The sequence below is a fragment of the Pseudochaenichthys georgianus genome, chromosome 16, assembly GCF_902827115.2.
Source record: "Pseudochaenichthys georgianus chromosome 16, fPseGeo1.2, whole genome shotgun sequence".
NCBI classification, from domain to species: Eukaryota; Metazoa; Chordata; class Actinopteri; order Perciformes; family Channichthyidae; genus Pseudochaenichthys; species Pseudochaenichthys georgianus.
Window position 1 is genome coordinate 25,420,164 of NC_047518.2, and position 69,153 is coordinate 25,489,316.

General features: G+C 40.4%; 7 protein-coding genes across 8 annotated transcripts in view; 2 read left to right on the forward strand and 5 right to left on the reverse strand.

The window, feature by feature from the left end:
• Positions 1-444: 444 nt before the first annotated feature.
• LOC117460459 (uncharacterized) lies at positions 445-28,998 on the forward strand. 2 transcript variants are annotated; one of them, XM_034101871.2, is made up of 33 exons: positions 445-562; positions 6,693-8,086; positions 9,066-9,443; positions 9,580-9,684; positions 9,804-9,922; positions 10,235-10,453; positions 10,589-10,676; positions 11,039-11,191; positions 11,726-11,823; positions 12,233-12,405; positions 12,495-12,611; positions 13,311-13,556; positions 13,706-14,569; positions 15,185-15,415; positions 15,532-15,753; positions 15,882-16,106; positions 16,231-16,455; positions 16,548-16,763; positions 16,909-17,106; positions 17,250-17,483; positions 17,646-17,816; positions 17,939-18,145; positions 18,335-18,526; positions 19,097-19,296; positions 19,585-19,653; positions 19,779-19,823; positions 20,460-20,522; positions 21,755-21,928; positions 25,063-25,452; positions 25,954-26,076; positions 26,281-26,391; positions 26,985-27,065; positions 27,344-28,998. In XM_034101871.2, the coding sequence occupies exons 1-33, from the start codon at positions 532-534 to the stop codon at positions 27,371-27,373; spliced, it is 7,392 nt and encodes a 2,463-aa protein (XP_033957762.2). In that variant the 5' UTR covers positions 445-531; the 3' UTR covers positions 27,374-28,998. The 2 variants fall into 2 exon arrangements, with proteins under 2 accessions (XP_033957762.2, XP_033957765.2); XM_034101874.2 differs by lacking the exon at positions 445-562 and adding an exon at positions 1,398-1,538 and having other exon boundaries at positions 18,335-18,538.
• A 91-nt stretch (positions 28,999-29,089) lies between these two features.
• LOC117460464 (casein kinase II subunit beta) lies at positions 29,090-33,825 on the reverse strand. The gene is made up of 7 exons (XM_034101883.1): positions 33,716-33,825; positions 33,294-33,369; positions 30,787-30,889; positions 30,599-30,714; positions 30,438-30,513; positions 30,136-30,325; positions 29,090-29,846 (listed from the first exon to the last, which is right to left on the reverse strand). The coding sequence occupies exons 2-7, from the start codon at positions 33,363-33,365 to the stop codon at positions 29,756-29,758; spliced, it is 648 nt and encodes a 215-aa protein (XP_033957774.1). The 5' UTR covers positions 33,366-33,369; positions 33,716-33,825; the 3' UTR covers positions 29,090-29,755.
• A 473-nt stretch (positions 33,826-34,298) lies between these two features.
• On the reverse strand, positions 34,299-47,690 carry LOC117460463 (allograft inflammatory factor 1-like). The gene is made up of 9 exons (XM_034101882.2): positions 47,617-47,690; positions 39,381-39,469; positions 39,261-39,286; positions 35,755-35,836; positions 35,617-35,678; positions 35,403-35,469; positions 35,261-35,302; positions 34,954-35,119; positions 34,299-34,621 (listed from the first exon to the last, which is right to left on the reverse strand). Exons 1-9 carry the CDS (start codon positions 47,673-47,675, stop codon positions 34,534-34,536), a joined length of 681 nt encoding a protein of 226 aa, XP_033957773.1. The 5' UTR covers positions 47,676-47,690; the 3' UTR covers positions 34,299-34,533.
• Positions 36,046-39,159, forward strand: LOC117460462 (uncharacterized). Its single transcript, XM_034101881.2, has 8 exons — positions 36,046-36,916; positions 37,214-37,540; positions 37,627-37,896; positions 37,982-38,017; positions 38,104-38,286; positions 38,375-38,425; positions 38,528-38,590; positions 38,674-39,159. The coding sequence occupies exons 1-8, from the start codon at positions 36,856-36,858 to the stop codon at positions 38,685-38,687; spliced, it is 1,005 nt and encodes a 334-aa protein (XP_033957772.1). The 5' UTR covers positions 36,046-36,855; the 3' UTR covers positions 38,688-39,159.
• Positions 47,691-48,534: 844 nt separating the features above from the next.
• cyp21a2 (cytochrome P450, family 21, subfamily A, polypeptide 2) lies at positions 48,535-52,301 on the reverse strand. The gene is given in 13 exon segments (XM_034101880.2): positions 48,535-48,944; positions 49,031-49,134; positions 49,695-49,861; positions 49,952-50,065; positions 50,198-50,281; positions 50,555-50,641; positions 50,739-50,849; positions 51,092-51,187; positions 51,341-51,495; positions 51,585-51,633; positions 51,635-51,675; positions 51,766-51,954; positions 52,148-52,301. Coding segments are annotated over 13 exon segments (1,566 nt in total). The 5' UTR covers positions 52,263-52,301; the 3' UTR covers positions 48,535-48,690.
• Positions 52,302-52,636: 335 nt separating this feature from the next.
• tnxba (tenascin XBa) lies at positions 52,637-57,543 on the reverse strand. Its single transcript, XM_034102203.2, has 14 exons — positions 57,209-57,543; positions 56,985-57,116; positions 55,499-56,674; positions 55,279-55,401; positions 55,010-55,153; positions 54,790-54,909; positions 54,551-54,706; positions 54,329-54,441; positions 54,107-54,239; positions 53,865-54,016; positions 53,683-53,779; positions 53,427-53,588; positions 53,170-53,333; positions 52,637-53,074 (listed from the first exon to the last, which is right to left on the reverse strand). Exons 1-14 carry the CDS (start codon positions 57,405-57,407, stop codon positions 52,976-52,978), a joined length of 2,970 nt encoding a protein of 989 aa, XP_033958094.2. The 5' UTR covers positions 57,408-57,543; the 3' UTR covers positions 52,637-52,975.
• Positions 57,544-65,659: 8,116 nt separating this feature from the next.
• Positions 65,660-69,153, reverse strand: part of c4b (complement C4B (Chido/Rodgers blood group)) — a 12,736-nt gene continuing 9,242 nt past the window's right edge. Inside the window, exons 29-41 of the mRNA XM_034101572.2 lie at positions 68,944-69,134; positions 68,703-68,861; positions 68,554-68,613; positions 68,384-68,474; positions 68,134-68,305; positions 67,939-68,029; positions 67,091-67,165; positions 66,917-67,019; positions 66,735-66,824; positions 66,545-66,643; positions 66,347-66,430; positions 66,110-66,242; positions 65,660-66,029 (exon numbers count right to left, since the gene is read on the reverse strand). Of these exons, the coding sequence (XP_033957463.1) occupies positions 65,888-66,029; positions 66,110-66,242; positions 66,347-66,430; positions 66,545-66,643; positions 66,735-66,824; positions 66,917-67,019; positions 67,091-67,165; positions 67,939-68,029; positions 68,134-68,305; positions 68,384-68,474; positions 68,554-68,613; positions 68,703-68,861; positions 68,944-69,134 (1,490 nt within the window). The 3' untranslated portion in view covers positions 65,660-65,887. The remainder of the gene's footprint in view (positions 66,030-66,109; positions 66,243-66,346; positions 66,431-66,544; positions 66,644-66,734; positions 66,825-66,916; positions 67,020-67,090; positions 67,166-67,938; positions 68,030-68,133; positions 68,306-68,383; positions 68,475-68,553; positions 68,614-68,702; positions 68,862-68,943; positions 69,135-69,153) is intronic.

A 69,153-nucleotide genomic window follows, 5' to 3' on the forward strand; every position in this document is an offset into this window, starting at 1 on the left:
GGGAAACAGAAAGTGCGCGTCAGTGTTTTGGGTGTGTCGTCTCAGAGTCTGTGGTTCCAGTCTGTCAACGTCTCGAGGGACTGTTAGTGCTGCTCCTCCTCTCCTCCCTCTCGTTTCTGTTTCTCCTCCCTCTCCTGGGTCCAGCTCAACACCTGCTCCTTGCAGTAGGAACAGGGCAGGGCAGGGGTTCCTAAGCAACTGAAGGCAACGCGAGTAGTTCATGGAGCCTTTGTTTCTCTTTCTTATTGTCTCTCAATTAACTCTCTCACTTTCCCATTCAATCCCAAACTGAAGCAGCACTTTAAAAGCAGCTCTTCCTAGCCGCTGGGATTCGTCAGATGTTTGCAGTGGTGTTACAGTTAATGTTTAACATTAGCAGTTGTCATCATGCTGCTTATGTGTCATCACTGTGTTCAGTGATCAAAGTCTAAAGACACAAACATGATCACCAACCAATACTGTGCAAGACGGAAGGTTTACGTTTCTGTGCTTTGATGTCTGCATTGATTTGTGATACCTCTTTTGGACTTTATGAAAGATTTACGGACTCATATTTCTACTGGTAAGACTTTTATAAACATATTTTACACATAATATTGCACAGAAATTACATGTGACAGTGCTATGCATGGCACATTAACTTTCCTCTGTGAAACAAAGGTGATGATGCCTTAGTGTAGCTGTGAGAATAATGAACCCCTCTACATTCCCCCCCCCCCTTTTCAGCCCATGAGCCGTATGGGCCTAATGGGGTCAGGCAGATGGGTGGGGCCCATAAAGACAGCTTGTATGTATGTGTATGCATATGAGCGGACGCACATGTGCTGGTGCATTATTTTATTTTTACATAGGAGGTTGAGGTAGGATAGGTTGTTGGACAGTTTCTAGTGATTTTTAAATGGTGTCTCTTTTAATATCTCACCATTTGGCTCATAGTTGTAGTCCTGACAACCTCATACTGTGCACATGAATGCACCACGCTGCTGCCTGAAAAGACTGGGCAGGACTCTGAGGAATATTCCTGTAGCCCCCCTCCTGTTTCTGGACATTGTACTGTGTTAATGACTGCACTCTTTGGCCCCCATTCTCCATGCCTATTTGGAACGTTTGTAAAAACGTTGTATGTGTTGTACCAACATAGTAATGAGTTGTTTCAAAGCAAAAACTACTGATATGCATAGAAATCTGTCGTTTATCTTCTATACTTCTGAAAAACTCTGTGGTGTTTTTAAGGTTGGCTTATTGCAGCATCCAAACATATGTTTGACATATAGGCCAATATTTAGCAGCTTTATATGAAAGTTGTGTGTCCATGTCCTCCATCCCGGCATGTGGCTGTGAGCTGCTCGGTGCTCCGTTGGTCAGCTCAGGTCCGAGCCACGGAGCTAGACTCCTCCCCTTTACGAGCGTCGGACACCTTCAGCACAACAAAGCATGTGTCGCTCCGCAACATTGTTTCTACTCTGAACGTGCGGAATAAAGGATTTTGTCGGATTTTTATAGCATTTGCTTTCCCATTGATGCTAATCCTGCAGTAGGTAAGCCAAATGTAAGATGTGTGTTGGTGGCGCGGTGGGGATGAGTTGGTGTTTATTTGTTTTGTTGTACATTCGGCGCCATTTTCATACACAGATTGTTTAAATACCCCGGCACGCCGGCTCGATACAGCCTGCAACTATTTGTGCGGTTATATTGACACAAAGTTGGAAATGGAAGTCATGTTTGACTATATTACTGTGTAAGATTTAAACGGTGATTTGTAAAAGCAAATTGCATTTATAAAACCTTTCTTTTGCACAATTAAAACAGCAACTCGCTGTCTTACAACATCCCGATAAATCACAAGTGCTCCGTAAACTGAGGTGGATGTGTTGTTTTTGTAAAGATGAGTGGACATGCAAGTTATCTGTTTACAAAAAATTGCACTAAGTTTGTTTATTTTATGAAAACTTCGGTAAAGGGTGATACATTCTGTCTCATCTTCACGTACAAGTACAGCAAAGAGGTCATATCATATGAAATTATTATTATTATAATATATGATGTATTAGAGAAACAAAACCCAATATATTGTTATGACTGAAAATAACATGATTGCCATATTGTATTCCTTAATAATTATTATATTAAATAGTCAGTGTTCCTCATGATGCAGCTCTTCGTGTTAGGAGGTTCTTGGTTTGGATGCTTCTGTGACTTGTGTTACACAGCTATGTGTCTTTTCAGATATATATTTTTTCATGCTGTATTAGAGATGGCATTGCTTTTGAATTTGATTTATTCTGCTTGACCAGACTTGCCTTTACCCTCGAGAGGATAGTAAAGGTAAAACATATCCATCTTTGCTGGAGGGCGCCATATGTGAATTTGTGTCTGTGTTCTTCCCATCACACATTAGGAGAAACTCCTCCAATAAGCCTCCCTTGATGATACAGCTGGATAAATATAGTCAGATTATCTTTTATGTAGTGCTGCATATGACGCGGTAAGGATGAGAAAGAGCCATGGGTGGCATTATTTCAGTAGGACTGGCAAGTGTAACAGAAGTCAGAGAGTCAGCTGTGTGAGAGTGAGGTCAGCGAGGACCCAGAAGAGATTGCTGATGTTAATCCTCTTTTGGGAGTTATGATGTATTTGTGCAGTTAGACTACTGCTCTGATGTGTGTGTATCACTAAATACTCACTTACAAGTAAACACATAAACAGTCCATTGCTCTTTTCTTTAAGAATGAGGGAGTCTGTGGGTTCTAGCTTGAAGGCCTTTTATAAAATCTAACTACATAGCATTTACAAAAATAATAGCAAATTGCAAAAGTATTGAGTTCATTAGTCAAATCCTTTTACTGATAAATCTCACTTTCAAGACACAAATCTGTTTGTGTGTGCGTGTAGAACATTACACATTAACATTTCTTTCAAATTGTGCACTAAGGTTTAGTATTTCTTCAATGGGCTTGGTCTAAGGGGATGTTGGAGACGGATTCAGAATTGCTTTCAGGGTAACCACAGTAAATCAATCAAGCTACTTCATTCTTTTCCCATGGCGGTTCATGTTACAGCATCATGCTCACAGACCATCTGTGTGTATTGATCAGGGAAGGGTTTGGGATAGGTTTACAAAGAAAACTTGACTAAAATAAACCTTTTGTAGCCCAATGTCTATCACAAAGTACTCTCAAGAGATAAAGTTTCACAGAAGCCATGATTACAATGCTTCCTACAAAGTTTGATCCTGAAGTTTTAGCCCCTCAACATATCATAATCTTAAAAGCAGGCAGTTTTATTTGACCTTTTAAGGATCCTTCAATAAGGAGTACATGACGTACCCTATAATGATTTCTCGCCTATTTTTTGTTTTGGGCAAGATTGGGTCTGTCAGCTGAACATATGAACAGTTTATCCAGGCACGTGTTTGCATGTATGTTCGCATGTGGGCCTGCGTTTACTGAGAGAGGTTAATACGAGCCACCATGTGGCCAGAGGACTGATATTTTGGCTTTCTGTTGATTTCTGTTGATTTTAAGCCAGGTAGGCGGGGCTCCACATAAAACCATGAATCAGCACAGCTGATAGCCAAAGCACTTCTTCATACCCTCTCCACACACACACACACACACACACACACACACACACACACACACACACACACACACACACACACACACACACACACACACACACACACACACACACACACACACACAAATGCATGCACATCCAGAGCGGCAGACCCGAGAGACAGAGGGGGGAGACACTGATACTGAGTGAGATGGATATTGTAGGCAGGTAGATGGTTGGAGATAATCTCACTTGGGGGACGATTAACTCTAAACTCCTTCTAATTCCTTAAGCCTACTCCCAGTACCGAGGAAACATGCTTTCTTTGTGTCCCTATATTGCTGCAGGGTAATGTTATTGTGGAACTACATTCTGCAGTGTCTGGTGAATTCACTCAAAACAAATAAAATATTTCCCGTCGTCTTTTTTACAGTCCTATTGTGGTGTATGCATTTGCGGCTGTGCACACATGTGCATATGCGTGTTGTGTGCAGCGCACTGTGAACAGAAATAGATATGAGCTCTTCTGTAAAGGGCTGATGAGCCCCAGCATCCTAAAGACATGTAGCTATTTATATACTATACCTCCTCCTCTCCCCTTTCTGCTCTCGTCTCAATTCATCACACACTAACACACACGCACAGCAGAAGCAGCTCTTCAGCATCACTGGCAAATAATATTAGAGTCTTGGTATCTAGAAATTGCTTAAATTGCTTCTTTTTTTTAAACTGGAGACTTGGATTTAATGGTAATATAAATTAATTGAACCGGTTTTGTCAATGGGTAAGCATTGGTTTGGACCTTTTTTTTTGCATCATTTTAATGAGAATAATTAATACATTTTGGGTCAAACTGTTTAAGCTAATTAATTAATTAATTTGAACCCAATGTAAATCAGTTGTTTAATCACATTTCAAATCTTCCTGTAGGAACATTACATTCAATTGATAGTCACATAAACGTTAAATCAAATCCTGATTCCCCTCCAGCCCTGGCTTTTGCACCTGATCCAGTAGCTCAGAGCAGAGAGCTCACTCTTGCTAGAGGGTGGCCTACTTCATTTATAATTTAGCTAATTAGAGCCGCTAATTATGTACGATGGAGGGCAGATTTATTTTACAGAGCAGCTATATTTCATCTAATTACCTCCAAACCAAGCAAGTGCATTGTATTATGAGAGATTGATGCTTTTTAAGAAAGACATAATCTCAATGGGTCCTGATGCAGGTTAGCCCTGCTCAGCTGGTTGATAGCAGAGATGTTAGATTGGCAACACAAAATGGAGGAGGCAGCAGACACAAGCTCAGCTGGTCCATTAGGAGCATGTCTGTGCCCTGACAATCACAATTGAGATGACAGAGCATTAAAAGACCCAAAGGAGCCCGTGGGCATTGATGCATACCGGTGTGTGCGTATGTGTGTGGTGACCTAGGGAATAGGCCGATGGGGGGTCCTGTGGGGGGAAGGGTAGGCAGGATTAGTTATAGTGTGCAGCACAGTTATTGGTCATTGGACACAAACAATGGGAGGGCTAAAGAGGATTTGGTTTGTGTGCGTACCCCCTACCCCCTCCTGCTGTCCCGCAGTGCCAGTAGGAAGTGTATGGTATAGAGGGCCGGCCTGCACCCTTTGGGACGGCCTGTACATCTGGAAGATCGGGCTGCCTGTCTGCTTGTCTAGCATCCCCCTCCCCCAATTCATACAAGGCAGGGTGGGACTTGAACTACATATGGAATGGAAGAGACAAACACATTCGTCGCCAATTAGACAATGCCTAGTTCAGGACAGACGGGATGTGGATCGGTCTGAATGAGGACACACATTGATTGTTATGAGAACTACTGTAACAGATATATAAGGAAGGTGTGAGGATTGCATAATACTAGTGATTTGCGCTCTTTAATAAGCTGGTTAAAGTTTCTAAATATACCAGAACTGCCCTCTCGCTGCCAAACTAGTGAATCAAAGTCGTGTTCATTGAAGTCCCTTCTGCTGTGACTTTAAATCACATCATTGTATAATAAGTCACTTAGAAAAGTACGCTTGCACTGTTTGTTACATATTTTAAGCAGCCTTGGTATCTCCCATCGCTGTTGCAATTTTAAATTATATTAAACTGAATATTTTGGGGTTTTATACTGACACAACTAAATATTTAAAGACTTATATCAATTGTAATGGACTCCTTTATGACATTTTATTCAACAGCCGATTATTATGTAACATAATTGTCAGATTGATGGATAATGATCATAATTGTTACTTGCGGTCCAAACAGAAGGTAACATATTTCCTGTATTTTTCTGCTCATTGCTTCGCAGCACCCCCCAAAGTGACCTCACCCACCAAGAACTATTGATTGAAAGGATTGATTAACCAATTTATATCTGCATATAATGTCATATCGCCCTAGTGCCTTATATGACCTGTGCAGGGTGGACGTGTGGGTGCAGGGCATGCCTGGTGAGGATGATGCAGGCGCTGCTAATATGCAGCTCCAGAGCAGAATGCCTCCTTTGTGTCAGTGAGATTTAATGAGTCTGTGATGAACTCACTTTCAGAACTCCATGTAGACACAGACATACTCTTCAACAAGGAGGGCTATTGTGTGATGAAGTGGTGTTTGTGTTTGTGTGAGTTAGAATGTAATCTGTGGGTGGCAGTTGGCTTCATGTTTTATGGAGAATGTCTCATGTATGCCACTCAGATTATGCAGCTAACAATACATTAAAGCAGCAATTTAAATTCTTTAATTTGTTATTTACTTATGGTAAATGACCAGGCTATTAGTGATAATAATGCATGCATATATATTACCCTATTTGCATAATACAATACAACTCCTAAAAAAAGAAATACAAGCCTCTGCTGTTCATTTGGGATTGAGCAGAGTAGATGTTTTGATAGTTTTGTTTTTTGTGCAATGATTGTTTTCAATATGAATTAAACTGCTTTTTAATCTCCAAAATATTACATTGTGAAATTACAGTGAAAAGTAATTATCGTGCTAATAGCCTACTTCTCCTAATCTCGTTTGTTGTGTCCCAAGTATAGCCATGATGATGTGCACCGTCACACTGTAAAGCACCATGACCTTCCTCCACCTTTGACTCTCTTCTGTTCTCCTTTCCAGTGGCTACCATGACAACAGAGGCAAGTGCAGTGAGCGAGGCGGACACTGAGGGCAAGCAGAAGGCCAGTGGCGCCGAGCCCGAACCAGAACCAGAACCAGAGAACAAACAGAAGCTGGAGGCGGCCACGTCCGAGCCGGAGGGGGAGCAGTCGAGTAAGGAGGCCCTGGAGCAGGCCTCCGAGCCTGGGCCTGCTGACGTAGCTACCTCCCCCGAGGAGGAGCAGCTGAAGCCCCGCACCCGGACCTCCGCTGGCAAGGGTCTGTCTCGCCTCTTCTCCTCTTTCCTCAAGCGCCGTTCACAGTGCTCTGAGGGAGAGGGGTTTGAGGCGGAGAAAGCCAAGGAGGATAAGGCAGACAAAGAGGACACATCTGATGAGGTAAACGAGGAGAAGGAAGAAGAGGTGAAAAGTGAGGAGAACGAGGCTAAAGCTGAGGAGAAAGAAGCAGAGGTAAAAGAAGTGGAAAAGGAGGAAGAAAAAGAACCAAAAGAGGAGAAAGAAAAAGAAAAGGTTGAAAAGAAGGGCAGTAAAAAGAAAAAGAAAGAGGCCAAGAAGAAACAAGAAAAAAAAGATGGGCTGAAAACTGAAGAGGAGAAAGTGAAAAGTGACAAGGAGAAAAAAGAAGAGGCAAAGGTGAAAAAGGAAGAGGAGGCAAAGGAAGAGGAGAAAGCCGAGCCGACTGTAGAAAATAAAGCGGAAACATTGGAGACAAAAGAAGAAGACAAAAAGGAAAGCGCTGAAGTTAAAGACAAGGAGGAAGAAGCCACAAAGAAAGAAAGTAAGGAGGAGGAAAAAGTGGACAAAAATGTGGTAAAGAAAAAAGAAAAGGATGATAAGGTAAAGAAAAAGGAAGAGGAAAAAGCTAAGAGGAAAGCAGAAGAAGAAGACAGGGTAAAGAAGAGAGAAGAAGAAAAGGCAAAGAAGAGAGAGGAAGAAAAGGCAAGAGAGGCCGAAAAAACTAAAAAGAAAGAAGAGGAGAAAGCTAAGAAAAAGGAGGAGGAGGCTAAAAGGAGAGAAGAGGAGACTAAAAAGAAAGAAGAGGAGACTAAAAAGAAAGAAGAGGAGACTAAAAAGAGAGAAGAGGAGACTAAAAAGAAAGAAGAGGAGACTAAAAAGAAAGAAGAGGAGAAAGCCAGAGAAGAGAAGACTAAAAAGGAGGAGGAGAAACCAAAAGAGGAGGTCAAGGTGAAAGACAAGGAGGAGGAAAAGACAGGAGAGAAGCAAAAAAAAGAGGAGGTAAAGGGGAAGAAAAATAAAAGAGGAAAGAAGGAGGTGAAAGGGCCGAGTGAGGAGCAGATCAAAGCTCCCATCGCAGCTCCAGAGCCCGAGCTAAAAACTGAGCCCGACACTGAACAGGCTCCAGATCAGCACTCGATAAGCAGCGCAGAGAACCAGGTGAGTGTGACACCGACACAAATATCACCAACACAGACATCCTTAGATGAGAAGATTGATACCACTCTCATATCGTTCTGTTCATCTACAGTTAGCTTAGCTTAGCTCCAAGACTGGAAATGGAGAGAAACAGCAAGCCTTATTGAGTCCAGAGAGAACAAAATCATCCTGCCAGCATCTCCAAAGCTTCATAATAAACACATGTTATCTTGTCTGTTTAATCTCTACAAAAAGTAACAAGTACGCTTTTTTATTACTGTGCCAGACTATGTCCTTTACGGTAGAAGTGACCCAGAGTTGGCACTTGGATAATGACATTCCAGGAGACTGCCACTCCTGGCCAAGAAATAGTGACGCACATTCATTAACCCCCTGCTGTTTTTACACTTTGGTTTTTGTTCAGTTTAAACAAGGGAGATAAAGCATGTCAAACCAATTAGTGAGCGTTCGAGGCGCAGATAGGAAGTATCTTTGGACAGAGCATGCTAGCTATTTCCAACTTCTTTCTATGTTGAAATGCTAAGCTAACCTGCTGCTGACTGTAGCATCTTATTTATTGCAGAGATGCAGGAGTGGTATTGATCTTCTCATTTTATAAGAACTTGCTTTTCCCAAAATGTGGAAAAAACGTTTCATTCAATCACTAGTGTGAGAATTAAGGATGCAAAGACGTAGCTCTCATGTATACAACAGCAGATTGGATTGTAGTAGAGGAAGTTGGAACACATGTTTTTTTCTTTCTTATGAATTGTTTATGATGTGGACAGCTTGCTCAGCGAAGTAGCTGTGGTGCACTGAGCTGAAAGCTTGGCCTGACACAAACGATCCATGCTGTTCTTAAAATGCAGCGAGCATTAACAGCAGTATCTTTACTGTGTTCTATTAACGGTAGACTGTGTATTAATTGTTGAGCTGTCACAAAACAATTAGTCATTCCCCTTATTTATTCTTTTGATATGTTCCGTGTTTATTCTACAAGCAGGAGCAAAAGGAAGAAGCTGCCATAAAGAAGGAGCCTGAAGTTGTGGAGGAAGTGAAGGAGGAGGACACGGAGAAAAAAGAGGAAGAACCCGCAGAACAGGAGATGGACGCCAAAGGAGAGGAGAAGCCGAAGGAGAAGCTGAAGGAAAAGCCGAAGGAGAAGACAAGGGAGAAGATAAAGGAAAAGGCAAAGGAGAAGACAAAGGTGGAGGAGAAGACAAAGGTGGAGGAGAAGACAAATGTAGAGGAGAAGAAGGAGAAGCCTGTAAAAGAGAAGAAGACAAAGGAAGAAGAGGCTCAAGGCCCCAAACGTCTGAAAACCATGCAATGCAAAGTCACCTTACTGGACGACACTCAGTTTGAGTGCGAGCTTGATGTAAGAGACCTCCCAAATTTCAGTTTCTTGAATGTTTATACCAATGGCTACTACCCGCGTTAAAGAATCAAATGGGGTTGTTATCTAAATAATCTCCTTGTCCCTGTTTGTCTGTCTCTCTTTCGTTCTTGTGTAGAAACATGCTAAAGCCCAAGAACTTCTTACAAAGGTGTGCGACCATGTCAACCTGCTGGAGAGGGACTACTTTGGCCTCGCCAACTGGGAAAACCCATCCACCTGTGTAGGTTTTTCTACTCCCTGTAGTAAAGTTACTCTGCAAAAGCATAACCCTTTATTATGAATGACAATGAAATTGGCTGTGAGCAGTTGTTTATTTTTTACCCCACATGTATTCCGCAGACATGGATGGAGTCTACCAAAGAGATCCGGAAACAGGTTCCAGGCGCTGTGTATGAGTTTACATTCAGCGTCAAGTTCTACCCTCATGATCCAGCCCAGCTTACCGAAGACCTCACCAGGTGAATATCTATTAATAATATATTAATAAAGGAATAGATGGATTTTGGAAAATATGCTTATTCTATGGGATTTAACATGTTATTTGGAGAGGTGCTGGTAAGCGGATTGTTCTTAAGGACAGAGCCAGGCTACTCTTCTTCCAGTCTTTATGCTAAGCTAAGCTAGCATTATACAAAAAATACCTAAACGTAGCTTTCAGCTTCACAGCAAAGTCGAAAGCTTGTGTTTCCAACAACAATATAGTCAATTCAGAATATACTTTTCAAATCTTCATAAGTGAGCTAATTGTTGTCCATTCACATCTTCTCCAGGTACTTTCTGTGTGTCCAGCTGAGGAAGGACATCATGCGAGCTGTTCTTCCCTGTTCCTTTGTCACACTGTCCATGCTGGGCTCCTACACAGCCCAGTCAGAGCTCGGAGAGTATGACCCAGAGCTCCATGGAGAGGATTATGTAAGTGATCTGAGCCTGGCCCCCGGACAGAGCAAAGAGCTGGAGGATAAGGTGATGGAGCTGCACCGCACATACAGGTAATCAATGGGGGAAATTGGAGCAACAAAGTGATGGCAATCTGTAGCCTGAAGTTAAGTTTCATGAAGTTTGAGTTGGAATTCAAATAATCATTTTATTAAAATGTAATATAACTATGATCTGTCTTTTTCCAGGGCAATGACCCCAGCCCAGGCAGACTTGATGTTTCTGGAAAATGCCAAGAAACTCGCCATGTACGGAGTTGACCTGCACCAAGCTAAGGTATTTTTTGTTTAAATAAAGTCACCTGTTTAGATCGGTATCGAGTTGGTAATCTAACAATGCAAGTATTTCATGGGAATTTTAAAATTCAACAGTTCATGGATTCATCGATTTCCTGTGTGTGGGTATTTTGCAGCAACCCGCTTGTATTACATCAGGAGCATCCCGATTTTAATTACAAAATTGATGTCCCATTTTGGAAAAAAAGGAGAGATTAATTTCATTTTAAACTGAAACTCCATGTCTTCCGTTGTGGGAGAAAGTCTGCCTCCCAGTGATTGTTTATTGTAAGTGCAGGGTAAGGGTGAAGGCGTGCAGAGCTACAATATCCTAACTGTTTCATCCTGTTTTTATGCATCCAGGATCTCGATGGCGTCGACATCACGCTCGGGGTTTGCTCTAGTGGTCTGATGGTGTACAAGGACAAGCTGAGGATTAACCGTTTCCCTTGGCCCAAAGTTCTCAAGATCTCTTACAAACGCAGCAGCTTCTTTATCAAAATCAGGCCATCAGAGGTACATCCGAAATTACATTCATTTACTATATTCTAAATTAAATTGTTTCCCTTGTTTTTTTTATTTACTACATTATTTATTACAATTATAATGTCATTTTTTGATTAAAAGGCTTTTATTGTAATTTGTACATTATTTTAACTGGATGGGAATGCTGTATAGCTGTATGGATTGGATATGTATATGTATGTCAAGCCTCTACATATTTTTCTGGCTTAATACAGATTTAGTATGAGGATTATACATTTGAATAATAACCCTTAAATATATTGCACACTGCAATTCAGGCTTTGATTGTAGACTATTTTGTACACTAGCATTTTTATTTCCAGCATTACATTTTTTGTAATGTACAGTATATCAAATGTTTCTAAGATTTTGATTTAAGAAATTGTCTTTTAGAATTAGAACAAATATTCATCAGGATTCACAATATGTTCATACAACCCAGCAGATGCATGTCGATGCTTCAGAATAATCCCATCAACATAAGGTCATTATATTTGACTTTATTTTTTGTTTTTTCATTTACAGCAAGAGCAGTATGAAAGCACAATTGGCTTTAAACTGCCCAACTACAAAGCCTCAAAGAAGCTGTGGAAAGTGTGCGTTGAAAACCATACCTTCTTCAGGTGAGTTCAGGTCATTTAATGTAACCACACATTCTAAATTACACTTCCTTGCCCGGCAACAGAGGTCATTTGGAGGTTGTTCCTATCACTTAGATAATTGGCTAACTGCTCTCTACAGCTTAAGCCCTATATTGGCTCCCTGGCACTTTAACCACAGAAGCAAAGCTGCATGCCCATGGTCATGACCTTAGAATTAAACCTCAAAGGGTTTGTCTACTTAGTAAGATGAAGGTCGAAGCTGTTGCTGACCTTTTTGCATAACTGACCATTTTAAGGGAATGCAAAATCCTTTCATGTTAAATGATGTAATTTACATTTATATTCCTGGTGCGTGGGTCTGTCACAGAAAAGAAAATGGAAAATGTATTTAATGTTGAGTGGATGAAAATTAAGTGTTTTTGTCTTTCAGAGTGCCAACTGTGGAGCCGCCCGCATCGCGCCGCTTCCTCGTCTTGGGCTCTAAGTTCCGGTACAGCGGGCGCACCCAGGCCCAGACCCGCCAGGCCAGCACCATGATCGACCGCCCAGCCCCTCGCTTCACACGCTCGGCGAGCAAGAGGCTCTCCCGCAACCTGGATGGAGGTATGTGCCACTGTGTGAACCTGTGTTGGAATGATTGTTTAAGAGCGCAGGTTCGATAAGCTGCCCTCTGACTTGTTTCGCTCTTGCAGCTGGAGATGAAACTCTCCAGCTCCTGCAACACCTCTCGGCCTCCACCAGGTCTGAGGTGGGTGATTGGTTGCTGATGCTGACATCTGACAAACCCCAGCCTTCTCCTGAACTCCCAGGTACCAGGAACTGTGTGGAGCCGCACCAACGCTTTCTGGCATATTTGCTGCTTTTATAGCCTCATCTCATACATTAACATGCTCATTCGTTTGGCTCATTTGCTATCATGCCCGTAATCCTCTTGAACACATTGCCTGTCAGCTGCGGGACAGATGGTTTACTTGTCAGGATGCTGACTTACTCTGACATGTGGGTAAGGTCATACACCTAGTACTTCCCCTGGCATCATCCCAGGGTCATTAAGCTCTCTTTCTAAAATAATACATAATAGGATTCCTCGAAGACTCAAATACACACAGGCATTTTCAGTCTTGAGGCAGGTTCCTCATTTTTGGGGCATTTTCTGAAGTTGCTGCTTGATATGTGTTGCACAATGGCTTTTCATTAGCTTGTACCTTGTCATGTTTTGTCATCTTAACTGACTGACTCATCACTGCCCCAGTGTCATTTAAAAGGTAAAAAGTACTTTTTGCAAAAGTGTTGCCATTTTCACCTGCTCTCGTTGTGAAGGATGAGAGGCATCTTCCATTCAGCTTTCTACTAACCTGAGCTTACTTGAATTACAAGAGTCTCGTACAAACGCTTGGCATCTGCTTTGGTCCAAAACACGCTTGAAGCACTGTGAAGCATCACAATGACCGTCATCTCTCCCAGCAAAACCTTTGCACAACAGTCATCACTCGGTCATTTCTTCACAGCCAGGGGGGAGTCTGAGCAGATTCCCATTCAGGAGCAGGGGCAGTCTGTTCCCACAGTCTCATGGCAGGGCACTGGGACTGGGCAGACTGGCTCTCAGACTATCACCCAGACAGTCAGTCAGCCAGGGCAGGAGCTGACGTCTGACAAGCAACAGCAGAGGGGAAAAGAGGACGAGTGGTCTGCCCTGCTCGGGCGATATCCTCCTTTTCCCTTTGTCTCACCTCTTGATTTTGCAAAACAGCCAGGTATTTTCACATCTAATGCTTGCCTCAGCTTGAATTTTAAAGAACATGTGGCAAGTAGGAAATATAAACTATTAACAGTCTGCAATACGAATCATATTTTTGGTTTTTGTATGCTTTATTGCTTTACTTTCCCCTTTTAATCCTCCCAGTCTCACGCCAAGCTCAGTTCCAGCTCCTGGAGGAGGAGGAGGAGCAGGGCTTGCAAATGGCGGATCAAGATCTGACCAGTGAGGAGGTCTTTGAGAGTCTGCAGGAAACCGAGGTCTTGTTAGACGAGCTGAAAATGGCGGATGTTTTGGAATGGAAGCTGAGGGAAGTTAGGGGTTTAGAGGAAAGACTACAAGAAATGGATGAGGTGGCAGAGCGACTTCAGGAAGTAATAGAAGAGGAACTGGGAAAGGAAGAGGTAGAAATGTTAAGAGAGGGAGATTTGGATCAGGAAAACAAAATGCAGGTTGAACGCATAATAGAAAGTGTTTTGAGGAAATCTGTGAAGTCAATGGAGACAAAAGAGGATGGAGTGGATGAATTGGAAGAGCAGATAAAGCAGGTGTTTTTAAAAGGCATTTTGCCTGAAGAGGAAGAGTGCCAGATCAAGCAGGAGAGTGAAAAAGAGATGACAGGAGATGATAGTTTGAGAGAAGAGCTGTGCCAGATAGAAAGTAAATGGCAGGACGAGATGGAGGAGAAGTTGAATGCCAGATCCCCAGACGTCACTTCGGTAGTCACACACCGGAAAGTGGAGCGTAGGATTAAGAAGAGAGTGACTTTTGTAGAAGATAGAGGGCAGATGCAGGAAGAAATTGAAGATGTGCTTGTACTGCGTGGTTTAATATCAGAGGAAACGCTAGGAAAAGAGGGGACATGGCGTAAGACCGTCATACTGGAAGCGAAAACTGAGGGAGAAGTTCTAGAGAGGCTTCAGGCTGACGGTCCTTCTCAGAGCGCAGATGGAGATGAATGGTTCATACTTTTTGACCGACTTCCGTACAAAGCTGTTTCCAAACCACCAGGTACAGTATGTCTGTCGTTGTGCAAATAGCTGTAGACTTCTGCTAATCTCTCTAATCTCTGTATCATTTCCTTCTCCAGTACTATTTTGTGTGCTGTTAACACGAACAATTGAACCCTCTTTAGATTTATTAGAAAGGAGAAGTAAGCATATAAATATAATTTGCCATTTATGAAAGGCCTGTCTGTGCTGGGTATTGTTCTGGGTTATATTCAGGTCAAAGCAGTCTACTGAAAGTAATGCCAGTATAGCTGACGGAACAAATTTGGTCAATGAAGATGTCCTAATTTGAAAATGGGTTAAAAAAAAAAAAAAGTCCAACAACCATAGCCTTTGTAGTCTGTTGTATACAGGAATTGAAAGCCTTTTTGTATCATTAAAATGGACAGTAATTATCATTTATATACAGAACATTCTTCTTAAACCTCACTCACAGCGAAATAACACTTTTAAAAGTAATATGATTTGCAGTGTTAGTAATACCTATAATAGTCAGGAAAAAGGTTTTTGCAAATAAGAATAATCAACCACACTCTGTCCTGCTTCTCCTAGCTTTTCGGCGCTGCATGTTTGCCCCGATGTTCAAAGTATTTTGTGTCTTTACTGTCATCATTAGTCACTCCCGTGGACCGTGCTCAGCTAGATGAAGGTGAATATTTCCCTTCAGAGACTGTTGTTACGACAGTTAAGCAGAACACTGAGATTATAGTCGCTGAGAGACAGACAAGTGAAGAGGAAATGAGGCGTATACCAGAGATCCCCCCACCACAGACCGTCCCTGAAAGAGATGATGACTGGCTTTTGATGTTGGATGTTGTCCCCAGGGAAACACTCTATGTCCCACCAGGTATTGCTTAGGCCCTCTGGTAAAACCTTGGCTCTCTAGTGCTTTATTCCGTGCTTGCTTGCTAATATAAAGGAAATGTGTATTACTGTTCTTTTTTCTGACCCAACTCTTATCAGTGTCACCCAAAGGAAGAAACCACATGGGCGCAGAAAGTTCTGTCTATTTGGGTGGAACTGCGACTTATGAGGAGATTAGCGAAGTTGTTTCTGAGGGGAAAAAGATAATAGAAGTGGCACCAAGACTTCAAGATATCCAACAAAATCCAGTAGTAGCCAGAGATGATGCCTGGTTTGTGTTTCTGGATGTTGCTTCCAGAGAATCCACATATGTACCACCAGGTACGGCCAAAAGCCCCTGTGCTGCTTTTCAAACTGGCTATCGTGTGGTTTTATCTTGTGCTAATATACAAAGAGCGTGTACTTCTCCTTGTATGTAAAATACCATCTCTCGTCTCTACCCATATCAGTTACATTGAAGGGAAGAGACCAGATGGGTGCAGAGAGTTTGGTCTCTCTGGGAGGAACTGCAGTCAAGGAGGAGATTAGAGAAGTCGTTTCTGAAGAGAGAAAGAGAATAGAGGAGTTGCCAAGACATCTACAAGAAATCCCACAACAGCCAGAGACACACAGAGAAGATGACGGCTTTGTGTTGCTGAAAGTTGTTCCCAGAGAAACATCATATGTTCCACCAGGTAATGCTAAAGGTCCCTATTCGCACCGTTATCACAACAATAATCCTCAGCTTTGTGGACACCGTTATTCTTAATCTCCTGTACTGTATATATTTCTAAGGGTTTTTCATCTCTTTTGTCTCAGCTGCTGTTGCAGAAGTTGTTAAAGTGTCCCCAGAAGAACGTGTCGCTTTGGTTAAAATAACAACTATTGAGCGGAGTGAGAAAAAAGTTGTGGTAGAAGAAATAAAACAAGTGCTTGGAGAAAAGCAAGTTGTAGCACTCCCACAGGCTGTGAGAGAAGTAGAAGATGACTGGTTTGTGCTGCTGGATGTTGCCGCGAGAGAAACATCATATTATCACATACCAGGTATGGTCGACTTTCTCTACTGGCTTGACATAAAGTCTTAGAAGCTTATTGTAGGCGTCTTACAAATGTTCCTTAATTCTGTTTGTCATTAGTTACCATGGATGTTCAGGTTTATACTGAAGAAAGACCTTCTACTGTGGCTGAAACAATAACAGTAGAGTCCAGGAAGGAGGTCTTTGTTAAAGAGACTGTGATGCAGTGGGAGGACAGAGGACAGCAGGAAGTATCCAGGCCACTCAGAGAAAGAGATGATGACCTGTGTATCCTGCTGGATGGTGTTCCCAGAGAAAGTGCCTATGTACCTCCAGGTACCCACAGCCTTGACATCTCACACATTTTCCTCCTATAGAAGAATATCTTACAAACAAACATGGTGTCACGCAAACTATTTCTAGATAACTTGGATTGTGGTGTCTGATTATGAGTTTGAGTATTTATTCTGTTTGCTTTCAGTTTCTCTGGTAGCACCAAGCTACATTTATCCCAGTGTTCAACCTCAACAAGTCCAAGTGATAAGGGTAGAGCAGACGTTGCAGCAGGTTGATCTTGAACCGATTAGACTGCAGCCTTCCTGGCCTCAGACGGAGAGAGATGATGACTGGTTTGCACTGTTTGATGCTGTCCATGAAAAGACAGTCATACTACCATCAGGTACATGTCATATATGTTCGAACCACATCAGAAGTTACTCTGAAACCTTATATTTTAAGACATTTACCAATTTCTGCAGCGCTAAGCTTTTCTTTGTTTGATGGATAGTGCTCAGCTTCTTTGACTCTGTTTGTTTGTGTCAGTTGCTCCCGTTGAGATTATTCCGGATATGAGGAGGACATTTGAGACCGAGGTGTCGACCACAAAGACTGGAACATGGAGGAAGATGATAATTGGTGTGGACAGCAGGCAAGATGAGACACATCTGTCTGAAATTAGATCGAGCCGAATTGCACTGCCGTCAGAGAGGGAAGGAGGAGATGATATGTTTGGTTTGTTCGACATCATCCGTGGAAAGCCTGTTGTCATACCGCCAGGTACCTTTCATTGCCAAAGCTGCTGCATACACTTTGCTTCAAGAAAGTTCACATAAACCCGACTGCACGCACACCCGATGCTTTCAGCCATAAATAGCAAAAATAAATGGTAAATAGTTAATCAATCGGCGTCAGTTATTTAACTTTGTTTCTCCATGTTAGTTGCTGTGGTTGAGCGTGTTGTCCAAGTGGTGGCAGCCATTGACCAAAAACCAAAATACCTCATGGAAGACGTGAGGCCCCCCGTGAAGTTTGTGGAGGTTAAGACGTCACATCCAAGACGGATTGATGATAATTGGTTTGTGCAGCAAGATGTAGCAGCAAAAGAACGAGGTATTATTTTGTCGCTCCTACTGTGTGTGCGCTTTATATTTTTATAAAAATAACTCGCCTGTTTAATATATGTTAAGTAGAATCGTTGTTACTGAGAAGGCTTTGTGTGTATTCTACATTAGTGACTGTGGACAAACATTTCCACACACATCCTGAAGTAAGACCAGCTAAAGAGTATGCCGCCATAGAGAAGAGAGCGCAGAAGAGTGTTACGATAGTGCAGCAGAAGTGGCAGCTGGAGGATGTGCTGCAGCAGGAACCGAGTGCAGCAGTGAGAGAGGTTGAAGATGATTGCTTTACCCCTCTGGATGTGGCCAAGAAGAAATCAGGTATTATTAGAGCAAGTGACAGCTATATATAGGAGCATTTTACATTTGATTTATTTTTAAATCATTCTAAGATGTAAGCCTACTGTATCAACAGACTCAGCAGTCATTGAATTTACTTTCACTATAAATGCAAGTGTGTTCATATGTTGTACTTCATTTCTACAATAATACCCACTTGCTTTGTATTAGCTGCTGTCCCTGAGCGCTTCCAGCTTCCAGCTAATGTGAAAGTTCCAACTGCTGGGGCCAAAACAAAGATTGTGATATCCGAGAGGAGACCACAGTTCGAGCAACAGATCCTGGAGGAAAGGCGTCCTCACACACAAACACATGTCCACCATGATTGGTTTGTTTTGCTAGATGTTGGCCTCAGAGAGTCAGGTACCACTTTAGGTTTGTTGTTTGCAGATGAACCGCTTACATGTTTTTTCGCTCCATGAAACGCTTAAGCAACACTTGCAGCCCGTTCACAGGATGCCCTGACTTGGATGCACATTCATCATCACTGAAGGGCCTCTGGTCGTGCTATGTTTTGCACATTGAAGAAATAACGCTTTCCTAACCTCGGCATTTCACCTGTTCAACCACATTGGACTGCAGCCTAACGTCATCTGCCTTTGCATCTTTCATTGGATTCCAACAAGAACTAATCCATGCTTTTACTCTCAACCTTGAGGACTGACGTTTCCTTTTGTTTAAAGACTAAACCAGGCTTATGAGGTACAGTATACCCCTGCAGTGTGAACACATGGAAGCTTGTAAGTATGATGTGGCTGCTTGCATAGATGCACTATTGTGTTGTTTTTTCATTTATATGTTTATAGATGTTTTACTGTGCATTTTACTCACTTGGGCGATTTGACTAGTTGGATGTGCCTACCGTCGAATCCCTCTACTGTGCTTGAACATATTTCCTTTTATTTACGTACAATTCTGTCTGTATTTTTCCAGTGGTGGTCCCACAGAGGGGCGCCCGTCCCGTCAGTGCTCCGGTCTTCTCCCAGGCCGCTCTGGCCGAGGCAGGGATCCCCTTTGCCATCCTGGAGCAGCCGCAGACCTCCACTCCACTGAAGACCAGCCTCAAGGAGGAAAGAAAGCTGGAGGTTACTATAGAGGCGATGGAGCCCTCAAAAATCGAGGCTGAGGTCAAGGTATAGAATTTCTCTTTAAACACTGTCTTACACGTTAGTGATGAATTTAAATCTAAATGTGTGTAATCAACGTTTACTTTACAGGACAATTGGTGTCCATTTTTTTGATTATTTGTCCTCATAGCAATTCGCTGTGAATTGTTTGTTGTAGATAATGATGACCTTGACATTTCAAAAACAATTTTGAATGCAATGGCTTCATGGTCTTCTTTAATGAAGACACTAAAGTAGCGAACAGAGATTGTCCTCTGGGTCTGAGTGTGAACTGTGTCTCTCTTGCTGCTGTAGCCAGCAGCGTGGAGGGACCAGAGAGAAGTAGACTCTTCACTGATGGCAACCCTCAATGGGGACATTCAGGTTAGTGTCAGACACGGGCCCCTTGCATGTGGCCCCTCACAAGACTTGTTTCCACTCTGGATCTGAGTGTTAAAGCCAACAAGCAGAGGATGCTAACATGTGTCCCTCTCTCCTCCCCGGGGTAGCACGCGTCTGAGGAGACGAGCACGGAGGTGGTGCGAATGCGAAAGGTCAGATTCATAGCCTCGTAAACGTTTCCGTAGCCATCTCTCCACCTCCATTCTGATATCAAGCTTTTCATCCAAAACACTAATCTCACCCTCTTCTCATGTTGTGCTTCTGTACAGCTCGGTCTAAAATGAAATCCACATCAGGTTGGATGAACATACTGTATTAGATTGAGTCGATTGAAAGTAGATTGAAAATGTAAGCAGTAGATTATACGTTTTTACACAGATGATCTGTTTTTGAGTTTACAACTTGGCATTCATTTCCTCTCATTGCTTGCTGTTTTTCTTAACCCTGGAATGCACACATGCATGATTATAGATGTGTGCACTTAACTAAAAAAGTTGCATGATTACTGGTGATAACATTTCTATCACTTTAGGTTCTTTATTTGTTTGTTTTCATTGTGCAAATAGATATCCTAAGGCAGTCCTCTATAGCCTCAGGGTCTGTGGCTCGTTAGCACATTGCCGTACTACTCTTATACTCACTTAACCCTGAACTATTTTGCATGCAGACTCCTCACAGCTCGGTTTGTATTAACACTGTAGTGAATGTTGTAGTATGCATGTCCAACATATCTTCAAGCACACAGGGGAACTGAAACAAACCCACACCTGTTTTGTTCTTTTTCACAGAAAAGAGCTAAGAGAATTGAGGGTGACTCAATTTATATCAGACATAGCCTTTTAATGTTGGAGGTTTGTATCCCTTCTGGAGATGTCAGTCTCTATCTGTGTTTTCCTGCTCTGTGGCACGGCTGCTCTTTAATATCACGCTTGCATGTGGCATGATTCTCACTTTATGCATCGGCGTTTAATTGCTGCAGAATAAATGATAACGTTTGTTTGTGTGTTTTGCAAATCAAAGATGCTTTGGTATCCGCAAACGTGTTAAGCATCCTTAAACTGTCACTCTTCATCAGCAGCTACATTTGATACCCAAGATCATCAGTATTCTCCTGTTCCTGCTTTTGCTCTTTTACCTCCATCTAATTCTAAACATGCTTTACAGCTTTTGACCATAGACATTTTATTACAAATATACATTTTCTGTCATTTGTAAAAGGTATGACTTTTGGAGAAACACTTAACATTAAGTTGCTCTTTAGCACCACACTGTGTGAAGATAAGTAGTTACTGTTCAGTGAAGGTCTTTCTCTGCAGTCGGTTTGGTAAATGGGAGACGATATCTTCAGTTGAGATCAACTTGGTGCTAAATGTTGCCACATGAGAGCTGCTACTGCTGCTTTTGTTCATTTAATAATAATAATAATAGATTTAATTTGTTAGCGCTTTTACAGGTGCTCAAAGACGCTTTACAGATATAGTGACAAATGAGGTTTTCATTCATACTCAGGCTTTCTCTTTCTTCCATATCTGCGATCATCACGTCTTCTGCTCTTTAATTTGCAGCCTGTTTTTTCAAGGGCTTCACCGCTAAATGCTTTAAAATACACCATTAACCATGTGATGTGCCGCTTGTAGCTCCTTCCCATCCAAATCTCAAATTAAATGTGATACATCGTGGCACTTACTCCTTTGAATCTTCCTTTGTATACACCAACATCTGCTCTCATGAATCAGCCACCAGATGATTTACATTTTGAAAGTATGTTGTTAATCTATTAAGAATCCACATAGTTTTGATGTAGATGATTGAACCCTATGTTCCTTTTAGAATCACCAAATAACCCTGCTGATGCTTATTCACTAATCAGCAATAAATCAACCCAAATTGTACAGAAACAGGAGAAAGACACAAACTGACTGATTTTCTTTATTCTCTCCCGTTTGATTTCCCAACTACGAACCCATCCTTCATCTGCCCTTTCCTTCCCCTATTGTTTCTCCCTTTTTTATTGTTGCATGGCCCAATTCCATGCCCCTCCCCCTCCACACTCTCTGTCCCCTCTTGGCTCTCCTCCCTGCAGGAGTTTGATAAGCCTCAGGAGGATCTGATCAAGCATCATGCCAGCATCAGTGAGCTGAAGAGGACCTTCATGGCCTCCGCCCCGGAGAGCAGGCCCAGTGAGTGGGACAAGCGTCTGTCCACACACTCTCCGTTCCGCACCCTGGGGGTCAACGGCCAGCCCGGTGCAGATGGGGTAAGTCTCCCACAGAAAACACCAACACATGTCTGTTGATTTAACTCCTGTAAGTCAGCCTGCTCAGGAATTGAAGCAAACATTTAAATTGATTTAGAAACTTCTGACAGTTTCCAAGTTGTCTTGGTTACAGCTGTACTTACACATGTTACTTTTAGAGATGTTTGGATACACATCTGTGCACTAGTGTGAGCAGTGTGCATGGATTGCAAAGGGAACAGAAGACCCTGAAACTAGCACTGATTCTAAAACCGATAGCAGAAGGGATCCGCTTCTTCCATTTGTCCTTCTTGCTCCGCTTACAGTCTGAGTGCAATGGATGGTGTGTGCATGTAGACCTATTCAAGGAGATGGCATGTGGTATGCAGCACATGCATGTGTGCTGTATGAAGAATGCAGATGGACATGTTGAATAGGGTCTGTACTTTGTGTGTGAAGCATCTCTGGGACAGAGTGTCCTCTCTGAGATCTGGCTCCTCTCATCCTCTTATCTGCGAAGGATGCCTCTGAGCTCTGACTTTGTTTTTATTGCATGACTGACGGACCTGACTTGGAAACTTTACCGCATGACTCGGAGATGAATTTTTGCACGTTCTGCTTACACTGAGCAGAATTGACCCTTTCCCCTCTCCTCTGTCCCTCCTTCATTGCAGAGCTTTCTTTCGCTTTTAATACTTTTTCTTTGCACTTTTTCTCTTTACACTGATTTTTAAATGTCTTGGCTGCTGCCCGCCCCAAGCCATGGTTGTTTTTACCTGAAAAGACGAAACCTCCTACACAGTTGTATCGGCAGCTTTTGCACCTGCCTCGGCTGAAACATAATGTCAACAATGAAAGGAATCCATTATAAAAACGGTGTCATTGCTGGTATCAACATTAAAATATGAAATCACAGCTCTCTATTACACTAGAAACAATTTAGCTGAACTGCTGTCACACGAATAAACAAGTGTATTCTACTTAAGTTTGCCTTTTGGTGAGACAGTAACGGAAGTGCAGCATAACTGTTTGGACACAAATATTTGTTACACTTGGGGAAGAATGCCTCCAAGTAAATTATATTGTCAGGATGCATTAGGGCTGCACTGAAGTCAAAGCAAATCAAATCTGACAGCTTAGAGTCTGCTGTGACGAGATGAATCGGAACAGCAATATGACATTGGTCAAATGTTGTCTGCCCAGTGGAGCGGACGCACACTCTTTAGCTCAATGTCAAGCCAGTTTGTCATTTTGCTTAACCTTCAGTTGCCAGACTTAAGCCGCTAGTGGGGGAGTTAACATTAGCACAAGTACAGATTAATATCAATGTGGGTTTGCATGTTTTTGACATGCAGCAGCAGAATGTGTCCTGCTACTTCCTGACTTGCTACTTAAGATAAGAATGTAGTTCTTAGCTATGTTGTTACAAGGCAGCCTTACACAGATCAAATCAAATGACTGATCAAACACAACATAGCACTTGGTAGTTAACAGGTCAATCTAACATCCTCCAGCCAGAGGCCTAAGGTCCTTTTGGCTGTATGTTCTTCATTGTCCTCAGCTTACTGAGATAATTCAATTATATTTATAAATAAGATACAATCGTGGATGAATTTCTGTCTTTTCAGAAAAAAACGAATTGTTGGACATGGAAAAATGCCAGTAACTTTTCCATGATCTGGACACAAAATAAGAAACAATCAAAATCCCATTTTATTATTTCGTTACAACGTTATTACTCAACTCTGGCTTTTTTCAAGATTCATTTAATTTATGGGTCATTTCAAAATTCCTTCCTCTCATCTCTCTCCCCCACCCCTTCCTCCTCCTCCTCCTCCTCCTCCTCCTCCTCCTCCTCCTCCTCCTCCTCCTCCTCCTCCTCCTCCTCCTCCTCCTCCTCCTCCTCCCCCCCTCAGTTTGTCATCCGCCTCCCACGCGGTCCCCTGCTCGACTTCTACTCCAAACGCAGCTGAGGGGCCGTCTCGGACCCTGCGGGAATCCCACACAGGTGTGAGTGTGACTGGGGAGACGGCACCTAATCCATCTACCCATCAACCTCTCGCTTTCTCTTCTCCTCCTCTCCTTCCTGCGACCTCACTGTAGCTTTCTTCATCTCTCATCCTCCAGCTGCCCAATTTTTTCTCTTCTTCTTCTGGCATCTGTGGGACAAGACTTTCATTCCCTTTGTTTTGAACCGCAGACCTGGGTGCTCCGGCCAGAAACAGACTTGCACTGGGAAAGACAATCAAGCCATAACTCTTTGGCATTTTCTGCGTTGTCTCTTTAACTTTAAATCACCAATTCATCAATTGTACCTGACAACTGACTGGAGGCGTATAATGCCTGACCGTATCACTTTGAGCCTGCTTTTATACACAAATTGAGGTATATTTATATTGTCTGTTGTCTAAGGATATTGTCTAGGCTGATCACTGTGATGTGATTTTTTGGATAAGTAAACTTTTTTCCTAAATCCACGTTAACAAAGCACCAAAAACCGCAGTGTTGTTACTGAGAATCTTTTCAGTATTATTGTCCCAGTATAGTATTTCCTGTGATGGGAGACCTCGAGGCAGCTTTATTGTGATACATATTAACCTCTTTGTCCTTCACCAGTATTTTATGGAGGCAGTATGTAGCAACTGCTACAAGATTCCTTGTTGCATGACGTTTTGACAATCAACTCTGACCAAAGAATAAAAGGCATTCCATGTACAGCTCATATGAGTGTGTGTTCCTTGAAATGGGTTCTCACACTTTTCATTGATAAAAAATGTTTAGCAATACCAGTATTCAGTATCCATCTTATTTGGTGACCTACTGCAGCATGCGTCATGTGGAAATCAGTTGGGAAAAGATGAAGGGATACACATGCTCTGCTGACTGCTATACAAACTAGTATTGTTATGCTGTGGAGTTCAAATGTTAATAATGTCATATACAATCTAATTCAACCCTTTTAAAAGCATCATGTTCCTACAGAGCTGTACAACCTCATAACATGGATACTGTTCTGTACATACTGTAAACATAATAGTATTTTTTTTTTTAAACGCATGCATTATAATTTAGATAAATATGACTTCATATCATGTCAGTAGGAAGTACTTCTCCAACATACGATCACACAGATACTGTGTTGTGTCTTCTTTTAGAGCGTGTGCATTAGTCTCCTTTGCAATGGTTCAGAGACAAAGACGGCAAACGAGGAAACCAGCAGCAGTTTGGGCTTTCCCGGCATATCAAGTCCTACTGTGAGCCACATGAGTGAGCCTGATAGTGTCGAAGCCCGCGGCGTTCCAGTTGAGGAGGAGTCGCATGATAAGGAAGTGGTTGTAGTTTTTGAAACCTCCTTGGTGCCCATCATAGAGGGGGAGATGGCGCAGCTGCCTCCCTTCTTCGACCCCTGCTGTAAAGCTTTAGAAAGGATCCTGGAGGAGGAAGGATCATGTCCAGAAGTGTCGGAGAGCTCTGGAAAGATAGTTGGACGTTCCCCAGCTTCCTGTTTCAGGAGCGATGGTCCGCAGGTCGTACGCTGCTTCCAGGTAGCCTCCTGACCCCGTCTCCGGGCGACTCCGTCTTTACTTTGCCTTTCTATGATTTCAAGGGCACACTCGCTCACTCCTGTGCAGCACTATCATTAAACAAAGCATGTGAATCTGTGAAGTGCTGTGTGAAATGTGCTGATACAAGAGAAAACGGTTGCAGCAGAGGTGTTGCACATGGGTGTGATCATAGCTACGGTGAAGGGTTGCTATAACACTAGCACATTATTCTCTGGCATGTTTTGAACATTAACTTCATCTTTCCAACACACATGGCTTTTCACATCTCCCTGTTTCCTTTTCAAGTAGTTGGTGGTGGGAAGGGAAGTAACAAGGTGATTATGTTGTTTCCAAAAATCTAATTTGGTGACAGAAAAAGGGCTGTTGAGGGGGAAATCACGCCACACTGCAAATGCTAAAAAGGGAATGCATGGGGTGACGCACATTGCTGTGAGGTGTGTGGTTAAACAGCCACTCATGGGGCTATGCTCCCATCCACAGCCCCCTCTGGTGCAGACCCAGACAGTCACCATCACAGCTGTCTCCAACTCCTCCGCCCCTGGCATCTCCACCACAGAGGTCCCTCTCGTCCAGACCAAGAGCTTCATCTATGACTCATCAAAGGTAGGGGCTCCAGGACCTGCTCAGCCCAGATCTGTGTCGGCTTTAAGCCTTCCATGTTTAGAGGAGATATCAGCGGGTCTGGGGGGTCAGGCCAGGGGCTCCACAATAAGCATGAGGCAGCACTGCACCTTCCCTGGCTGAGGCTCAGGTTCACCTTACCTTTAAAAACAGTTACTCAGTCAACCTGTCTTTTTTTTACCTCAGGAGGCAGTTGGGACGGACGAAGAAAAAGATAGCTCAACTATGACCACCTCTCAGACCGTTACCTCGGAGACCAGCAGCGGCACCACGGTCACCACCACTCACATCTCAAAGGTCAGCAACACAATCGTGTGTGTGTGTGTGTGTGTGTGTGTGTGTGTGTGTGTGTGTGTGTGTGTGTGTGTGTGTGTGTGTGTGTGTGTGTGTGTGTGTGTGTGTGTGTGTGTGTGTGTGTGTGTGTGTGTGTGTGTGTGTGTGTGTGTGTGTGTGTGTGTGTGTGTGTGTGTGTGTGTGTGTGTGTGTGTGTGTGTGAGATCTGGCATACTACTGAACCCATCAGACTCATATGATGTGTGCACCTACATTAAAGTATACTCAATGACCATGTTCAAACAAATGTAAAACCTTTTCTAATTTCAATGTAAGTTATAATACCTGAAGACTTTTATTTTTGCCCCTGCTTTTAATTGAACTATTCATATCTTACACTGCACTGTAACTTGTATCCATGTATTTGTTATGTTTATTTGATTATCTTTGCTTTTTAATGACTGTTTTAAATGCCATTTTATAATGTGTTTCCACTGCACTATTTCTTGATATCTTTCATTTTTCTAAAGCACTTTGAATTGCCTTGTGTTGAAAGGTGCTATATAAATAACCTTGCCTTGCTTTGCCTAACCTCTCAACTATTTTCTTCCCAACAGGTAGTGAAAAGTGGATCTTCAGAGACTCGGGTGGAGAAGAGAATCGTCATAACTGCAGAGTCTGACTTTGACCAAGATATGGTAGGAACATCCTGCCCGTGAAACAAAATAGTATTGGACAGGATTTTTAAGGACTAGTTCGGCATTTTGGATTATACCATTATTTGCTTTCTTGTTTAAAGTAAAATGGTAAGATAAATACTCTTCTCATAGCTCTCCAGCAAAAAGGAGTCACTGAGCTTAGATTGACATAAAGCCCAGATTGTCCAAAGCTTCATTATCTAATGAATATAGAGAAAAATGTACTTTATTATTTCATATAAAGACTAATAATAGTGCAAATAATGTCTGTGTTGCAGGAGAGAGACGGCGGAGCATCAGCATTGTAACTGAATCACCACCTGCATTTATCCTTTGGCTCTTCACCTCAGACACACACCGACTGGCTCTACCTGCGCACACATATCCCGGGACAATATCTCATAAATATGCACCTACCTTTATAGATGAATGGGTAGATACATCTAAGTAGATCCTCTTTGTTTTTCCAGTTATATGTAGTGGGGGGGCTGCAGTGCTCAAGTTAGATCTACGGCTTATCTCATACTGGTGTTAAAAAGCTTACTATACAATCTTTTATTGGTTAAAAAAACATCATTTTCAGTCGAGTGATCTCCGTTATGTTTGCTTTTAAATGCTTTTATTTTCCTAGTGGTTTTTACATGTTTTGGTTTTATACAAATGCACTGTTTCAATTCTAGTATAGACACCATTATCAGCATTTATTCCCTTGGTGATGCTGGGGGAACGTTAAGACTACATTCAAGGGAATTATTTTTGTTTACATGTCTATTTAATTCAAGAGAAAGAATTGTTTAAAACAAAATGACGTACCTCGCATCAATAAGTGAGCAAAGACATTCTGTGCTTAAATCTGGACAGTTGTTCCCTGCTCAGTTACAAAAACAAAAAGTCAAAAGCAAGTTCTTCCCTAACCAGCCAAGAACCAGCAGCCTACACATTATTGTAAAGTTTTAATCCAAAAATTGATCTATTTTCAAATATTTCTCTATTTTATAGAATTAATGCTTTTATAGAATTTTTACACATTTGAGGTTTTTAAGTTGTTCATCCATCTGCTCATGGAATTGCAGGTTACCATTGTGCTGTTTACTGGACTTTGAGGTCTCTACTAAAGACCTGTCTTGCCTAAATCATTCTTATTTGTTTCCTCTTGTAGTCCACCAAGTTTATCAAACCTTTAACAATAAGACAAGGGAGTGCCCTCAGCCCTTTGTTTTGTTCAGTAGTAGAAAGTCATATTTCTTTTAATATATTTGGTTGATAAGAAAAGTTTTACAAGCTTTGGTCTGTTAATCTCAGGTTTTGATATTCTTTGTAAGACTACAGACCTCCATATGATTGTACGAGGAATGTCCATATATGTATATCCAGCCAAGTGAGGTCAATACATGCAAAGCTGGTTTGTCCCAGTAACCACGCGAGAGGAGGTGCAGGCAGCTGTCCCAGTATATATGTGGCTTTTCTCTCATAGGAGCACAAGTTGTCTTTTTTACATGTTCTACTATACAGTAATTTATTTGTAAAGTAGGAACTGTTGTGTGATTTGATGTACTGTGATGTTTCAACACAAGCTGTTTTCCAGGCTATCACTAGAGATGTCACAATGTTAAATATTGCATTAATTATCAACCAAGTTTGTAAAGCCTTTTTACCACATAGTTTAAGTAGATTGCTCACACTTGCTGTTTCCTGTGCTTTTTCATAGAAGAGAAAATGCTTAAAATATATGAATCCCTTTTTAGATAGCATGTTTGTTAGCCATTTTGTTTTCTACCCAAAAATAAGCCATTGGTATTGTTGCTACATACAAGAGAAACCTCTCCTGGAAGAAAATGTAGAATTTCACATGAAGAAAATAGTTGTTAGACAATGGAAAATATTGTTGCTTATCCCTGTCTTTTTATGAAATAATAAAATATGCATAATTTAGCATTTTATTTGGCATTCTATATGTGTAGCATACAATTTAAAGAAAAATATTTTGGTAAATCAATATGTAATGTCATTCACTAGCTCCACTGTAAATGTTGCTGCATGTTTAATCAACACCAAAGTCTTGAAAAAAAAAAGTGAAATCTGTTCAGATTGTAATGTAAACATCAAACACATACAGGGTTGTCAGGAAAACATTGTTACAGTTGCCAAAACAACATAATAAAACCACTGAATTTAAAGTTAAACGAACAAAGGAATACAATTGAAATCCAGAATAGGTCCTTTTTTCAATAATTTTCGAGTTTGTCATTGTTTTTTGGAAATACCTACTGTTCACATTGACACACACAAGTTAAGGATTTTATGGTATTTAATGTTGAATTTCCAAAGCATTGACTGACTCACTGATAGGAAACACCCGTTGGGCTGTTGGCAAGATGTTTTGTTACATTCAATTAAACCACAAAGCACACTGTGGCCTTCATGATCGAGTCAAAGGATTGACATCAATTGACGTTAAACACTTACAGGAGATTGACCGGTTGGTAATAGCTCAACGTTAAATATGGAAGAGAAAAATCCTGTTCAACTGTAAGAACAGTGTTTCACTAAATAAGAAGTATGTCTAAATCTAAGCGTCTATTCAAGTTTGGGAAACTGTACAGGCATTTATTTGGAATATATTATTCATTCTTTCCAACAAGTAGTAAACAACAAAGTCTTTCAGTCCACTGTGTTCGTCGGGCGGCGTTCTAGCGAATTGTCTTGACTGGGCTCTTGAAACTTGATGCAGCCTGAAGTTGGAGTTGATAGGCCATTGGGTGGATTTTGAAACCATATAGCCTGAAAAAAACAAAACATGAAACAAAATCACTTTCTGGCAGAAGTACATTTTTATTTAGATACTAGTGGTAATATGATACTTTAGTTTCAGTAGACACTAAACATTTAAATGATGACAAATAAGATAAATCTGACCACAAACAATGCCTACTTGTATGCTTAATCCATATGTATTTAAACTTTAACACTTAAAGTTTAAATACATGTTTAATATTCAAAAGTGTGTACTGTTAATGCTAGTTAAAGCTAGCTAACTAACAATACATAACTTGAGTCAGATCAAACGCACCTTGGCACAAACTGATTGGCTGGTCGCTTTGGACGATACTCCGGATGCACCATGAACAGCATGTGGGGGAACCCCGTCCCAAAATACGCTCCATCTGTGTGGTGGTGTCTGGAGGATTTGGGTGTGTAAACATCCATACACTTTGGGCAGTAAAGCTTCACCATTGCTTCTCCAGGGATGTCGGACAAACCTGCATCAGACAACAGATGGGTGAGTATGTCTGCAAATCCTCTAACAAAAGGTCAAAGGTGCAGCATGTGCTTTGTGTGAGGCAGAACGTGTTAATTGGAAGTCAGACTCACCAATAGGAAGCATCGGCTGATTCTCACAATAGACTCTAGGGCAATAGCCGAAATCCCCTTGTTGATATTTTTCCAACTATGAAAAACAACACATTTCAAAATTACTGATGATTCATGTCATGGGGCAAGTAAGAACTTGACATGATTTAGTAATAACCTACCATTTGTGCAATGCCTCTGTTTGTGAGGATGTAACGTGCATGAATGAGCCCGTAGAGCATCTCCGCCGCCTGCTCGATCAAGTCACTCTGATTGGGGTTATCTTCCAGTTCCTCATCTGTCAAATTCAAGTGTTGACTATAAATAATTTAATTTCTCATGGGAACAGCTACTTCCTTGATATTCTCACCTGGCTCCAGGTCTAGAATCATGTCCAAAGCCTGGCGATAGTGAGGCACCTGCTCATTCAAACCCGTCAGGTTAAACTTGTCCTGTATGTAGTCTTCATCGACCTGTAACACATACAATTGAAGATGATAAATGGTATGTATCTGTTGCAACAGCACATTGCTCAAGCACACTGATAAAGAAGCATTATGCAAGAGCTTAAAGGTGGGGTATGTAATTTTGGAGAAACCAGCTCGAGTGCGCTAGAATTTGAAAATACACAACCGGAAAAAAATCTGCCACTTCCTTACAGAGCCCCTCCTCCAACACACACAAACGCACACATGACCAATGAGGGCACGAGATAAGTTTGTGCACAGATGGAAGGCTGACAGGCAGGTAGGCCATCCAGTTATTTTAGCCGGGCCGGCTCAAATGATTGGTCGTGCTTTTTACAGCGCCACGGCTTCCACAGATTACATTTATTTATTTATTGTCAAAGCATTTAATATATTCATTGCTATCGGAATGTTAAGAGCATTCCATGGAATATAACAAAAAGTGTTTCTGAAATAAATTACATACCCCACCTTTAACAGGATTACTTAGATCCTGCCAATGAAGAAAGCTTGGGGTTAGAGTTGTATTGTGTTAGTGCTAACTTAATCAGACCCACCAGTGAGATGCACATTGATATACTATACTGACAACACAATTAGTTTTATGTTAAGTGTTTTATTCTTATTTAACTTGTCTCTTTATAAAATGTGCTGCTTTTTATTTTTTTTAAAGGCACCATATGCTTGGTGGAGCAGAGTAGTAGCAAACAGCAGAGGGAAGTGGCTCTAACGAGGAAGTGCTTACTTTTTACGTTTTTGCAGCAGTATTTGTGTAAATAGTTTTAACCTTTAATCCAGCCAGACATGAAACTGATCTCACACATTTGTTTCCGGCCTAATGTGAAACCACACTGACACCAAATAGTTTATGACTGTTGGTTTAAAAAAATAAAATACGGTTGCTTTATGCAGGTTTACATATAAACACCCCTGCAGATATTTTCTTAACACATTGAGGCTTGCGTGTCTGATGCGGCTGTTTGCATATGCGATGCAAATGTCCTCTCTGTGGGACTAATAAAGGTATTCTGATTCTGATAGATGTGCTATTGTGTGCTAAGTGTATACATATGTTTATAGGGTTATAGCTGCTGTTTTACTGTGCATTTTACCCACTTGATGGTTTGATCCTGTCAAATGTGCATCCTATCCTATACCCTGATAGCAGATGTTGGAGTTGACTGAGGGGTCTGTAAAGCAGGGGTGTCCAAACTGCGGCCTGCGGACTATTTTGAATCGGCCCTCAGCAAATTCAAAAAGTATAATGGAATATGGCCCACAAATGAAACTTGTGCTTGTCTTATATTGTACTTCTTAAATATAAATGTAAACATATATTACAAAGTAGTATTCATGTGTTCATAAGACCACTTTTCAAATAAATTCAGTCAATTAAAGTAAACATATCTTAGTTGATAAGAAAGAAGCCAAATGGGAGTGATTAGTAAAATATGCATAAATAAAAAGAAATAATGCTAACCTAAGAATAAACAAGTTTAAATGATTTGTTATTGGTTGTAATCATATTCTAAAGATGTTTGGATTATTGAAAAGTATACAGCTCCCTTTCATATGAGTGTTGAGAGCTGTATCCATAAATTCATGTTGTGCTCAAAGTGCACCAGATTGATGCATTTAACTTCAACATTTAAAAAAAAAAAAAAAATCTTCCCGGGGATGCATGCCCCCGGACCCCCCTAGAGGGGGTGATGTCCACCCCCAAATAAAGCAGGTTAAAATAACTAAATTGCATACATTTTCTTACATTTTAAACACTGAACCACAGACCCAAACAGCACACAAGGGTTAAATGTAAGCATATAATAATGTTTAAATGTGCCAAATATATACACTGCATAAAAAAAAGGAAGAAAAAGAGGAATAAAAGTGGCTAACCACTTGTTTTATTTTTTGAAAGTAGCTCTCATCCTAAAAAAGGTTGGAGACCCCTGCATTAGAGCGTAACAACTGTAACTATAAGTATCTGAAATAAATATGTGTACTGAAACAAATACCAATAACTGTATTGCATTGATTTCTTAAGCGCAATTACTTCATACGGTCTTTGTCTTTTTCGTCCTGCATTTATTGTGCCCCACTCAGAAAATAACTGGCCCCCCCAGTCAAATTGGTCTAGAACCGCCACTGGTGAGTGGCCCAGCCCTTCGTATATTTTTCTGTATATGGCCCTCGGTGATAAAAGTTTGGACACCCCTGATGTAAAGTGTCCTGCACGAATCTGCTGTTCATTCTGCTGATGTCAGACTTCATTCGTGTGTTAAAAGCATGTGAACATACATTGTTTTCCCCTCAGTGTAGCTCTGCATTTTCGATAACTTGTTCAGTTAGTGCTGATTTCAAACCGAGGCTGTAAAATGCAGATTGTATATTAATAATGCGGGGGACTAACCTCACAAAAGAACTCATTCCCTCTGAGTCCACAGAACCAGGAGATCCAGGACACCTCCTCTGAGCTGCTCATCCTCCTGACAACAAAAAACAACAATAATCATGTACATCTTCACTATGGCTAACAGCTAAAACCGGCAGTTCATATCCTTGAGATGTGGACTTTATAAACACAGATTTAACTTGTTTCAAACAAACTCAATCTGTCCTTTCTTGGACTTAGAACAAAAGTGTTATTGCTAATGTTCAATATACCTTGGAGTCTAACCTGCTGCTACCGTTAGCTTAATTGCTAGCATTCGTTAGCGTGAAAACACATCGTACAGATAGATATTGCTGACATTAATTGTAACTGCAAACTGTCTTTAAACATAGTTCCTCATGCATGTGTATATTTGTTTCCAGAAAGTCAGTTTTACTCACCTTTCTCTATATTAGTTACCACATTAACCTGCAAGCTTAGCTAGTTTATCCTCGCTCCCCGGATGACATGCACGTCGTTTTCCGGTCAGCCGCATTTTTCAAAATAAAGTTCTTCATGACATCTCAAATAAAGACGAGCACAGAAAAGGGAAATGCGATTGATGTTAACTACTTTTTGGCATTGACCATCACGAAATACAATTCTCGTTACATTTTATGTGAAAAACATGAACAAACTTCACTTTTCTTCACCTTCACTTTTTTATAAATTTAAAACAAAGTAAGGGTAACGTAGAATGTAGGATTTTTCAATCTGGGTGGGCATTCTATTTTAATATGATCAAATGTTTACTTTATCTTATGAAAGAGAGTGTTATTCCTTTATTTATTAAAGAAACATGTTGGTATTTTGACTAAGATGATAAGGGTATGTATATCCATTAATCAATATCATGTTTTGTATTTAAGCAGCTAAACCACATCATATAGATCTACAGGTTTATGGTACGATGGCATTTACGAGTAATTAGTTGGCTCAAATAAATCTGTTCTGTGGTCACAATCAGACAAGGCAGAATGCAGAAACGTTTTGGTAGATTCTTTAGTTTTTTATTTAAATAAAAAAAAACATTTGCACATTTGAACAATATATTTGTATTTATTTTGACATGCATTTTGAAGCATTTAGACCTTGGTTATGTTTTAATGGTAGATTTGAATACTTTATAAAAAAACATTTGCACATTTCAACAATTTGTTTGATTGACATGCATTTTGCAGCATTTAATCCTGGGTTATGTTAATATAAAAGAACTCCATCATGGCAGGTCTGCAAAGGTTTTGCGAGAAGGCGGTGCAACATCTTTCTTGTCCTGCTCCTTTCCCATGCCTTCAAACATCAAGATCCTTTAATGTAAAACACAACATGTCAGTTACTATATTGTACGACATTTCTATTCATGTTTTAACTTTAGACACAATAGAGATTACTTTTTGCATTAAAATAATGAACATCACATGACACAGATCAAGCAGATACTTTAAATGCTTTTCACACTGAATACATTGTTGCATTTTAATTTATATATTGTGATTAAAACTCACGTGGATTTTTAGCAGTTTTATCAGCTAGATCAAGGATTGAAGATCATCATCAAAAATAGCTTCAATTATTTTTTTTAATCATTTTGTACTTAATCTCCCTCCTTGTGACCAATTTTCTGAATGTTCTGACTTACAGTTTGAGAATTGCATTTTTTTTCCCAAGCATCATATTCAGGAAGTTGTTGTAGCTTATCGTTTCTTTAGATGTATCTCCAACCACCTCTGACATCATCTTTTTCAGCTCTCGGTGAGTCTTGGCCAATCCAAGTTTTTCCAGCATTTGTTTTAACCCCATTAAATCTATAAAGATCAAAGACAGCCAATACATTCAAAGTGCTTATATAGTATGAATATGTTAAGATGTTGTGAGTCATTACTGAGAGCAAGAGATGCAAACTGTAGCAAAAAATATTTTGGGTTTTATGATCGGTGGCGTTTTACCTATTTCTCCTTGGTCGTTTAGATCAAACTCCATGTACTTCTCTGTGATAAAAGCAAATGTAATTGTATTCAAATTGTATATGTTTGCACTAAATGATAAGACGATTTCCTGATAAGCGATTGGCAGCCTTTGAATACTCACTTTTAAACATTTCAAGCTTTGAGCTAAGGTCTTCCTCTTCAGCATGCTGGGGGTCTGACAGATAAGTCTAAGGGTGATAATAAAAAATAAAAACAATACAACTGACATTAGTTTGATATTGCACATATGTCAGGCCCTTGTGGGTAGAAAAACTATACAAAATCCATGTATCGCTATTGAAATTGGCTGACTTTGTCTAAAGATATCAACACACCTCATTTATAGACAGCAGTCTTTCTTCCTGTTGAGACTTGAGAAGACCATAGGCTTTACCTCCTGTGAAACAACATAAAAGACAACATTTAAAAAAAGTCAACTGACAAACATATTTGGAAAAAAAAGACAAACTGACCTTGTGCATTGTGGTCCATTTCTGTGCACTGTGCTGAGAGGATGTGAACTCTGGAAGTGTGAAAAGCTATGATGGCGTTTCTCTTTATCAAGCCACAAGAGGAAGTGAAGTTACAAAGTTTCAGTTTGAATTAGTGACATTCCTCTGTTGCATTTAAGGCGACAGTAAAACAAAGGTCAGTTGGGTCAGGTCGGACCCAACTGCCCATCATAACATTGACACACACTGAATTTGATAAGTAAGAAAAAACCCTGTTGTATTGCAATAAGAGAAGTTTGCATGCAAGATACCTGATGTGTAATGGCTGGGACTATCTGACTTTACGGACTCTAATGCAGTCTATATAGAAGGGAAATGCCGCTCCACCAGTTACAAGAGTTAAGATTGTAATTGAGGAAGGACGATTGTGTTTAGGAACTGAGAGCAATGCACGTGAATCATTTTTAGACATCTGTTTATCAGGAGTGTTTGAATAAAATCAAGTCTGCCAGCCACTGAGCCTCTTCACTGCAGCAGTTGGGGGTTGAATGCCGTGCTCAAGGGCACCTCAGTGATGGGAGGAGCAAGCTTGTTCTTCTGTTTCACTTACACATTAAAATGCAAGCTTCATAAAAAACTTGACAACACAGAATTTGACTAATTTAAGAAGCGACAATGCACGTTAATTATTAAAACAATTCTAGTTGATCATGCATGTGTGCCATATTTAGCCATAGAGGCTAATTTTCATTTGCAGTTCATGGCATTAAAAAAAGATAGAAAAATACATGAGCACTAATACAAACACATAAACACACAATAGACAGAAAAACACGTACATTAGCACAAATAAATATAATAGGCACAGATCATTTGAAAAATAAGGATGAAGCCCATAGTCAAAAAGCTCTTATTTTCAATTTGTCAACTAGATGCAATGTCTTATTTTTGCCACATGGTGTCTCTATTGGTCACATAATCAGGTAAAACAACAAGTAATGTTTGTCTCTGCAGGTATCTTCATGTGATGACTTCTGTGTGATTTAGAGAACTGAGAATAGGAGTGAAAGGTCTACCAGAGAATAACACTTTCAAAAGCCATTCCGCTACATTACTCAGAAAATGGCACAGTTTTATCCACAGCTTCTCCTGCTATTATTGCTGTTAATATCAGAGTGCAGAGGTGAGTAAGTCCCTAGATATTGTATTTACCAAATTCAGAATGTCCTTTATTTTGTATAGCCTGGATGCAAAATAGGTATACACCAATTGTGACTGTATTTAAAATTGAAGGGTAGCACATATCGTTCCCTTTTTAATAGCTGATGTAATAATATGTTTGACATCTTCCTTGTATTGTGAAATCTTGAATCATCTGCTTTACAGGTCTGACACTAAATGTTTTAGTGCGTGCTATATGAAAACCCTAAATACAGGTATTTTTCTTAAATAATCCTATTTTTTATCTATTTTTGTAAAGGTGGCTCACCAGTGATAGTGTCTGCTTCTCTAGAAGAAGATGTAGTACTCCCTTGTTCTGATCCATTAATGACGGATAAGAACACGTGCTTTAGAGTCAAATTGACTAAACATGCAACAAATTCCAGTCAGATGAAGGTGATCCTTGCCAGACCTGAAATATCCAAATGCAAGGATGCTCAACGTGTGAAATGGCAAGCTGATACAAATGGACAAATGTCTATTACGCTGACAAAATCACAAAAATCTGATGAGGGACTGTACGGATGTGAAATCTGGAAAGGCTGGGATTCTATTCTTGTTCAAAACATATCTTTGAAAGTGAAAGGTAATGTCACACTTTATATCTTTCTTATTTTCACTCTCTTCAAAATATCTCCCTCTAAAGTATGACACAAATCTATCCTCTTTCAGACTGCAAAAGCCTCCAGCCAGTAAAGGCAGCTCTCAGCACCCCCGTTACCCTGAACTGCCCTGTGGACATAGCAGCAGGACAACAAGGACCCCCAAATATCTCCTGGGCAATGCTGAAAGCAGGCAACCCGGTACCTGTCAACTCTAAAACCACACATGTGACATCATTAACTATCGAGTCTATGAATGACAATGACAGCGGTTGGTACAGATGTAATTACACGCTTGATCAAACCCAGCGCTGCTTTGACATTAACCTACTGGTCCCAGGTAAGATTTTAAACTATTTGGTTTTTATTGCTGACAACAAATGAAAGTATGCACGATTCCAATGTACCTTTTCTGTTTCTTTCAGAAGAGGAACAAGTTGTTGTGGACACAACGGTTCCAGGTACTGCAACAAAACACTAATATTTTACATCTGAATTAAATTGCATGAATCATTTTGTGTTCAATCTGCTATTGTAACTAATTCAGGACTGACAACCAGTGAGATTAATTTGGAAAGAGATAAGAATGGGATCAGTGAAGTATTTTTGGCAGTTGTTGTGGCTTCAGTCATTACTGCGATTGCCATAATGGCTGCCCTGATGGGATTGTTCATCTACTGCAGACGTAACTCCCAGACAGTTACACAGCAAACTCAGAGGCCCCCAGCAGGTTTGATCTATCTTTTATTTCAATCATTTTCTTGAGCCTCCAGTTTGCTTAAGTGTAAATGGCTTTTTGTTCTCTTGTTGTCCAACAGGTTCTCCTATTGAGTATGGTGGTTATGAGATTGTGAACACCCTTTCAGAGAGTGAGCACCATCTTACTCTAACTATTTTCATCAGTCTAGTAACTATGACCGCTTTGTGTTTGTTTTCCACTTCTCTGACAACCTTTTCACTGTATCACACAGACAGTACAAACGATCGATTCAACAGTCTATACCAACACTTCCCAGATGAAAGCCAGTGTACTTGTGAGTAACTGAAATTATAACTACTTTTTTAAAATCAAGTATATCCAAATAGACAAATAACACGATTCTGTCCTTCATTGCAGTCTGGAATGAGTAGTTCTCTGTCTACTCAAGACATAAAAGAAGATTGACCTTGTGATTCTCCTGCTTATATTTACACATCATAAACATGTAACATCTTCTAACCTGTAAAGTGTTTGTCTTGTGAGGGAGAGAAACTAAGACGTATATGGAGCAGCATGGAAAATGTGTACACTGTGAAACATGAACAATGCTACACTTTGAATGTTGAAAATACTTTAACACTGTTTTGTTAATTCATCTAATCATCTGTATTCATTTAATTGCAATGAAGGCCTGTTGAGGATTACAAATGTCGTTTAATATGTTATCCAATTTAAATCAATATCTGTTGGATTTTCAATGATCATTAAAAAGGAGTCATAAGAACTGATCTAGAGTTCTGTTACAAGAAAGTATTCTTATTTAAAACAAATGGATAGTTGTAATCAATGTAATACATTTTTATTATGCTTTAGTTTACAGCCTGTAATAAATCATAAAAACTGTCTGTTGTGGTGACAGCTCCTCTTTCGTAAATATGAGTCTGTGTAGAGAATATCACTGGAATATCAGACACAAAGGTTATTTTATAATTTTTATCTCTTACCATTCCAATACTTGGCTGTTCATTTTCTGCAAAGAGAAAACAGCAGCCATTTAGGTATAATTTCATTATCATGCAGTAGATGTACTAAAAGTTGTGCAGCTCCTTAACCGCTCTCACTACCTGTATTTGTGTCCTCTTCATGTAAAAGTCCAATGGCAGACATACACATCAGGAGGGCTAGAGGAACAGCTACCCTAGCGTTTGCAGAACTGCAGATGTGGAATAAATATCACTTTTAGTTTCCCATAAACATTTGTTGAATTCATTTAGGAGAAAAGGCAACATTAGCACAAGGTATACACTTATGGTCAACAGAGCGCCATTTCTTTGACGCCATGACTCCCCCCTCTCTTTGTATAGAGCAAGTTAATTCACCAGTAACAGAAAGCACTGGGAGAAACAGCTTGTTTAGAAGAGTGTTATTGACATGTATTAAACCGCTCTGCCAGCTATTGTGGCTTCCTCCAGAACCAAAGTAAATCGAAGTCTTTTCCGCATTCTTTAGAGCAGGTGAGCACACAAGTCAATGTGAGATTATCTCCTCCTGGCACACACTCTGAAGTAACTGTAAAGACAAACATGATAGAAAAGGATTTAATAGCAAAGTAAATACATGCTCTGTATTGGCACTTATAGAGTGTCAATACTCACCATCGAGGGTATGCAGCCTAATTTTGTTAAACACCTTTTGCTCATCTGTAGAGTCTGAACAGTGGTATTATCCTGCATTTAAAGCCCACACTTTGATAATGACAAGTGATGAGTCTTTATTCAAATGCAATGCCTCTGTTTGGCCTCCATAAAGCGAGATATTATCATCTGTCAGGCAGTGTGCGAACTATACCACGGTCTCCGGGGGAGCCGGGATTTTATTTATTTTTGCGGGGGTGGGTAATCCGTGCATTAATAGCAACAGCACAGACATAGGCCTATTATAAAGAGAACATCTGGTGGTGCCACAGGTCTACCTTTACATGAAACGTCCCGATGGATCATGTTCATGTCAACAGATTTCTCGAGCATATAATGGGCTACGCAAACTTCAATCAACTTGATAATAAATAATCCACGGACCACCAATGTAACGTTTGACTGTTTAATTAAATCAACTTAAAATGACTCAAAAACAGGCTACATTGTTTCACATGGGCTATAGCCTATTACGGCTGTAGCCTACACAGAGCCGAACACACGCGATAAGAGCAGCAGCGGCACCAACCATGAACAATATTAATATTAATAATACAGCTATAGCACAACACAACCCTCTCACTGCCCGGAGAGACGCGACGCCACACACACTACACAACGGCTCGTCTTCTTGTGTCTCTTCAGCCCCCAAGTTAACGTTAGCTGGCAAGTTAGCACTAGCACTGACGTTAGCTCCCTCCTCTCTCGGTTCTGTTGTAGCAGCAGTCACAACGTACGATATGCTCCCGCCAGCTACATTCGGTTGGTCTTCTTGATCAGGTTGTTTGGCCGTCTTTTTAAAGCAATTGCCCAAGGTATGTTGTTTTTTTCTTTTCGACATGTCAGCAGCAGCAACAATGCCTGGTAAACATGCAGTGCTAACTAAACGAGCTTGTGAGTGAGTGGGTAGTGGGTGGAGCTGCAGGCAGCGTGCACGGTGCAAGCAGGCGACACATTTTTCATGAATCATAAACTCTAAATATAATTTTATTTTACACCTTTGAGAAAAAAACATGCCCAAAATGGAATTTATTATTATTATTATCATATCAGTATTTTAGAGAGCTCCCCCCAAATTTCACAAACCATGTTCCCAGGGGAGCTCATGTCACCACTAGGGGAGCTATAGCTCCCCCTGCTCCCCTCCAGTTCGCACCCTGCTGTCAGGGTCAACCTGATCTCACCAGAATGCGTGACTCCACCACGACTCCTTAACACTGCATTGCGTGGTGGACTCACGAACTTTGTTACATTTACGTGTCTGCACCACGCAAACAACCCCAATGTAAAGTGAATGAGGCTCTTTTGTCGTGGTGCACACACGCATTTCTACAACGTCCTGCAGGGAGCTTTTATTCTATAAAACGTTTTTAAAATATACTTTATAGCTTGTAGTAACTCGCGGGAGGCTTCTTTTATTTTATTTGTATTCATAATAATTTTTATTTTTCGTCAGAATGTATTATGGTGCATTATTTACGATTTTTTGTTCTCAAAAAACAGTGCATTGTGTTAATACAACTGGGATTTTATTAAATTAGTTAGTTTTTAAGGAAGGCAGAGCTTCAGCTGTGTCCAATAGATTGTTCCCTTTAGTTAACGTTTTTTAAAAGAACATTATATTCCTATTTGATCATGTCCCCTTTATTGTATTACGGAGAGCAATGTGAGCGTCCATTCCCATTGGATAACGGAGGATTTTACACCCGGAAGTAAGTATTCCCCTTACTGTCGATTAATTTTACAGTGCCATCTGCACTACTCATCAACTCAAAAACACCAGATTATCCTTGTTGATTACACAACATTGATTGGTTTAAATTGTGTACAATGCTTTTGTATTTTCCCCCTTCGATTCCGAGAAACAAATATGTGTTCAGTTTAGGATGGCCGAAGACACTACACTACCCAGAATCCTCAGCTATCGGTTGGGACTCCACCATGTGCTTTGCTTGACAAACCCCGTGATTTGTCCTCAACCTCTGTGATTGGATGTTGGAGTGGCAGTGCGCGAAGTGTACGCTGAGCGACAAACAGCATTTTTAAATGGAATGAAACCCATCACGGCACACTATTCAAAACAGGAATCGAACGTCTCCTACACCCAAAATATAGGCTACGTGTTGAAATAAAAAATATACATGTAGATATTATATATGCAAATATACATATTCAAAAATATATGACAATGGAATATGGAATATCAAATATTGAACAGATTATATATGTGTACAATATACAGCGATGTTGTATTAGAGAAACTATGGAGCAGAGAGTTCTCTTCCAGCCAGAGGTGATTTATTGTACAGAGTTATTGCAGTGGGCAGGAATGTGTTCCTGTATCGGTCCTTGTGACAGCGGAGCTGCAGCAGTCTGTTGGAGAAGGAGCTCCGTTGACTGTCCAGCTGCAGGTGGAGAGGATGGGTGGGTTATCCATCATGGACAACAGCCTGTTCAGTGTCCTCCTCTCCACCACAGCTTCAAAGGGGTCCAGCTTGATGCCGATGACAGACCCAGCTTTCCTGATCAGTTTATTGATCCTGCTGGTGTCACCAGCAGGATGTGATATGTGATATGTGATATTTCACATCATTAATCATTCTGATTAATGATGTGAAATATAAACAACCCTTAAAGCAGACTTTAGTTACACCTGAGTAAAATACAGGGAAGGTGATTGTCAAGTGCCAACAATCAGGAGAGATATTTGATTGGAGGACTGGCTTATCTAAAGCCAGTTGAGTAGCACTTGACATGTTTGGCTCTATGAAACCTGATGTACTTATATGATTCTGTTTTCTTCAAGCTTGTATTTTGTTGGTCGAACGCACTTATTGTAAGTCGCTTTGGATAAAAGCGTCAGCTAAATGCAATGTAATGTAATTGGTGCTTGAGAAGACTAAATATTTGTCTGCAGATCCCTATAAAGTATATACATTACTCGTTATTCTCTACAAATTAATTAGTTAATTAAAAACTGTATATAATTGCTATTTTGGACATCCCTTTTCAAGATTTCAATATTACTCTAAACGTGTAATAACGTGCTTTAACCAGTAGGTGGTTTGGGTTAAAAAGCTGTCAAGTTTACAGTGTTAACAAAATAAAATATACTGCTGTTTCTGGTTTAGTTTACGACCGATATATTCTGTTATTGTTTTGATATTTGTAACACAAAAGCGATGGAAAAACCCCACAGCAACACAGAAAAGATAGTCTTAACATGAGTAGTTAATAAAAAACAATAATATCAAAACAAATTATTACTACTAACTTTATTGTGAAATTAAAACAGAACGGTAAAAGAATAGTTTCCGGTCTATTTTGAGGCCAGATCTATGTAGATAAAGAAAGAACTACGACAGATGTGTACTATTTACAATGCATTCATGTGATGACTTTCAAAGAGTAAAGAAAGCACTGCTGAATAAAGTATGATTTATCTTTTACGAAACGTTTTTTTCATATGGAATGCAGTTGGAGGTCAACCAATCACAGAGCTTGAGGCAACGCGGAACAATAGCTGAGGATTCTGGGTAGTGTAGTGTCTTCGGCCATCCTAAACTGAACAAATCTTTGTTTCTCCGAATCGAAGGGGAAAATTACAAAAGTATTGTACACAACTTAAACCAATCAATGTTGTGTAATCAACAAGGATAATCTGGTGTTTTTGAGTTGATCAGTAATGCAGATAGGACTGTAAAATCAATCGACAGTAAGGATAATACTTACTTCCGGGGTAAAATTCTCCGTTATCCAATGGGAATGGATGCTCACATTGCTCTCCGTAATACAATAAAGGGGACATGATCAAATTGGAATATAATGTTCTTTTAAAAAACGTTAACTAAAGGGAACAATCTATTGGACACAGCTGAAGCTCTGGCCTTCCTTAAAAACTAACTCATTTAATAAAAATCACAGTTGTATTACACACAATGCACTGTTTTTTTAGAACAAAAAATCGTAACTAATGCACCATAATACATTCTGACGAAAAATAAAAATTATTATGAATACAAATAAAATAAAAGAAGCCTCCCGTGAGTTACTACAAGCTATAAAGTAGATTTTAAAAACGTTTTATAGAATAAAAGCTCCCTGAAGGACGTTGTAGAAATGCGTGTGTGCACCATGACAAAGGAGCCTCATTCACTTTACATTGGGCTTGTTTGCGTGGTGCCGACACGTAAATGTAACAAAGTTCGTGAGTCCACCACGCAATGCGGTGTTAAGGAGTCGTGGTGGAGTCACGCATTCTGGTGAGATCAGGTTGGTCAGGGTCCTTTCACCCCAGAGTTGCGCTAGACCTTTTTGCTGCCCGTCATTTTGACGGCCTGGATCGTAACATTTCCGTCAAAATCCATTATTACCCGTCGGTCTGTACACAACTCTGCTGGGGGGAAACACGCTCGTGAACTGTCAACGGGGGGAGGGTGGGAACGCACATTCGTGAATTGTTCGCGCCGGTGTTATGCCGTGTTATGCCGTGTTATGCATGCCCACTGCACCTCGCGGGAGCGCGCCACAGCGTAAACAAAAACTCACAGACATTTCAATGATTTGTACGGCAAAGTTAGGTTTGGAAACTATATCACTTCCTTTTTGGCGGGCATGCATAACACCGGAGCCTCGCTGCGGGGAAGCTTTGGCGCTGTTCTGAGTTTGTTCTAATCTGTCAAAATGACGGACTGCTTTCAGATTTGTCCGTCATAGACGGAAAATATTAGGTTAACGCAACCTCTGTTTCACCCACAGCCCACTTCACGCCCACGCTGAAGGAGGAAGTGTTTCACTTTCAACATGAGAGTGACACTGACTCACCCACTGCAGTGAACACTTCCTCTATGCCATCTGAGGGGAAACAGAGGTTACATTGTGTGCATGGTCAACCACATTGTTTATGTGGAATCTGGAAATGGAGTTTGGTACCTTTGTTGTTGTATAAGTGATGGTGGCTTTAACCATTTCATTCTGAGTCAGCTGGCATTTCCATTTTCTGTGATGGACTGTACGTTCTTTAGTGATGATCAGTTTAGAGAAGCATTTCGATTTGAACTGAAATCTATCCCCGTTTAATGGTGTATTATCTTCTGTGATCCACTTTATATGTATCCCCGTTGTTACAAGCAACAAGTTCTCTATTGCGGCTTTCACACCAGCGCTTTTCAGTTTCTAGCTCCGAGCGGGAGCTTTTCTGGTTCAGCTCCGGTTTCCCTTTTCAGCTCCCGCTCTGTGCACACCGCCCACTGGCGCCCCAGAGCTGCCCTTGCTGCGTCATGACGTCACCGTTTACATAGCTGATTTGCCCCCCAACGGCAGCCATTACGGCAGCGCACAACAACAACAACTGCGTTGGGTCGATGATCGTGTTGCTTTTAATCACACGAAGCCAGAATAAATTGAATAACGACTTCTCCAACCTTATACTTTTCTCCAGAGTGCCGTGGTTCATTGTTTATTAATGTGTTTCTGCAGCATTTACCGACCGCTGCAGTGCTGGCTGCTCTTCCACGGGAGTGTATTCTCCCGTTAGCTCCCGGTTAGCTCACACTGCAGCGGCCGCTCTAAAGTATTCACTGTCCGACTCACACAAGCAGCTGATGCATATCCCCAAGTGAATGTGTGTCAGTCTGAATTGACACTGTTTGGTATCACAACGCTGTTATGAAAGTTTCTCTGGTATAAAACGGGTGATGTTAGCATAGCAACCGAAGCTAAACTGACTACTTGCATCCGATAGCTGCAATAATACAAAACAACACGTCTGCCTCTCTCCACAATGATCGATAACAGTGAACGGATGGTCAAAGTAAGGCACAAATAAACAGAATCACACGAAGCCTGGTTAGTGTTGCCTGACTTTATAAAGTGTGTTTATAGGCACTACTGCTTGTAGGCAGGCATAACAGTCGACCCATGGGAGGTGGGTTTAGTTTCCTGCACGCCTCGACGTAAGAGAGACGTAAGCGACGTCACCTCTTAGCTCCAAAGCTCTTGCCTCTGGACCGACAATTTTTTGGAGCTGGAAATGAAGCGGATTCCGGAGCTAAGAGCCGGCGCAGCTCCGGTGTGAACTGGAAAACCCGGCGCTTTTCAGGCTCTAGCTCAAAGGGGCATCAAGCCTACATATTGAGGAAACACTGGAGTTCTATTGTGTCTTCCACAGGATTCAGGTTCTCAACAACTATAGGAATGAACATTATTAGTTCACACATGTGACTACTGTGATATTTAATTGAAATTGTTCAAGAATGGTTTGAGTCACTTACCTTTAAGAATCTGAAGTGAAACATTTGAATTGAGCACTCCATTGTCACAAGAGTAAAGTCGTGCATCACTGAGGACCAGGTGGTTAATCTTCAGAGAGCAGCCTTTTAGCAGGTCTACCCGTTCGGGGCCGTCACCCTTCCAGCTTTCACCACCTCAGTGACTGTATGAGACTCTCCTCCAGCCATGTTCCAGTTTACAGAGGAGCAGTGTTTGATTTGAGGGCATGCCACATGGTAAAGTAATGCTATCTCCAAGTAAGGCAAACATAACCACATTATCTGTTGGAAAGGACAACATTTTATTTTAATTCCCATGTCATGGAAATTGTTTGAATAATCTCATTTACTTTGTGAGAGTACATTTTAGTGGGAAGTTGGTCGCCTCCATTATGAACTGATCTTGTTAATAACCATGTTTGGAAGTAAAATAACATTGAAATTACATTTGCTTCAGAATATTAGTAAGACAAAAAGTGTCATTTTAATTATTAGTAGGCTAATAGGACTACTTTTAGACCTATCTTTTGAAATCCTATAGTAGCCTAATTTACTTTACTAAAGTCACATTCGACGGCCTATATAATCCGTATCCGCAACATAATGAAGAATTGCGTCCTAATGGGAGCATTTTTACCACAAAGAAGGTTGAAATGTGGCTACTGAAATTAAGCACCAGTTTATGCAGCACGACAGTACGCTGGGCGACCCAAATCAAACACACCCACAACGTTTTGTGAACAGGTGCATGCTGGGTGTGGCTAGCATGCTAACATCTTAAAATGTTAGTAGTGTTTTCTGGCTTCTCTGGTAAACTTCTTTCTTCAGTGGGATAAAAGGGCATGCTTTGATAATGAACGAGCTGAGGAATTGGACCTGGTGCGGATTTGTGGAGGAGTTTTCGGTGCACGTGTTCAGAAAGGTGAGTACAACACACATGGACCGTTATATCCCTGCAAATCAACATTGCAAGTGGTTGTGTGCATGCTCGATTGTCTTTTGTTTGTGTTGTCACATCTGTATGTCACGGTAATGCATTAAAGCCTACTTTATATAGTACAGTACTACTGTACTCCTACCCCCCACCCTTCAATAGTGTTGGTGAATCCCTCTTTGATGCACTATTATTGTATTTACTTGATGTTTTGTGGTTGTCCTCGACTGAAGAAGTCAGTCAACACTCATACAATTTAATTGACAGATCTGTTCAATGGAAAAAATTATGTGCTCATAAGTTTCTTAGAAATAAGTATTTTAGCATTAAGGAAATAAAGTAAAACTGTGAAGAATTGACTAAAGTAATCTTAGTCAACTAAGACCACCATTACCAATTCATAGACTATCCAAAAACAAATGGCCTACAACATATTAGAAGACATTATATTCTATATATTTACCAAATGACTGAAATCCAGCAGCTGCCTGAGTGAGAGAATGACGACAGACTCTTATCCATGAAAAAGATGCCATCCTTCTAATAGAATATGTCTTCTCCTAGATTGTGTTGCTTATTCCAATATTGCTAAATCCTCTGATGACAGAAGTGTTTTAAGTCACATGTTAAGGAAATGAATCATTTTTTATTTTAAGACTGGCCCACAAGAGGCCCATGTTAATCTTTGCATGGTACGCCTTCAACTCTATAAAAAAAACTGTGGCCACTATACAAACAAATGCCTACTGTGTGCTTTAAATGTAATATATGTATATATCCCATTTCTATCACGTGTGCAAACAACAAAAGCCTCTAGTTATACACTGGTATTGTGGTTGTCTTTCATCAGATTGATGCAGAACATAATTAATGTATAAATGCTACACACACTTTTACCAGATGTGCCTTGAACCAAGGGAGGAGGAGTGGTAACCTCAGAGTCAACTGGACATTTTCTTCAGGAGGCACTTTCTGTAGCGCTCTCAGTGTTGGTCCACAGGGTGGTGCTGTCAGACTCTCTTACATATATTCTATTATTCGGTCTAGTATCTTTTACCAATTTTCAGTGTACAATTTCTAGGTTTGAATCTATTTTTTCATTCAAATGCAGCTTCACTTGAACTGTTTTTATTTGATCAAGATATCCTTCTTACGGATCCTTCTTGTTTATATTTTAGGAAAAATGTGATTGATGACTCATATAATTTCCCCCCTCCATGGGTGATTCTGAGGCTGATTATTTTACATATAAAATCTTTATGCAGTTTGATTCACCCTTTAATACTAAACAAATAAACAAATGTTTATATATACATCTCAATATAGATGATTGAATATAACCTTTTAACACATTCGGAGCTATAAACCCAATAACTGACCATTTTAATCAGGATATTTAATACCACAGCCAAATGTAAAAATGTGTTGATTAGAGACATACCAATGAAGGTTCTGTAATGATACTTACATTTAAAAGTATTTGTTTTCACAGAAATAATATGTGTAAGCAACAAGCAAGCAGTACACCCTCTGTAGTTCAGGGATTAGTCTCAGGCCTCCGACATGCTACAACTGTGTAGGGTTTGACCTTGAGGACAACACTGGCAACCCCTCTCAGGTCGGGCAGAGAGGCTTTATTCTCAGGAGGGATGAAATGGAAATCTCTCAGCAAGTAGGCAGTGAACAGAAAGAGCTCCATTTTGGCCACGGACTCCCCCAGGCAGAGCCGAGCCCCCCCTCCGAAAGGAATCAGGGCACGGGTGGAGCCTCCTCCTCCTGCCAGAAATCGCTCTGAAAAATAAGAGAGTAGCTACTTTATTTGAGATCTGCTGAGCCAAGTGAAAGGAATGCACTTCACCTCACAGTTGGAACAGTACCTGGTTTGAAGTTGTATGGGTCAGACCAAACTGCAGGATCATGGTGAGCTCCAAAAAGATTAGGAATGATGACTGTGTTCTTCGGGATGAAGTAACCTGCAATACTAAACATGCGTAGGAGTTATACATTTGCACTAATGCAAAGTAAAACAGTGTTTTCATCCATACAAGTGGCCTTTGTGTATACCTGCTGACTGAAAGACCTGATGTCAATATAGTTATCTAACCATTAGTTAGCATTTTTTCAAATCTGGATCCAGATGCAAACTTAAAAACCTGGAAACAACACATTTATACAAATGTGTTGCTTACTAGCTTTTTAATATATTCATGATTTAGCTGATTTGCAAAAACAAAGCCCATGCATAACTACTTGTTGCATACACCATTTAATGCAATTCATTCTTCATCTTAATGTATGCATTGCTTCAAGCAGTGTGGGTAAGATTTCAGAATTCACAATGCTCTGGTATTGGACCAACAAACAAATATTATCAGTGTAATATCGGATAAACATGGGTTCTTGGCAGTTTTCGAAACTATCTGCAATGTACCCACCTCTACCAATGCCAGTAAAACAATAGGATCTTTATACACAAAATATCTCGGTAAGTAGCCACTTGTCTTCAATCATTTCATTATCACTGCACATGATTCAGCTGACCTGCTGTCTCTGATGGCTCTGTGTGGCACAGCCAGTGGGGCGACTGGCCTCAGTCTGAGCACCTCGTTGATGAGAGCACTCAAGACAGGAAGTCTGTGTCTGTCACTGTACTTGGGGTATCGTCCCTCTAGTACTGTGCACATCTCCTCATACACTTTGGTCTGCACCTGAAGATTTAAAAAAGAGCTTAGAAAGGCAATTAGATCATCGCCCAGTGTGTGTATATATACAGTGTTTAATGTGGAGATGTGCCCTGCCTCTGGCCTGTGCAACAGGAAGGCCACAGTCCAGTTGAGCCATGCTGCAGTGGTCTCTGTTCCCCCGATGAGAAGGTCCACAGTGGCCATGTGAACATGAATATCTGTCAGGCGCTGAAGACATTTTGTTTAGTATTTTTCATAGTACATTACATTTTCAATACATTTGATGTCTTCAGTTAAGCTAACTTAATTCCCAGTGCAATTTGAATTGTGCTCTCCTAGAATTATGTAATTTGTACCAACCACTCCATGTTCTGTGTTGTGCTGTTTTTCAAGGCCCTGTAGGAGTGATCCTGTGATGGCATCCTCATGTCTTTTGTCTTGTGACTGCACATGTGACAAAGCAACAGCTGATTAAAATATATATATCAGGAAAAAACAGAGCTTGGATACATCCACTTTTCTGGATGCATACACAATGAAAATATTGGGTTTGTTGCAATTATTTAACTTTGGCACTATAATACAATTTTTAAACAGACAAAACAATCTGATCTCCCCAAAGGCTACTATAGTGCAAATGTCTCATTTTATGATTGTGACATTTCAATATGATTTGTTGTCATTCTTTTGGCATCTTTGACATTTGTTTTTACTGACCTTGTAATTGTTGAGATGTTCCTTTATAATTTCATCTCTCTTGGCCACCTCTCTCAGAAGACGGGAAAATACAGGATTGGGCAATTTCTTTGAGAGAACAAATTACGTAATCTGTGAATTCTCACTCAAAATATGTTTGTTGGTTTTTCCTGTGATCTTTGGTCAAGAATGAATATTTACTGACTCTGAGCAGTGGAAAGGAGTCCAGAGCAGAAATCCAGGAGGAGCCCCACAGGGCAACAATCTCATTCAGACAGCTGTGCAGCTGCTGCAGCTCCGAAGAAGTCTTATTATACTAGAAAACAGATAGAAAATATAATTTTGTTTCATTTTTTAACATATCCTAAGAGAAAAATGCACTGTTCAGTAACAGAATAGTACATTATGAATGCACTAATCGAATGTAAGCTTCTAAATAGGGCAACCAAGCACTGGTATACGCCACAACCTCAACTGTTTATTGATGCAAAGCAGAATTTGCAATCCATCTTTGACCCTCCGAGGATAAAACTTTGCTGTGGAAAGAAGGATACTCACTTCTTTTCCAAAAGCCAAAGTGGTGATGACATTGCTGGCTGCCACTGTGAAATCCTCTGAGAGATCTACAGCGCTGCCTTGATAGTCCATCAACACCTAAACAGTGAACAAACAATGCTTTGTCTTTTGAGTCTGACCACTCTGGAAATACCCCCAACATCTTGTTTGTTCTGCCATCAAATACAGGCCATTATGTGTTTTCAAATAGTGAATCCGCTGTTGTATAATTACTTCTCTTGTGTTCTGTACCTTTCTCAGATGCAGCGCCTGTCTTTCAATCACACTATGCAACGATTTCTGGCAGCAACGCTGCAAAGCACTGTGGACGAGGCGACGGTGTGCCCTCCACTCCTCATTATAGTCCCCCAGAGAGATGGTATGCCCTCCCCCAGACACAATATCACCTAATTCAAGTCAGCAGGGGTTAAACAATGATAATATGATTATGCACACACTGCAATGCATACATTGCAAAAAGCTTCAAGCTGTTTACCTGTGTATGAAACTGGTCTCCCTGCAAAGTCTGACCATTTTTTCACCAGTTGCTTCTCTTATGACTTCACTACTGTTTAGTACCACCATGGCTGAAAAACACAACAGGGTTTTGTACTATCTAGAGAAAACATATTTTAAAAAGTTGTGCAAAATCCATCAATCTGAAATAAGATGTTTACTTGTGTTTCCACATTTCAGGCGGTAGATGTTTCCATACCGCTGTGCCAGATTGGTCAGGTGAATTGGCAGATGATCATGTGTCAGCTCCATCATATTGCCTATCAGGAAGAAGCTGGGAGGACCTGGGAGGGAAGGAGACGAGGAGTGGGGGAGCAACTGATGGAGATTCTGCAGCAGTCCAGCTTTAACTACCGGATGAAAGATTTTGGAAAGAAAAAGGTAAAACGAGGAATGCATAATAAAATCCATTAGAACTCATCCAGGCCAGGGGTTTACTATTGTTTGGTGCTTTAAGAAAATGTCCTGTTCATTTTATTGTACAACTAGTTTGTTAAAATATACAGTTAATGGAAACAAATAGATAAATACCTGTTAACTTACTTCCCTTGTGGTTTTCCTTTAAAGATGTGTCTCTCTTACAAGTAATCAGTACCATCAACAGCAGCAAAACTAGGATCACAGCTCCCACAGTGATCACTGATATTTCCATTGCCATTATGTGTCTTCTTGCTGGTGTCCCTCTTCAGAAAGGTTGTCAGCACACTGCTTGCCCCACTTATAGTCGGCTCATCACTATCTTAGCCAGTCAGGTTAAAACAATGTTGATGTTTTCACTCAAATCAAGGACCTTTGACTATTTTGTATGTCAACAAATCTGATAATGGATGAATGCGACACATGAGACAGAGTGACAAATATAGCTAGGACTTCCTGAAGGGCATGATAACACTTCACAGTTTACGCAATGGTAAGTTATGCTGGCATTTGTTTTCTTTAAACCCAGGGTTTGAATTTTTTAAATCACTGTTACAAAACCAAAAAAGGACACGTCAGACCCACATTAGCCACATTTATTCCAATGGAGTGAGACAGTGCATATTCAATTACAGTAGTAGTGGGGTGGCATACTGTGGTGGTGCTCAAGAAGGTATTACTCAATACACTGTTGAGATGGAATGGTCAGGCAGAACAGAGGATACAACATTTAAAATAAAACATTTTCCCTCTCTTTTGGTGTATTTCCAGAAAATAACAGATCAGAAAAAAAGGTTTGGAAATTGAATCAAATGTACTGATAGCTGTCGTTAAAGCTATCGAAACCACTGTACATGCAATTTCAGTTGGAAAGTGACATGCAGCAACTGTGAGATCCACTGTCTTCTGGATTTCTGAAACTTTTATTCTCTGTCAGATGTATTGAGACTGTCCTTAGCCATGGGTGACAGGAGAGAACCTGGCTGGTCTGAACTTCATCTCAGTGAAGGCAATGGAAGAGTCTTTACCTTTCCAGTCTATCCAGACCACTCCCTGTGTCAGAACAGAGACAAAAAGTGATGTTAGGTTTTTGTATCATAGAAGATGTTTAAAGTTCAATAGTATATGCCCAGGTTGATGAAGTGTACCTGATTATTACTATTGATGCTGTGAAGACCGTTGAGGTTGGTCTTGTAGCAGTTCTTGTACCACCAGCCTCCCATGTAGGCCCTGGCACAGTGGATCCCCAGAGGATCAGTGTCCTTGTCGCGGGTTGAGAATGGACGTCCATTATGGTACCTCATGGAGTCACCTGAGAAAAAGTGACATTAAGATATGAATTATTCACGTTTTAACAGTATAATATAGTTTAAACTGCACATTTCACATTCAGTATGGTTTTTACCTGCAGTTCCAGTGTAGCCAGACACTGCAAGAGTGTAGTGCCTCTCGGCTGAATCAATGGTGAAGTTGGCGTAGTGAGCGTAAGCGGTGTCATTTCCAGATTGCAAATCCACTCTCAGACTCACAGGGCCAACACTGGTCAGGTTGTGAAGGAGCTCATTTCCTAGTAGTGGTAAAAGGAACAGTTGAGGCAAATGTATTCAAAATCTATATTCTGGTGCATATGTGATGAAAATAAGGACTTGATGTATCTGTACCGAGCCAGAAGTCTTCGCTGAGGTTTCCAAAACCAGCGCTGTATTCACTCCATGTTCTGTAGAAATCAGTTTTTCCATTCATCCTCCTCTGGAAAACCTAAAAACACACATCAGATGTTTACTATCAAATCCATTCTGCCATTTCCTCACCACAAAATATTCAGATATCAACTGTTTGTCACCGTCCAGCCGCCGCCATCAGTCTCCATGTCACAGTAGACTCTGACTGCTCCTCCCTCTTTTCCATCCGGGTAGATATCCACCTCTCCTGACTGCAGAGCTCCATTGAGCAGCTCCTGAGAGCACTCGGTAGGGAAGGGGAAACGCAGATTGCCTAAGGTATGAAACAAAAAAAGAATAACTTATAAAGCTAAAGTATTGGTAGGGCAGATAAGCAGGGACTGTGTTAGTTGAAGTACAACACCTGTGATGAATTCTGTAGTGACAACAGATGTGTATTGTCCTTCTCTCTCGCCTTGTACCAGAACAATGTAGCGTGACATTGGCAACAACCCTGTCAGCTTATACTCTGTGGTGGATTGATCCAGGATCACCTCCTAATGTATACACAAAAAAGCACACTTAGTTTGTAAGTGTCATTCATTTTTTTAACTATATGTGAGAATGATAAGTGAATATTATTCACCTTTGTCTCCTCTCCTGCCACCTGGTAGATCAGTCTGTAGCTGTAATAAACCACAGTGGATGTTCTCCATGCTATCACCGCAGAGCGAGTACCCACTTCACTGGCTTTAACCACTGAGAGACACAAACATCTTTTTAGTAAGCAAACGATACACACAAACTATGCAGACAATGGCAAGGAAACAATCCCTGTCCTGGTAAATGTATTCCCTTTTCTACTCACGATTAGGTGTGGTGAAAGTAGTAGAGATGGCCATGCTCTGCAGACTGTCCTTCTGACTCAGCACTTTGACTGTGTACACCGTGCCTCTCTGCAGACCTCTGAGCTGGTGCTCCACTGAGCTTCCAGACAGCATCACTGTCACTGTCACATTAGGAGCTGTGGCAAGAAGGATACATAATAACAGTATTTCATCTTGAAAACTTTGTTATTTATCATTCGGATAATATTGCCACACTGACTTTTAGAGGACTCGTAGCTGATGATGAAGCGGTCTACTTTCCCCAGACTTGGTGTCCATTGCAGCACAGCTTTGGTATCTGTCACATTGACAACTTGCAGATGTGTTGGAGGAGCGGGCACTGTAGTGAAGAGTCAATCCACAATGTGTTTATATGATTTTCATGTGTTACGACAAACAAAAAAAAGTGACTGTAGATATTAGAAAATGTATCTAAGTACCTGTGGTCATAAGGGATGTTAGGATGTCACTCTGTGTTCTGCCTTGTGTAGTCGTTACAATGATAATGTAAGAGGTTCCAGCAGACAGCTTTGACAGAACCACGTAAGATTGATGAGACTCCACGGTCACAAAGCGGCTCTCCCCTAACAGAATAATCACAATTATCACAAAGAAAAAATGTACTCTTCCCAATATAAAAAATCCCCACTGACGGAAATGTAGGGGATTTTGAGCTAAGGTGCAGTATAAATGCAGGGCTTTGACAAACCTGTGATGATGTTGGTGTACGTCACCCTGACGCCTGAGAATGTGGTCTTTGGTTTGGACCAGGAAACATTGAGGGAAGAATCTGTTACATTGCTGAAAACCATCTCTGTGGCTGGCTCAGGCCCTGAAGACAGAAAACAAGGAGAGATGTTGCTGCTCCTGTGCCTGCTAAAAGGAAGGAATTATTCTTAAAATAAAAACGTCATACAACTTTATTTTACCTGTAATTGCAGTTGCTTTATGAGTCTTTGATTTCCTTTCAGCTGCAGAGCCATATACTTGAAGAACATATGCTGTATTTGCCTGAAGGTTACTGAACTCTACAGAGCGCACGCTGCCAGGGACCATCATAGAGATCCTCTTTGTTTCAGTTTTGCCACTAGCTGCAGCTGCTTTACCAGAGGCAGCAGTTGTGTTGGTGCTCTCACTCTGTACCTGGACTTCAGTTGTGTTCTTAGCTGTTGAGGCTGCGTCTCCTTCGAGCGCTACTTCTTCCATTTCCTCGTGGTTCTCTTCGTCGCCCTCTGTTCGGGGCTCTGTTCTGATCACGGTGAAGTTCTTGAACATCCCTTGTGGTGCTGACCATGTGACAGTGAAGCTGTAGGAGGATATGTTTACGACCTTTACAGAGCCTAATCCAGATCCTCCCGCCTTCCTCGCGGAGTCATGGGTGGTTGATGCCAAAGTAGAATTCACTTGATACTGACTCTTCTGTACGTCTTTCTCTTTCTCAACTTTGCCAGCGCCAGTGTTTCTGTTGTCTACAGATTGCACATTTGTGGTTTCTACTTTTACTTTCTTGGTGCGTTTAGGTCCAGATGATTGAGTTACATTCTTCTCAGCCAGTGTGGACTGCTCCATGGTCTCCTTCCCTGTTCTGGTTCTGTTTGCTCCAACACCCTTGGTCAGAATGGTCACAATTTTAGCTGTGCTATTAGATTTCTTCACAATACTCAGAGTTACATTCGTTTGAGGTTGGTCTTTTAGCTGGTTTGTTTTAGGATGTGCTTTATCTTTGGTTCCATCTTCAACAAGCTTATTGTCAGGTTTTTGGAGAAACTTTTTAGATGTTGTTTTGCCTTTGCGGGCCTCTTCCTGCTTTCTGCCCTCATGTTTCAACAGAACTTGACCAAGTGTTTGGAGACTGGTCTTTTTGCCACTTGTCTTTGTAATAGTGATTTTGTTAACGGAGGATTCTTTTTTAGCACCTGCTTTAGAATTAGCAGCCACTTTGGTTTTAGTGGTGGTCTCTTTGACGTCAGACGCCTTCTTCTGCTCTTTCTTCTGGACAAGTGTGTTCTCTACTGTGTTCATTTTCTCATTCTTGTTTTCCTTGTCTTTGTTCGACTGCTTGGTCATTGTTTCCATGGTTACCTTGACCTTTCCTTTGGCAGTTTCTGAAATTGCAGAGTAGAGGTTACAATTAAAGTATGAATGAGAGTTAAAGATACAATTATCTCACTTACAATTATGTGCCTCTAATTAGGGCTGCTCAATTAATCGTATTTTAATCGCAATTACGAATATGGCTTGCAACGACTACGAAAACAACGTAATCGAAATAAAACGATTATTTTTTATTATTATTATTACTTTTTCCTTTCAAATATATATATTTTTTTATTGGTTTTTCAGTTGAATTTTTTTTCCATAATCGAGCAGCCCTACCTCTAATGCTACCAAATCCAAATATTGCAGACCTTTTACTCTTATGACACTCAGCTCCTTGTGCACACTTACTGCAGTCTGGCCCGCTGAATCCCTGTTGGCAGATACATTTCCCGTTCTGACACTCTCCATTGCCACTACATCCATTTGGACAATTAGCAGAACATGGACCTGGGCGGCAAGAAAAACAAGCCAAATTACTAAATCAACATTTCTAATGAGTTCTCAAATATGATATACTACTCAATATGACTGAATCCTACATTTCTCTTTAATGGAAGTCATCTCTCTTTCCAGTCGGGCTACGCGTCCTTGCAGCGCAGCCATCTCAGCGTCACATCCCCCACTGCAGCTACCGGGCACCAAGCTGATCTTATGCGTCATCACCAGAGGCTCGCCAGGCTTCAACTTCAGCTCTTTGCCATTGTTTGAGTCACAGCCTTCACTGATGAACACCTTCATTGGTTTTGCAGAGGAAGGCTTTTCTTTGGTAGTGGTAGCGTTGGGAGCTTTGATTGCAGCGAGCTTATCTTTGTCAGCTGCATTTGCCGGTGTTGACTGAGCACTTTGATCTTCTGTGAGGGCAGGCTTGTCTTTGGTGGAAGGAGATTTAGCTACAACAGTCTGATTGACGAGGGTTGTGGGCTTATTTTTGGTGGTTTTAGCACCGGCGGGAGTAGCCTTTAACGATGTTGACTGATTTTGAACTACAGTGGGGGTAAGCTTGTCTTTGGCAGTCTTCCCATCACTGGTTGAAGGTGATTTCATTGAAACGGTCTGATTGACCAAAGGTTGGAGTTTGTCTTTGGTGGTTTTAGCGCCGCTGGCTGAGGCAGACTTTGTGGATGCTGACTTAACATTTGGAGCTACATTGGGGGCAGGCTTGTCTTTGCTAGCTTTCACTTCACTAACTGTAGAAGCCTTTACTGTTGCTGTGGCTATAGTGGATACAACTGTTTGATTGACTGTGTTTGGCTTCAGGGTCTGTTTGGTGAGGGCAGCAGTTGTTTTTGGTTTTGACAGGGCGAAAACTGCATTGGATTTGGTCACGTCGCTTCCTGTGGAGTTTCTCCTCTCATTGGTCGGGGATTGAAAGCAGGGAAATGGGGTGAGAAGGAGGAGAAGTCCTAAAGTAAACAGCATTTTGAACCAGCAGCAGTAGCCTGCGATGGTATTGCCTTTGGTGGATTCTGTATGTATGTTAGTATAAAATTATTATGTCTTCCCCAATATTTGTGTGACCTCTTGTAAAGTGGATTATGCCAAGTGTCTCCTAGAAATGAAAAAACAATGAAAAAGCGAGTTATTACTGAGTTGAATGCATGACATTTTATGACAAATCATTTTAGAACTTGTTTTTTATCCAAAGAAAGGATTTGCACATTTGTTGTTGCCAGCATCACATTCACTGAGTTCCTTTTCACACCTTGTGCAAACTTATACTGACTATATGCTACACAGATCAAAAGAGACCTGACAGCAATGGCTAGAGTCCACTGAGAGAAATGTAACATACAGCGAGTGACATTATTGCATAATTTCTTATTTGGACCAAGAAACACATTTTGGCAAGTTTTCAGTCTTTGTGAAAGGTTATCTTGTCAAAAATAAAAGCACAACACATCTCACTAAACATGTTTCTTTTATGTGACATTGTTTATTGAACAATCCTAATCCAATTTTCTCTGAGCACCAGTGCAAGACATTAGAACCAGTAAGCATCACGAGAAAATATATTGAGTTCATAAAAACTAATATAAAAAAATTCTAAACTGTGTCTACTTATACACAAGACAAAATAAATACACGTGAGGAATTGTAGCAGTGTTTAATCAGCAAATACTTAATTTATTGGCTTGCCAAACTGAGTATACATCTAAATGAGCTGATTTGAAACGGGAAGGAAGAAGGGGACTTGAGCTGGGGGTCTCTGCTGGGGAGACTTTGAGGAGGTAACAGAGCAGCACTGTATAGGACTGTGGGACACTGTAAGTCTTTCACTATACAGAAGGTTACATAATCCACAGAACCAACGACTCATAAAACCACCGAGAGAAATATGTCCAGCTTTGGCTTTAAAACAGCAGAAAGTCAAATAAACCATGCTGTAAGTAAAGTTAGATGTTGTTCCATATAGCAAGAACATGCACAGATAAACTGCCTAATCGGCTGCAGTATCAAATGAATGAATAGCCCCTTTTCATTCACGAAATATAAATTGTTATATTATCACAGTATTAATCTTGATATAATGAAGAAAGCTTAAGGTAAAAGACAGAAGGAATAACAACTCCACATCATCTTGCACGAAGACTAACATATCATATCACCCAATGCAATTAGTGCAGCAGGTCTTGTTAACAGCTGAAACACGGTGTTAAACAACATGACTGTTTCAAACAAATATAACACTGAAAATGATGTTCAACTCTAATATTATAATGAATAAGGAACTTACCAGAATATTGATGTTTCTTGGGCTTTATCTCGTTCTTTATGTTGCTCCCTCCATCTGAATGTAAAAGCTCACACAGACTTGTTGGTTATGATCAGGGAGGAAAAAGGTGAGAGAAAGTACCACCACTAGAAAGGAGGAGAGTGATAAAGTCTGCTCCTACTTAAGGGCCCCCTCCTCTTCCTCCACGCCTAGTGGTCCCACTTTCTCAACCCCAATGACAAATATTGGTATTGGACTTTAAAAAGAGTTGCTTTTTTACACAAATATGAATATTAACAATGATCAAAAACTCTCTTGTATTTAGTTTTCTTGTTTTTTTCCACTTTTGTAATGTGTTATACATCTTGCTGGTAGATTTAACATTTTAACTTCTTCTGATAGAATGATCCAAGAATTGTTGATGAACACATACATAATAAATCACATGCACTTCAACTTTTTGTGTGTAATCCAACATATTTTCCAACATGTATTTTGTAAATTGTGTAACTTTTTATTATATCGTAACTTTTTTTTTACTTTAATACTTTTGAATGCATGTAACATATGTAACATTAAGCTTCCTGTGCTGTAACAACGTAAATGTCCCCTCTGTGGGACTAATAAAGGTATTCTGATTCTGATATAATGTTATCAGACTTTTAGTGAACGTACAGAACGTTTTTCTCTTAAACCCACTCCCAGCACATACCAAGGCATTTGTTTGTCTTCTTTCATGTACTCTAACACAAAAATAGCCTGCATGTTCAGGTTTGTATGGCCGATGACAGTTATTCCAGTGTCTGCCGTATATAACTTGACTTATCCCAGACATTGCTAACACCTAGACACAGCTTTGATTGAATAAAGCCGTGGTCTGAGAATCATGATTCAGCTGGAATACATAGTATAACACTGCAGGTATTCAGTGCGGACTCTGGGGGACAGGAACCTCTCGCTATATGAATTGGCTGTTTGTTGGAAGTAATGAGATGTAACTACTTGGGAGTTATATAAGTGAAACAAGTATCCACCAGATTTAACGAATGCTCTGTGAAGGCTATGAATCTATGACCAATGGCCACCCACTGCCCTACCTTTTGTAAGCCACATGAAGACACATCACTGAAGGGTCTAGAGAAGAAGGGCACAGGTGACCTTTTCCTAACTTTACAGGAGAGCAAAAACAAAAGTGTATATTATTCAAGGTTTTTATATATCTAAAGATCAAATCAAATCAAGTTTTATTTATATAGCACATTTTTAAAACGATTTTTGGTCGAGCCAAAGTGCTGTACATATAATAATTACCTTTATAGTAAGGACACTATACAGCACTATAAAGATAATGTAGATACACTAACATCGATCAGTATTCAGTTGTTTTCAAAAAACCTCTTTAGGTTAACTATTGATTGCTCTAAACATTTATAATATTGAATTAAAACCTTGACTGGTAACTAAAATAACATAATTTGTAGCAACTTGATCTCTTATGTCATGAAAATGTTGTTATGAATTCATAGTTTTTACCTGAGATAAATACATTGTAGATGCTACAAAGTATGTGATGGTCACACACAGTCTCGGTGGTAGAAAGTAACTTAGTATATTCACTTAAGATTTGTACTTAAGTATAATGTTAAGGAACTTGTACTTTACCATTTGATGCAACGTTAAACATCTACTCCACTTTTTATTCCACAACTATTGTTTGACAATTGTAGATACCCATTGTTAGTGATAATGTCATATTCTACAATAATATGACACTTTTAAAAGAGCCACTCTGCACAAAGAGATCATTTACATGAGACTGTGAGCACACAAAACTATTTTTGAATGACAGTTTTAAGACTCTGGCCAATGCAAAGAAAACAGCTCTCTCATATTCTGTTGCGTTTACATGTATTGACGTTAGTGTGGGTATACAAGAAGCCTCACAGCAAAACATATTTGCCTCTAGATACTTTAGTTTCAAATGTGCTGAGATAACATGCTTTTCTTGGCATTCTGATACTGCAAGAAAACATACTTACTGTACAGTGCATAACTTCAGCATTGCAATGTAACAGACAATATATTACTGAATAAAGTTGATATGACATTTCCATATCAACTTTCAAATAATTGATGCAACACATTGTGCTACTTTATGCTGGCTTTAAAAATGAATAGTGATGTGATGCAATTAGAGAAGAGAGGTGAAACAATGAAGCCATACTGGTAGAATAACATGATGCACTTCTGACTATATGGAAGGGGTCGAAGATAAAGAGCTGCCAACCGCATTCAAAATGAAAGAATACTTTTCACAAACCCTAAAATCTGACACAAATAAAAATAATTATAAACACTTATACACATGCTAAGGGCATGATCATTCATTGGAAATATTTTGCAGAATGAGATGCATGCACACACACTCAGTCATCTGTTTTATTTCCTATATATATTCATGTTGCACTGTCGGAGGAGCCTGTGACTTAATTTTTTCCATTGCGATATCTAAACTGTAGCTAATTTGCACATGACAATAAATCCTTGAATTGAAAGACATATCCCTTTATCGTGACATGTGCTTTATCTGTTCATTTTAATTTCGCGCCATGAGGCCTGTTTTTACTTCAGACACTTGCATCGTAGAAAAAGCATCTGTTATTAATAACAGTAACAATGTTCTTTTCAAATGTCCCCCGTCATGTCAATGTGAGCCAGCTTACTGAAAAGCAGGACCCTTAAGCTGAAGCAGCTAAATGGCCAGCAATACATCTTATCATTTTAAGTTTAAGAACTCAGGCACTTAGGAGGAAGGACCCAATTGCACGACCCGGGAGACAGAGGTAAAGTATTGGTAAGATACTTTATTTTCCAAAACAAAAAGCAAGATGAGCAAAAAATTGTCCCTTTCTAATCTCTAGCTGAGATGACAAAAAAAATAAGAACAAAATGAAAATCGCTCACGTGGTGAGGAACAAAACTTTACAATAGCACGAAGAGAGCATAGACCTGACTGTGGCAAGAGACAAGACCTTCCAAGGCAAAAGACGACAACGAACTGACACTGAACACTGGGAGACAGGGGAATTTAAACACAGGGTAACAAGACACAGGTGGGAACAATCAGGGGCGGGGCTGATGAGCACATGAGACACAGAAGGGGTGACAGGTGAAAACAATCAGGACGCAAGGAAACCACGAGAAGCAGGGAAATGAGTTTTAAGAGCAATGGGACGTCCTTTCCTGCGGGGCGTCACGTGAAGCGACGTCCGTTTGTGATGACGCCGCACAGCTGATCGTCTGACAGCAGCTCTGTCCCCGTTGTGTTCACAAACACCCCCGCCTCTGTTAGTACACATGTACTGACACAAACATTTGTATCATCTGTTGTTGACCCCAATACATTAAATCAAATAATAACTCATTCTCAAAAAAGATAAACGCCATTCTTAAAATGTATAAACGAACAATAGTTAGATTAATTGATTAGAGTGCACAATAGAAATAAAATAATTGAGAGAAGAAAAAGAGATATATTATCTATCAAACCCCAGTTAGATTAACATTCATTGGAGTGCACACTTTGTTTGTTTGTGTGGATATGTAGCAAATTAACATTTTAAATAGCACTTAATGACTGACTGAATGCAAATGACAATAAATGAAAATGTAAAACGAAAAAAGCGATCATGAAAATGTTTCCAAAAAATGAATAAAATGATTTTTGACCACTTTGTTGTTCAGATATATCACATATTTGTAACTAAATGATACATGAATTGAAACAAAACACGGTATAAACTGAGGAGTGACTCTCGTGAGGTTCATGTGTCTTCACTCCGCTGGGAAACTGCTCTCATGTCAAGAAGCATCAGATCAGTGCATGCACTGCATCGTCCAATCAGTGAACGATACACAGTAAGGGGGCGGGGCGAGTGTCTGAGGATTTCATCGAAGGATGGTCTGGTGGTTCCTCGATTATAGCTCCTCCATTATCGCTCCTCGCTCCTCTGGCAGAAATAAGGCCATTGGGACGCTACTCAAGATGGCGCAGACAAATCAACTTCCGGTGAGACCGAGGAGCGAAGAAATGAAAAATAAGAGAAGTGAGAAGGGCCCAGGGAAAAAAGACCAGACAATACACGGGGAGGAAAACATGACAAGGAGAAAAGCAAAACACCCACTACCAGACACACAAAATGTGACACAACACAAGAATCGTGACATGAGCTTTTCCAACTGTGACTGGGAAAATATTTTAAAACACACTGATGCATGTCTCATTTTAAAAATTCTATACAGCAAGGCACCCCCACCACTCTGCACTTTTATACAGCAGAACAATTCAAACAGCAGAACCACAAGGTCTGCCCTAAGAGGGGACTGTGTAGTCCCTCTTAGGTCCAGTTCCTTTGGTAAACACTGTTGAGGGCATCAACACTCTGGAACACAATACCAATACAGATAAGGAATAGCACCTCCTATCATACATTTAACCGCAATCATAAGAACTGGCTTTTAACAATCAAAAATGTGAACACTTTTAACTGTATCAAGGGATGATGATATTTCATCTGTTTGCATGTTTGTTTGTTCCCCTCTATTGTTGTACTGCTGTTCCTATTTATTGTTGTACTGCTGTTTATTTATCGTTGTACTGCTGTTGTCTGCTGTACTCTATTTAATTAAGTTTTTATTTCTCTAGTCTTGTTGTGGTCATTTAACATCTTGCCAAGGACGACAGTTGAAAATTAGCCTGCTGACTAATACTGGCTCATTTACAGCAATGTGGATTAATGTGCACTGTCCTTTAAATACATAAATAAACAAACATGTCAAAATGTCTTCTGAGAAAAGGAGCTATCCAAAAAGGAAACCAAGTTACCTTGATATTGAGATGAAAAAGATGAATTGCCTATGTAGTGTGGACTCCTGAGTGGGTGGTCCCTCTCCGTCCGTGCCTCCATCTGCTGGCAGCCTCCAGGAAGGGCCCCGCCTTCACTGTACTCCTTTCTGCTCCATAGACCACCCTTAAACCGCTGACCCTGTGATGGCCTTTGGAACAAATGGCTGGGCCCACACCTTCAACAACTAAAGCTACTGCACAGCAAAACACACCTGGTGGTACGAGCACATCTATCAATTCCCCGGGCAGTTTCACAGTTGATGCTCCAGCGCATTTGGTGTGTCAGATTAGCTGAGCGTGTACCAATGAATTATGTGTATTATAGTCAAACTCTTTTGGCAATCCATGGATGCAACAATACAATTATATTTCTAAAACAAAATTACAAATCTGTCAACCTCCACTGTCTGTCTTTGATGAGAACCTTTGAACTATATCTAATATAACTATTGCTGATTAAATGTGACTAATTGTGAGCACAAGTCTACATTGCTTAGTCACGACAAGCCATTGATTACCTGAGGAAGCCCACAGTAAAAAGAAGAGCACTTTTTCAAATGCGCTGTTGCTGTTGGCCACTGACGGTGCACTAAAGTAATCCCAAAATGAAAATGTGAGATTCTAAAGTCTGCCTATTTATTTGCCCTTTATTGGTTCTTATGAAATGTCTAATGGCAACGGCTGAAACAGTGCAGGCATTGATCTGGCTGTGATTGAAGTGATGGCCAGTACTCCTGTGTTGCTTACATTGGACCCGGCCTGAGAGATTAAAATAATATAAGCACATAAGCCCTTGCTTGTTCCTCGCCTCTCCACCCATGCCTCCCTCTTTCTCCTGCTGCACGGCTCCCTCCCAATACTCCTTGTTTTCTCCAATTACCGCTTTCTGCATCGAGTACAAAGTGTTTTCAATAATTGCACTGAGAGTCTTCAGCTGCATGTTTGCTAAGTGGAGCACATTTAAGAAAGGGGACTTTTCTTGAGATACAGAGTTATCATTACGATGTGATGATTGATCCTAATCCTGTCACTATGTTTCTCTGCTGGGAGCAAGCGAGACAGTTTTATGTACAGACTTATATTCCACTTTATGTGGTAACCCTCAAACCACTCCCCTTCTCCCTTACCTTGCAGATGTTAAGTAAGGAGGTGGGTAACTTTGAGGGGGGTTGGGTTGAGTACAGAGAACCCTCTCAGATCTTTTACTGCCAGTAAGTGAAAAAAAAACATAAGAAAATAAATATATTCAGCAGAAAAGTTAAAGAGCCAGAGCCAGTTCACTAAACTGAATCAGACTATCTAGACAGACATGAAAGCACAAATGTATGCATCTAGTTTTATGCCCCAACCCATAATGCACATACAAAGACGTTTTCAATTACAACATGGTGTTTTTATTACATGTTTAAAACACTGGTAGCTATATTAGTTATAAAGACACGATTAATTGGTTTCATTGTCAGTAGTAAACTATACAATTATACTGTGGGCTGAGTCACTCTCTTTTGTTGGCTAGCAACAATGCCTCTTTAGGAGTTTAGGTTAAATGCTTTCATGACTCTTTAACATACAATGTTAAATGAAAAGGAGTTGTGTGTTTTACTGTCTGCAGCCATCTATCTTGTACTCCTCTGTAAAGGTATCAAACTCTGTGCAGGCAAGTCTATATGCAGATTTTTTGCATGTGTCCTTCGAAGGCTTTCTTTCAACCCAAGTGTTTGACTCCAGCAGGTACTGCATCCTATATGAGAGGGAGTGAACAGAATGAGAATCAATCATTGTTAAATTGTTCCTTTAATTGATATTATTGACTTTACTTACTTTCCGTTTGAGTCAGTTGTGGCGCCATCTTTGCCCATGATGAGATAATGTTGTCCCAAGGCTAATGGTCCTTTACAGTGTAACCTCTTAGCAAACACTCGGACAGAATTCTCGCTCACAAGGATATCTCCATCTGGTAGACAATTATCATAACATTTATGAACAGTGTTTCCACCATAAAAATGTAATAGTCAATGTTAAAGCATCTACTTAAGCTTATGGTTACAGTGTACTCACGTGATCGGAGTACATCCGTTACATTCACTGAGTACAGCTCAAAATTACTCTTCATGGTAACATTTAAGACATCAACGTTGTATGCTGGAATAAAACGAAGTGGAAAGTGTGACTTTATATAAAAGTTTGTTTTCAGATATTTAAAGTTGAGGTTATATCATATTCATTACTGCAAATTGTCTTTGGTGCATTACTGACCGTAATCTACTACAGGAAAGAAGCACGCATGTTGTAAACGGACATATTTTGTCATTTTTGGACGTCTTTGGAATGTATTTTGTATTTTATGACAGGGTCCTAAAGAAAAGAGGAACATGATGAAACTGTTATAATTACCACAACATTCATTTAGCTGTTAATCAGTATGGGTGTATGATAAGTGGCCTACTTTCTGCACATTGGCACACATCCTCTGAACACAGTTTGGAGACAATCGTGCTTCTTTTGGGGGCAGAGTAAAACACAGTACACCGTCTGTCTGCAAGTGAAGCACAAATAATTCATAAATTCCTGGTGAATTCAACAATGATTTCCCCTCTATCCTCGCAACAAATCTAATAAATAGCTTACTTGGTTCATAATAATCATAGAAGACAGCTGGAGCAGGCTGTAGAAGGCCAATTGGTACGGTCTGTGTAGCGTCAAAGCTAATGCATTCCTTTGATTCAAGGACCTAGAGTGAAAGAACAAATCTTTTAGTACTGGAAATGTCAAATGTGTGTATGTCAAAAGAGTGAACCTTACCTTATTGAAGTACAGCACCACTCTTCCATAGGTGGCCTCATAATGGGCTATGTATTGTTCAGGCAGAAGTGTCAGCTACAGGAGACAAGAATTCAACTTTTTGATATGATACATCCATATACTTTGGCATGATTGACCACTCTAAACACTACAATACAACACGTTATAGTTGCTATGTAGGTGCAAGTCATAACAGTGAATTTAAAATGCTTTGATACAGTTGAGAACAAAAGTGACGCCATCATTACAAAATGTAAACAAATAACCTGAGCTTGAAGTTGTCAAATTAGTTCTTTCAATATTGCAATCTTTAAGGAGAAAAGTGTTGATGTTTGAGATGCTTCTTTTTCTTACGCTTATGTATTTGCTTGCCTAAAGGTAGATGAGAGACTGGTATGTTTCTCATTTATTTCAGCAAAATATGAAGACTAATTAAGTCTAGAACAAACCCTGGAAACTGGGAATAGTTAACAAAACATAGTTAACTAAATCTGTCTATTATAACCTCTAAACACACTCAAAACAAATATGTATTTTTGAACCAAACATACAAAGCATCAGATGACATTTTACAGGGCTTAATATGCCAGTCTCATTCAAGGACACGTATTCTTCTGGAGTTGCTGCTGTTGGCTAGACAACAAATCACAGTTGCCTGTCAAATATGTTTGTTCATAGTCATGTGTTCAAAAACTAAATATGTTCAGACATAGTTTCTAAGCTTTTTCATTTTTCAAACCGCTTAGCTTGTCTATTGAATGACTGATGCATGAATGAAAATGAAACATAGCTCCTCCCACTGCCCTGAGTATGTTAATGATGAAGAGGAGGTCGAGAGTGGTACTGACCCTATCCAGGTCCTGAGTTTCAACCTGAAACCCACTCAGCAGTGTGATGTCAGCAATAGCCATTCCTGTGAGATTGCGGTCCAGGCTATGACTACACAGAAAAACAATGACAAATACAGACAAAGCTTTTTTTCCTTCAAAATTCACATCTAATGTTATTTATTTAAGATCACATCTCTGCTGGTGTCTACTAACCTGACACACACATGGTAGGTGACAGTATTTTCTGATTGGAGGTTGTTATCAAGATCTCTTCTGTTTCTGGTGCGAGCATCAAACCACTCAATTGCTGATCGTGCCACTCGCACCTCCTTCTCCTTGTCGACAGAGTAGTCCTCATAGTCGTCATAGTTTTCTACGATCTTAGCTGAGGAAACCAAGGTTATTGTAACTTTATAGGTTTAATCTTCAATGTATGTGGCTGTGACTTATAATAAAAGCTCACCTGTGTACTTCACTTTGCCCTCTACTCTGACGCTGATAGACACTTTGTCACAATGGTCCTCGGAGTCCAGTAGATAGTAAGCCTTTACAATCTGCAGAATAATTTGTTGATGTATGTTACATTATGGATTGTGATTCATATATCATATTGGAGACATTTGTCAAACTTACTTTCAACTTGGTATCGCCATTTCCTGTCAATGTCATAATAATGTTGTTCCCTACTAATTTCTGGGACAAAAGACACAAGAATGTGATTTAGTGTGTGTGTGTGTGTGTGTGTGTGTGTTGTAAGTGTTCTGTTGATAATGCCCTGATACCTTAAGGTCTGTTTCCACTCTCTCCTTCTTATTTGTCAGTGTAAGCTTTGCAATGTCTCTCTTTCCTGGGACTGTGAACTCTGCTATGAGATTTGCTTTGGGACTGGCGGGCCTCTTTAGCTCGTATTCTGCAAAGGCTTCCAATGTCATGGCGGTATCCTGAGGGTGGAAATAAAAAGTTTAACATCTCAACTATGATTGTTTATCTGGTAGATCTAAAACGGGGATCATTGATAATCACCTGTGATGATCTTTGGCCACCAAAATAGTTTTCCTGGGTGGTTAACCAGCACGCAGTTTTGTCTGCGATCTCAGTTTGGTTCAGTTCCACTGCAGCCAGTAAGATGTAAGCTGCCGTCTCTACTGTGATGGCATCTGGCTTCGGATTCTGTGGGCTGGCATTAGCTGTCCGCTGATTACAGCCATTCTCCACTGATATTTAAAAATAGAC

Excerpts from the sequence above, each read along its gene's own strand:
- LOC117460462 (XM_034101881.2), top strand. The coding sequence starts at position 36,856 with ATGGCACAGTTTTATCCACAGCTTCTCCTGCTATTATTGCTGTTAATA. Across the intron at positions 36,917-37,213 it reads GTTAATATCAGAGTGCAGAG|GTGGCTCACCAGTGATAGTG; the intron begins GTGAGTAAGTCC and ends ATTTTTGTAAAG. Across the intron at positions 38,426-38,527 it reads TGTGAACACCCTTTCAGAGA|ACAGTACAAACGATCGATTC; the intron begins GTGAGCACCATC and ends TGTATCACACAG.
- LOC117460463 (XM_034101882.2), bottom strand. The coding sequence starts at position 47,675 with ATGGATAAGAGTCTGTCGTCATTCTCTCACTCAGGCAGCTGCTGGATT. Across the intron at positions 35,679-35,754 it reads AATGGACCACAATGCACAAG|GAGGTAAAGCCTATGGTCTT; the intron begins GTCAGTTTGTCT and ends GTTGTTTCACAG. Across the intron at positions 34,622-34,953 it reads AAAAATGCAATTCTCAAACT|GATCTTGATGTTTGAAGGCA; the intron begins GTAAGTCAGAAC and ends TTTACATTAAAG.
- LOC117460459 (XM_034101871.2), top strand. The coding sequence starts at position 532 with ATGAAAGATTTACGGACTCATATTTCTACTG. Across the intron at positions 10,454-10,588 it reads GAGCTGCACCGCACATACAG|GGCAATGACCCCAGCCCAGG; the intron begins GTAATCAATGGG and ends GTCTTTTTCCAG. Across the intron at positions 10,677-11,038 it reads TTGACCTGCACCAAGCTAAG|GATCTCGATGGCGTCGACAT; the intron begins GTATTTTTTGTT and ends TTATGCATCCAG.
- tnxba (XM_034102203.2), bottom strand. The coding sequence starts at position 57,407 with ATGAAGGTGTTCATCAGTGAAGGCTGTGACTCAAACAATGGCAAAGAG. Across the intron at positions 55,402-55,498 it reads TAAAGCAACTGCAATTACAG|GGCCTGAGCCAGCCACAGAG; the intron begins GTAAAATAAAGT and ends TTCTGTCTTCAG. Across the intron at positions 53,780-53,864 it reads CTGATGGCGGCGGCTGGACG|GTTTTCCAGAGGAGGATGAA; the intron begins GTGACAAACAGT and ends GTGTGTTTTTAG.
- LOC117460464 (XM_034101883.1), bottom strand. The coding sequence starts at position 33,365 with ATGAGCAGCTCAGAGGAGGTGTCCTGGATCTCCTGGTTCTGTGGACTC. Across the intron at positions 30,890-33,293 it reads GGAATGAGTTCTTTTGTGAG|GTCGATGAAGACTACATACA; the intron begins GTTAGTCCCCCG and ends TATGTGTTACAG. Across the intron at positions 30,514-30,598 it reads ACAGAGGCATTGCACAAATG|TTGGAAAAATATCAACAAGG; the intron begins GTAGGTTATTAC and ends TGTTTTTCATAG.